This window comes from Macaca fascicularis, chromosome 1 (genome assembly GCF_037993035.2).
Source record: "Macaca fascicularis isolate 582-1 chromosome 1, T2T-MFA8v1.1".
Classification (NCBI taxonomy): Eukaryota; Metazoa; Chordata; class Mammalia; order Primates; family Cercopithecidae; genus Macaca; species Macaca fascicularis.
In genome coordinates, this window is record NC_088375.1 from 112,844,174 (window position 1) to 112,916,262 (window position 72,089).

A 72,089-nucleotide genomic window follows, 5' to 3' on the forward strand; every position below is an offset into this window, starting at 1 on the left:
GATTTTTGGAAACATCCCAAAGTTATTTGAAATAAGCTGTTTTTGGAACAAATTCATTGAAGTACATGAGCAACAAGTTGGGTAGTACCATCTGGGCATATATGGGTCTGAGACTTGTATTATTGTATGGCTAGGAAGATGGCTTGAAGGGAAATAGGGCCAAAGCTTGGCTTGTCTTAGGACCTCCTGACTGAGATTGTAGTTCCACTCCTTCACACGATCCCTGTCCCACAGTGACCCAATTGCTGGGTGAATTTTCTGGGAGGGGGTGGGTGTTTCATGATTTCCTTCGTTGGAGTGAATAATTGGAAGTGGAGAGTGATATGTTAGTGCTTCCTTGAAGGATGTAATTAGGTAATATCATGCAAGAAGGAAACTGTCATAAAGCTAATAAAATGCAAATGAGAAGGAACTGCAGCATTGCTCATCTGCATCATCTCATTTGCAGAATTTAAAATGAAACAATAGAGATGAACCAAGAAGTTACATACATTCATAAGGATTGCTGGAGAGTCCTGACCTCTGGCCATCGATCAAAGGGAAGCATTCACTACTGAAAGTTTGTCTTCACAGTGCTGGGATCTGAAATTAAAAGGAAGAAGGATAAAAAGTGGTATGCTGAATGGATTAAAGGTAATATTTTGATTATATCAGTAGTTTTCAAACTTTTATAACTTATGAGCTGTTTGGGAATATTTGAGCATATGATCAGTCCACATGTGAATTATCCTGTCTACAAAGATGTCAAGGAAATACTTCTACTGCCCCTTCTGAAGCCATCTTAATTCCAGGAGCTGAATAAATTTCAAAGTCATTGATGACTGCATCAGCCAAAATTTGTCCAAATGTTTTGAAATGTATTTCTATTTCCTGTCACATCTACCTCTTTGGCTAATGCATTCATTTTATGAGTTTCAAAAATTGCCGTCTCCCTGTCCCAGGTCTTTCAAGTTGTCGAGTAAGCAAATCTCTGTTCACTTTGTTTATACTACTTATGATTATGTAGGTTTAATTACTTCTAATTAGATTTCCATATTAAAAGTACAAATTTAACCTTAAACAAAAAATTTGTTTTATAATTGTCAATGTCTCCAATTATTTTGAGCTCCTCTTCTCTGTATCTTTTCAAGTTATGGCAAACTTGGTTTTGAGGTGTAGCAGCAAGAGCTACATAAATCTTTTCAAGCAGAGATATACCAGTATAAAGCTTGCTTTCCAGTATAGTCCTTAATGATTTTCTTCAATTTCCAGGCCTTTTTGCCTGATGCAGAATATTGGTAAGTATGCTGGGGTCAATGTTTAATGACTCTGGGTCTTTTTCTTGAGCTAGTTTCTTGAGACTATCTAAGGGATAGTCTTTCATTTTATAGATGTATTTTAGATTATTCATAAATTCATTACTTTTTCCTCACACACATTATAACATCTCTTAAGGCTCTGCCCATTGACACGGATCTCAGGATGATTCTATAATGTCTCTCTTCTCTGGGGTGTCTACTACTGTCTGGGGAGATTTGTATATCTTGGAGTCTGAGACTTAAGTGTGCACTCCTTCCTTATCATCATTTATAAACCTATTCAACAGACTCTGCCCCAGGAAGGATTCTTGAATAATTAAATGAGCATCCAAAGGTACTGATTTTAGGAGAACAAGGTTGTTGGGTACAGGTAGTTAATTATTCCTAAAACCGAGTATGTCCAATACCTGTGTCTTGAGAAGCTGTAAGAAAGTAACACAAGAGCAACAATGGAATGTGACAATTGCCTGCACTGTCTTTCTAGGTTGAAAATCCAAGAAGTTTACGTGTACTGAATTTTATTTCCTTTATTTGCTTATTTATTCACTCAAAGAATTCAGGATCCATATTGCCATAGTGGAAATTGGTTATTTCCGTTTTAGTCTTGAATTGTCTAATTTTGTTCAACTTGCCTGGTACGGAGGGGAGATTCACCAATGGGCCTCACCTGTAAGTGAGGGTCACATCTGTAATTCTCTGATCGCATGATGCAGAAGTAGGTCACATCTTCCATTTTCATCCTGGGATTCCTGTGAAATTTACAGATGCACAGATGGAAGTCATTTAGTCTTAGAGAGATACCTTCATCTGCTTTGTCAATTTGATGATGAATAAGACCGAGTTGAATGTATTTAGAACATCTTGGCTATAAATTCCTCCATATAGCTTAACCCACTGTTTCCTGCAGTATGCACCCCTTTACCGAGAGAGAGAAAGATAGAGAAAGAATTTCATGTTTCTGTGGGTTTTAGAAGGCTATAAGAAGGGATTTTTGTTTGTCCACTTTCAGAACTTATTAATAGACAGTTACTGAACACCTACCTTGGGCACAGAAATGATCACATTCTCTCCTGAGAATTTTGAACCCACAGCCAAGTACAGGTGTGGAAATTTGATGATACAATTAATACCAATGGAAAAAGGTGCCCACAGAACTGAAAAAAGTGGCCACTGGTGATGACAGTGACCTGGGAGGGAGCGACGCAACCTAGAGAGACAGTGTGGGGAATTGTCACGTTCCATTACAGCACCCTTCTCTTACTCTCTTGGAGCTTCTCAAGCCACAGGTGTCGGTCATATTGGTTTTAGAGATTATTAGTAACTACTCAAACCCAACAATTTTGTTTTCCTGAAACTAGAAATGTCCTGTTTCCAACTTTGTATTTTCATCAACTTCTTTTTCTATGATGTGTGAGAAACTAGAATATTCAGTGTGCTTTCTTGAACACCAGCCTTGTTTCAACTCTTTGATAAGTGGACTATTCTCTGAAGCTGGCCCTCAGTCTTACTCTGGGTTGATCAACCAAGGTCAATATTTGTCCACATGCACATAGCAGGAGCACTTTTCCAAGAATTGTAAAGGAGCCACGGTGCTTTAAAGCCTTCTGGACCTGGATCTCATGTGAAAACACAACAATGGGCCTCCTGGCCTGAGATGAGCCTGCAGAGCACCTTGTCACAGCACGCATATGATGTATATCAAAAATGAACACATTTTGTATTCCAATTACACTGATTTGATCTTTACAAATTATATGGATGTATTAAATTGTCACATGTACCCCCAAAATATGTACATCTATTATGTATCAATAAAAGAATTAACATATTTTTAACTTCTTTTTGGTAGAGCCATAACATCTGGGGAGCAATTAATTGCAGAAGCAATTAATCTGGCTATCGACTGATATTTACTCAGGATAAGGAAAACTCATTACTAAGTAAGATGTGCAAGAAAGATTAATTCACAGTAAGCAAGATTTTTGTAGCTTGTACTGCTATAAATTTGTATTACTGACTGACATTGGGACCATCTACATGTAAATCCTACAAATCAGGACAGAACAGTGACCTCCTCAGGTACTCATCATACTTATCTCAGTTTCCAGAACTCAGCAATCAATCTGAAAAGGTAACTAAAATGGCCCTTATAAGAACCATAGATTGGTAAAGTTAATTATCCATATTTGTTAATAATATAAATAATAGTTACTATTTATAGTGCCCCTACCATGTACCAGGCTTCATGCCAAGTACTTTATATTTTTAAATTTTTATTTCAATAGCTCTTGGGGTACAAGTGGTTTTTTTGTGACATGGATAAATTATACAGTGGTGAATTCTAAGATTTTAGTGCACCTGTCACCCAAATAGTGTACATTGTACCTAATGGGTAGTTTTTTTAATCCCGAGCCCCTCTTCCAACCTCTCACTCCTGAGTCTCCAAAGTCCATTATATCACTCTGTATGCCTTTGTGTACTCAAATATGCTTTATATCACTTAATCCTAACAACAGTATTACGAGGTAGATACTATTATTATCCCCAATATATAATCGTGCACCACCACATAGTTCCATTGATGGACTGCATTTAGGACAGTGGTCCCGTAAGATTATAGTGGAGCTGAAAAATTTCTATCATCTGTAATGTTGTAGCCATCACAATGTTGTAGCACAAACCATTACTCATGTTTGTGGTGAATCTCCTGCATTGCCAGTCACGTAAAAGTATAGCACATACAATTATATACCGTACGTAATACTTGATAATGGTAACAAATGACTATGTTACTGCTTTATATATAATATTTACTATACTATAGTTTTTTATTGTTATTTTAGAGTGTACTCCTTTTACTTACGGAAAAAAGGTGACTGTGGCTGGGTGCAGTGGCTCACACCTGTAATCCCAGCACTTTGGGAGGCCGAGGCAGGTGGATCATGAGGTCAGGAGTTCAAGACCAGCCTCCCAAGATGGTGAAACCCAGTCTCTACTAAAAATACAAAAATTAGCCGGGCATGGTGGCGGGTCCTAGCGACTCGGGGGCTGAGGAAGAGAATTGCTTGAACCCGGGAGGCGGAGGTTGCAGTGAGCCGAGGTCATGCCACTGCACTCCAGCCTGGGTGACAGAGCGAGACTCTGTTTCAAAAAAAAGAAAAAAGATAAAAAGGTGACTGTAAAACAGCTTCCGGCAGGTCCTTCAGGAGGTATTTCAGAAGAAGGCATTGCTATTCCAGGAGATGACAGCTACATGCGTGTTATTGCCCCTGAAGACCTCCCAGTGGGACAAGATATGTTCTGTGTCTTAGTTTTTAACAAAAAATGTTAAAAAGTAAAAAATAAAAATAAAAAATTTTTAAAATAGAAAAAAACTTGTAGAATAAGGATATAAATAAAAAATATTTTTGTATAGCTGTATTACATGTTAAGCTATGTTATTACACAAAAGCCAACAAGTTGAAAAATTAAAATGTATAGAGTAAAAAATGTAGTAAGATAAGTTTATTATTGAAGAAAAAATTTTAATAAATTTAGTGGAGCTCAAGTATACAGTATTTACGAAGTCTACAATAGTGTACAGTAATATACTAGGCCTTCACACATTCATTCACCACTCACTCAGGGACTCACCCAGAGCAACTTGCAGTCCTGTAAGTTCTATTTATAGTAAGTGCCCTATACAGGTGTATCATTTTTTATTTTAAATACCATGTTTTTACTGTACCTTTTTTATGTTTAGATATGTTTAGATATCCCAATGCTATTGTGTCATAACTGCCTATAGTATTCAGAACAGTGACATACTGTACAGGGTTGTAGCCTAGAAGCAACAGACGATATCACATAGCCTAGATGTGTAGCAGGCCATACCTTCTGGGTTTGTGTGATTATACTCTATGATGCTATCATAGCACACAGTCACGTAACAACACATTTCCCAGAACGCATCCCTGTTGTTAAGAAATGCAGGGCTATATATAGATAAGGAAATTGAGGATCAAAGAATTTAAAGAACTTCATAAGATCACACAACTAGTTAAGTGGTAAAGCCAACATTCAAATTTAGTTCTAAGTGTCTTCTAGGCCAAAGGTCTTCTGGGTCCAATTGCATTAAGTAAGAAAGAAAGAAGAGGGAGGAGGAGCAGGAGGAGGAGGAGAACTGACTAGAAGTAGAATTTAGTGCAATTGAACCAGAAACTTTGAACCAGGTTGTGCAAAATGTCAAAAGCTGTGACTTTTTGTAAGAAAGCAATCAAGTCTTCTCTGACTTTCCCTAGGGCATCACCAGATCTCAAGTTGTCTTGAGTTGCCTTTTCTAGAAAGGGGTTCCCTATTTAAGTTTCAACATGTTTGTGGCATAATAAGAAATATATTTGATATTTGACATAGATTCCTAGCACAGAGCTCCTAAAACCCTGGGAATTTCCTGAGTGATAGGAGTGTCTTTTGTTATTCATAATGAGGTCATTTTGATCATCCCTGAATTTATGTTAATGAGATGACTTAGGTGGGGTCATAGAGCTTATGCCAAAAAGATAGACTCAGGATGGGAATGGTCATTAGAAAGATTAAGAAATTAGAAGGTTGAAATTTTTACCTCCACCTACCAACCTCCTGAAAGTAGGTGGTGGAGCTAATGATCAAGCTCTATAAAAACTCTTGAAGAATGAGACTTGATGAGCTTCTGCATTGGTCAACACATCAAGGTGCTCAGGGGTGGCACACTAGAGAAGGCATGGAAGGTCCCCTCCATACCTTGCCCTATGATCTCTTCCATGTAGCTGTTCCTGAGTTGCATCCTTTATAATATACTGGTTAACATAAATAAAGAGTTTCCCTGAGTTCTGTGAGCTATTCTAGCAAATTATTGAACCCATGGAGGGGATTGTAGGAACTGTTGAATTATAGCTAGGCTTGAGATTGGCATTTGAAGTGGGAGTAGACTTGTGGGACTGATCCCTTAACTTGTGGGATCCGATGCTAACTCCAGGTAGATAGTGTTGGAATTTAATTGAATTGTAGGACACCCATTTGGTGTCAGAGAATTGGTTGGGTCTCCTGTGTGAAAGTGTAGCGATGTGTGTCTTTCAGAATGGTGTATTTGCAAAGTTGTACAATCAGCGAAGGTCATAATGTATGGTTAGTCCTAATCCTATCATCATGTAAGCAAATAGTACTGGCAGTTTTGACCAAGAGTTACAGTGAAAATTGCTTTTTAGAGCGCTGATATATATACAAATTGCCTGAGTGATCTTTCTGAGTGAAATAAATAATATTATATCACATTTACTTATATATTTTTGTTTATCTATTTCTGTATGCTATTTTTCATGTGAGGATTTTTACTCTCATTAAATTCCTCCCTAGAGGGAATCTGTGATGGCAGCAATATTTATTCTAAATATTTGGGTCAGAGTAATTAAACAGAAAGGACCTTTTTGATGAAAATAGATGTATGAAATGAGACATTAAAAGTGATTAACTGCTCTGTGTTAATTTGGCAGTAGATTATCTGGAAGTAAGCCTCTCAAAATTCATTGTTGCTGAGTTTGTTATGACTTAATGTTAACCCAACTTCTTAGTGCGTACAACGGAATGAGGAAAGACGTATAGGGTTATAGACAAAACAACTAGGTGATGTAATTCCTGCTTTTAAGCTCATCAGACAAACCTTTGTTTTTCGGTCCAAGTTGCAAGCCAAGCTGTGGTCATCTTTGCCCCTGAGTTTGGGTTATCCACACTGTTGCTATTGTTACTCCATGACAGAGCTGAATTTCCCCCCTTTCCTAATTCTGCTTATCTTTAAGAAACAGGATGCCTTCAATAGAAAGTTCCCTTTGTAACCAGACCAGCTGAGTCTGTCTAGAACCAAGATAGCTGACCAAACAACTTCAAAAAGATCTCGGGCTTCATTATAATCTCATTTCCATGCTAAATGACACTCCTAACAGTGCTATGACAGTTGACAATTACCATGACAATGACCAGAAGAAGCCATAAAAGGACAAAAAAAAAAGGCAGCAGTCCAGCTCCAGAAAGTTCACTATGCATTTCTGGAAAAGAAAGGAATATTCCTCCCCTTGTTTTTAATGTCCAACCCCTTCATTAGAGAAATCCTATATTTTAACCCCCTCACCCATCACTTGTTGAGAAGTTGATCTATGAGCCATGTTCCCATTTCTTCATTCCATGGCCATCAAATGAAGCCTGAACTGCTTGACACTCATTTTCAGTTTCGTGTATTGGCTTCATGACACTGAACAGAAAAAGACCCCATCTTTTGGGAGACCAGCTTTGTCGCTAACACTATGTATTCATTTTTAACCATAGAATTACTAACAAAGAGACTTGGCCACACTTCTGTGGCTCTTGGAGGAAAAAGGGTGTATGTTTGGCAGCTCAGCTGAGGACTGAACTCCCAGAAGGCAAGCCATGGCCCAACGTAGGCTGTGCATGTTGTTTCTGGAGGTCACATGTTTCTGTAGAAAGCACTCAAACCTAGCGGTCAGATAGGACTGGATTTGAATGCCAGCTTATCTTCCTTACAACTGCATTATTCATACAAAAATTAGAGGGAACCTTGCCTCTAATCATCCTCTGACTGACACTGTGTGTGTCCTAGCATAGGCATCTCCCCTGCAGCCTCATCTAAGGTAGTGGTCTCTGTTAGAAAAGACAGCTCATACCTATTCCTGATAAGTCAATGTTACTCTTAAAAAGATATATGCCTGATGTAAATGATGAGTTGATGGGTGCTGACGAGTTGATGGGTGCAGCACACCAACATGGCACATGTATACATATGTAACAAACCTCACATTGTGCACATGTACCCTAGAACTTAAAGTATAATAAAAAAAAATTTTTTAAAAGGAAATAAAGTAATTTATAATTGGGAAAAAAAAAGATATCTGGAAATTACTAGAAAAATCATTCCACTCCTGAAACTGTGTGTTTCTTTAGCTTCTCTAAGGTGTACCTCAAGTGTTTTTCCCCTTTTGTAGCAAGCTATAAAAGATACAATATATATAATATGTACAAGACATATGTACCATGTGTATGTATTGTATATCCCACTCTCAGCTGGATTTTTTAAATCACTTTTCTTGGGATAAGAAACAGAAATATCATGGAATCTCAATTACATTTTATTTCTCTGGTGATCAGCTTCCCAGCCTCATATATCCATAACAAAATTGAGAAAAAGAAGTATTTTTTAAAAAGACAATGAAAATACCACACCACCACAATCACCCCCCGCCCCACCAAAGAAATGATGCTGAGAGCTGACATGAAATGCAGAACTCTGCTGGTTGCCAGTGCACACACAGACACAGTGATAGCTGACAGCATGACAACAAAGTAAGAGCAAAAACACTGAGGACAGCTATTTCAAAAAGAGCAATATGAGCCACTCGGCAAAGGACCAACCAAACCTTCCACACCTCAACAGTGGTTATGGAGATGACTGTATTATAAAAGGATACTTTTTTTCCCGAAAAGATAATCCTCAGCTATCAATAAATTGTTAAATTTTATTTAACCTTCTTTGTTTAAGAAAGCAGTGAAATATCTAAGACTGTTTTAGAAGATCTTTCAGAAAAATGTTAGAGATTTAAAATAAAAATTTTAAAATTTTAAATTATTTTTAAATTTAAAAAATATTTTTGGTTTATTTTTATTTTTTAAGCTTAAAGATAATTTTTAAAACTTATTTTTTAAGTTTAAAAAATAATTTATGTTGACCAGTTCATTCTGGGATAATACAGGTATTAAAATGTAAGCTTTTTTCCTCCTAAAATATGCATGGCTAGTCATATTTGAGCTTGCAATTCTGAATACTATTGAGAAGGCTATGAGGGCTACCGAGTGTTTGTTCTTGTTCTAACTACCTGAAGAGTTAGTTGGTCTTTTTTGTGATGTTAGCAGACATCATCATCATCAGTATTTCTGTGGCATGTAGTGTACCTGGGATGAATTCACTGACACTCTGGCAATATGGCCTATGTAGGACTAGGAAAAAAAAAAGGTATAATCATGTAGTATTGGAGCTGATAGCAGGTAGAGATGTCTAATCCAAGAATTTTAATTTAGAGATGGAGAAATTGAGTTCCAGTAGCTACTCAAGGTACATGACTGGTGAACTCACAGCCCAGGACCAGAATGTAGGTCTCCAGATTCCCAGCCCCATCCAATGCCCCTTCTGTCATGCTTCCATCAAATGTGAGATAATGATGAGGCCTCTGTGGCAACTTTGAGATATCTTCAGAAGTGCCCCAGAACCCATCAATCAGGTAAAAAAAATCCCCATGTAGACATTTAGTGAAAGCTACTATTAAAATAATGAGAATGTAAAGTGATATTCATTAATTACCTACGAATGTTCAACTAAGCCTTTGCATGGATAACTCATATTTCTACTGAAGAAGTCAGTAAGAGAGATAAAGAAAACATTTAAATTCACACTAATCGTTAGTAGATTGTTTCTCACACCATGCTCCAGGCCCAAGTTCCAAGGCAGTAAGAGAGAGAAGGAGGGCGTGGGGGACAGGGGCTCTCACCAACTGAGCAGCTCTTCAGCTACTGGTATATATTTTAGAATCCTGCATGAGGTTTCTTCATTGAAAGAATGTATGCTGGAACTGAGGTCTGAAAAACCACTTCATGTTACCCAAAGTGCTGGGCCCACTCCCTCCACTGGATGCTCTTGCCCCCGGAGCCTGGACCCCGTGGACCACAGCCTGGTGCTCCTTAGGCTTTGCCGGCAGCCTCTCACTTTTCACCTTCCTTGCCCATGCTCCTTCTCCACCTGGGAGGTCTTTGAGAAATTTGCTACTTTATTGCAACTAAGGGTTTGTTTAGGAGAGGATTTAGATAGCAGTTCTCTACTGGATAGATGAGCAGCTTCCCTTCACATCCGGTTCCAATATCCTGGGTAGTCTTATCGGAATCAGTAGTTCATACCCTTTCACAAATGTCAAGCTGCGAATAGCAATTGCCAATCCAGCTACTTTGAGAGTTGCCATTATATTGTCAGTCTGAAACCATTGCATTTATTTAATAGTTAGTACTTTGTGAAGATTTGTATGGAGACTATTTAAATTTTTTTTAAAAATTGTGGTAAAATATTCACAACAAACTTGTTAGCTTATAAACAATAGAAATTTATTTCTCACAGTTGTGGAGGCTTGGGAAGTTCAAGAACAAACCGTCAGCAGATTTGGTGTTTGGAGAGGGCCAGCTGAGTGGTTCATAGAGGGAAGCTTCTTGCTGTGTCCTCACATGGTGGAAGGGACAAACAGAGCACTAATATTATTCACCAGGGTTCCACCCTCATGGACCTAATCACCTCCCAAAGTGCCTGTCTTTTAATACCAGATTTAAATATATGAAAAAAAAATTTTTTGTGAGATGGAATGTTGCTCTGTCACCCAGGCTGGAGTGCAGTAGCGTGATCTCACTTCACTGCAACCTCTGCCTCCTGGGCTCAAGCGATTCTCGTGCCTCAGCCTCCTGAGTAGCTGGGATTACAGGTGTGTGCCACCACACCTGATTAATTTTTGTATTTTTAGTAGAGACAAGGTTTCACTGTGTTGGCCAGGCTGCTCTTGAACTCCTGACTTCAAGTGATCCACCCACCTTGGCCTCCCAAAGTGCTGGGATTACATAAATACATGAATTTTAAGGAGACACATTCAGGCCATAGCAATCCTTATCGGATTTCTGATTTGCAATCATTTTCTTCCATTCTGTGGGTTGTTGTTTCACTCTGTTGATAGAGTCTTCAGATACACAAAAGTTTTCATTTTGTTCAAGTCCACTTTATCTATTTTTTCTTTTTGTTGTCTGTGCTTTTGGTGTCATATTTAAGAATTCATTGCCAAAGACAATGTCATAAAGGTTTTTTCCCTATGTTTTCTTCTAAGAGTTTTATTTTTTTAGATCTTGTATTTAGGTGTTTGATCTATTTTGAGTTATGTTTGTGTATGGTTTAAGGTAAGGGTTTAACTTCATTATTTTGCATGTAGATATCCAGTTTTTCTAACATCATTTATTGGAAAAAACCTCTTCCCCCTATTGAATGGTCTTGGAACACTTATTAAAAGTAATTTGACCATATCTGCAAGGATTTAGTTCTAGGCTCTCTATTTGATTGCATTGGTCCATATGTCTGTCCTCATTCCAGGATCACACTGTCTTCATTACTGTAGCTTTGTAGTAAGTTTTGAAATGAGGAAGTATGAGTCCTCTAACTTTGTTGTTTTTTCCAGATCGTTTTGGCTATTTGGGACACGTCCCAATTTGACATGAATTTCAGGATTGGTTTTTCTATTTCTGCAAAAAATACCATTGGGATTTTGATAGGAACTGCTTTGAACCTATAGATCACTTTGGGTAATATTTCCTCCCTTCTGCTAGATTTGGATTTAGTTTGCTATTTTTCCTAGTTTCCTGAGATGCACAGTTAGGTTATTGATTTGATATCTTTCTTCTTTTTAAATGTATTCATTTACAGTTATAAATTTTTCTCTTAGCATTGCTTTTGCTGCATCCCATAAATTTTGGAATCTCGTGTTTTCAGTCTCATTCGTCTCAAGGTATTTTCTAATATTCCTTGTGATTTCTTTTTTGATCCATTGGCTGTTTGAATGTGTTGTTTAATTTCCATATATTTGTGGCAGTGAGAATGGTCCAACCTGGTGATATGCAATAAGGGGCTATATTGACTACAGAGAATTTAAAGCAGTGATAAAATTAGTGAACATTCATCTGCTTTTTATTATTGTTATGTGTTAGGAATTGTAAACAATGCCAGTGATAAAATACTCTTTCCTGAAAAAAAATAAACTTTTGTTCATCTAATAATCTAAATAATCACTGTAGTTACTACTGAGTTTTCATAATATATATTAACCTCCAGTTAACATATTTTTATTACTTATCCTGTCATAAACATTATCTTCTACATAACGGTTAATTCAAAGAACTCCTAATTATACACCCAGGTTCTTTCGGGGAGGAAGAACTCAAGTTCTATTTTTCTGTCATTACAATGATAGAGCTACTATTATTTAGCATCTACAGTTTATATGTGGGAATATATAATACCACAGGGGTTGGAAATACAAACTGCACCCCATAGAAACTTGAAAATCCCAAGCCACCACAAATTTTCGAAGTTTTCACCAAAAACAATTAAAATATATGACAAATTTTCTGAAGAAATTTAGTGAAAAAATTTTGACTGCAGACATGTTTGAAAACCCCTTGCAACTTACTCTGAAGAAACAATGACATGGAGAACATTGCAATTTCTGGAATTTTTGTGATATGTTTTTTTAAAATGAAACTCTGATAAACTTTGTTTAAACTTTCCCTATCTGTATATATGTTTCATATGAAAGTAACTTTTCAATATTAAAAGTAATAAGAAACATGTACTACCCATTTCCTTACTGTTAAATAAGTACATATATAATCCAAAATCATTAGCTAGTACAGTAAGTCTTCATTGATGATATGTTATGTATACATTTTTGCCATTTAAGGAAGTTACAGTATATACTCAATATAAGTATATACTCAATGTAAGTATAATTTATAGGTGATTTTTAAATTTCTAGAGCCTTGTTTTATAAGTATAACCTATACTTATAATGTAAATAATACTTGATTCATAATGCTTCTAAAAATGCTTATGGCAGCATGTTTCTTGGATCCTTTTAAATCTGTTATCAGCAAGTTCTTTTTACTTCAGAAAGTGGGATAGATGCGGTGTCACATATTTTGACCTATTTAAGTGGTCTGCAAATAACAATTTTTGAATGCCGTTGATATAAAAGGACCAGAAAATAGATTATTCTAGATCAAAACTCCTCAAATCTATGAATTTGTTGAAATTTCTCACTTGCTAATGCCGATTCCATCACTACCACCCTGGGCTCTTCCAGTTTCTTTTCTTTAGTGCATGTCAGCTAGAGAGAAATAAAATTTACAAAGTTAAACAAAGCAGTCTATATTAATTGTAGTAAATAAAATATAGTAAAATGCAAAGAGACAAATCCTCTTATTCCATATCCAGAGAGGAATAACTACTGGAAGATACATATACCACTCTGTAGCGCACAATCCGACTTTTTCCACTAATGCAAACATTTCCTCATTTAATTACATTTTTCAACACCATGACTTTAAATGGCACATGTGATAACTAGTTCAACAAACCTGCTGTTGAGTTTTTAAACTGCTTCTAATTTTCCCCTACTGTGAATATGTAGGGGAATATGTCCAGTGTGATGGACATCCCTGTAAAATAGGCATACATACAAGCACATATACTGGATTATTTCTTAAGGATACAGTTCAACAATTCAAATGGATAAATCAGATTCCACATCCATTTCTAAAGACTTTGATTCCTATTACTAACTTGCTTTACAGAAAGGAAATGCCAATTTAAACTACCTGCAGCAAATTATGAGAATGCCTTCTTCCCCACGCTGTGTTTCCAATGTTAATATGGTAGAGACTTGGGCTTTCTAAATGCTGAGTGGGAAAACCCACTAGCGTTGTGATGATTGGAGGTAAGGAGGGGGGGAAGAATAATTGATGAGCAGAGTTCCTGAGAAAGACAAGCAGTAGTGAAATTTGGAGCACAGGAGGAGGAGTCAGTCTTAGACAAGGATGACTGTCCCTTGGAGTGTTGATGTAGCCAAGCGAATGGCAGGCAGGGGCATGAAGTTGAGGAAATCTCTCATTAATACCCTCTGGTTCCTCTCTGAAGTAGGAAGCAAGGCTTAGCAAGATTAGGTAATTACCTCTGGATCATGTTGTTAATGAGAGATCAAGCCAAGATTGATATCACCTCTCCCAACTCAGTGATACACTAGTAATTTTAAGTAATTCTTACTAGACTACTTTAACATTTACTTAAGACAATTTTGCCTCAGCCAAAGATGATCATGACAGATACATATATATTCAGGAAAGGGGTAGTGGGCCTCATATATATATATTTTCCCCCTTAAATAATTTTGAAAATATGTACTTCACCGTCTACATTTTTAAGTAATAGCTAAAATTTTTCATTATGGCTTTAAAAGGCTGCAAAAATATAATTTTTATGGCTATGATACCTATTGGCATGTTTAATTAAGATAGGTATATCACTAGTTTAAATTTATTAGTGGAATCTAAATGATAATTTAACATGAACATCACCCATTTTTAAAACTACATGAACATGCTCTTCTTAAAGAGTTAGAAATTTACATCATTTAATTTTTTTATTGTACTTGTATGTTTCAAGAATTGCATCTAAGTATATGTTTTATAATACACAACTATAGGCCAGGCGTGATGGCTCATGCCTGTAATCCCAGCACTTTGGGAGGCCAAGGTGTGTGGATCATGAGGTCAGGAGATTGAGACCATCCTGGCTAACGTGGTAAAACCCTGTCTGTACTAAAAATAAAAAAATTAGCCAGGCCTGGTGAAGGGCGCCTATAGTCCCAGCTACTCGGGAGGATGAGGCAGGAGAATCGCCTGAACCTGGGAGGCAGAGGTTGCAGTGAGCCGAGATCATGCCACGGTACTCCAGCCTGGGTGACAGAGCAAGACTCTGTCTCAAAATAATAATAATAATAATAATAAATTACTTATGTAATATAAAATTATAAATGATAACTAATAAATTGAAATTAAATATTTAAAATTTCCCATTAACATAAAGCTCTGAATATTAAAAATTTCTCCTGGATTGAGTTATTAACACAAACAATAATGGTACACAATTGGTCAAAACCATGTAAATTAACTTTAACTCTTGAAAAATATTAGTTTGTTTTTTTTCACTGACTAGTTTGTTCAGAGTTCTTATTATGAAGGGATGTTGGATTTTATCAAAAGCTTTCTCTGCATCTATTGATAATCATATGGTTTTTCTTTTAATTTCTCTGTTTATGGTGAATTACATCTGTGGATTTGCACATGTTGAACCAACCTTGCATCCTAGGAATAAAGCCTCCTTGATGGTGGTGAATTAACTTTTTAATGCGCTGCTGCATTTGGTTTGCTAGTATTTTATTGAGGATTTAAAAATCTATGTTCATCGGGGATATTGGGCTGTAGTTTTCTTTTTTTATTGTGTCTTTGCCAGATTTTGATATCAGAGTGATGATGCTGGCTTCCTAGAATCAGTTAGGGAGGAGTCTCTTCTCTTTAATTTTTTGGACTAGTTTCAATAAAATTGGTTCCAGCTCTTCTCTGTACTTCTGGTAGAATTCAGCTGTGAATCCATCCAGTCCAGCACTTTTTTTGGTTGTTAGGTTTTTTATGGTTGATTCAGTTTCAGACCTCATTATTGGTCTGTTCAAGGTTTCAATTTCCTGATTCAGTCTTGGGAAGTTCTGTGTTTCCAGGAATTTATCCATTTCAAAACAAGGATGGCACTCTTACTTCTCCTGTTTCACATAGTACTGGAAGTCCTAGCCAGAGCCATCAGGCAAGAGAAAGAATTAAAAGGCATCAAAATAGAATAGAAGAAGCCAAATTATCTTGTTTCACTGATGATATGATTCTTTTTTATTTTTCCTTTGAGACAAAGTCTCGCTCTGTCACCCAGGTTGGAGTGCAGTGGCACAGTCTCGGCTCACTGCAGCCTCTGTCTCCCAGGTTCAAGTGATTCTCCTGCCTCAGCCTCCTGAGTAGCTGGGACCACAGGTGTGTGCCACGATGCCTGGCTAATTTTTATACTTTGAGTGGAAATGGGGTTTCACCATGTTGGCCAGGGTGATCTCAAACTCCCGACCCCAAGTCATCGGCCTGCCTCGGCCTCCAAAAATACTGGAATTACAGGCATGAGCCACTGCCCCTGGCCACTGATGATATGATTCTAGAAAACCTTAAAGACTCTGCCAGAAGGCTCCTGGACCTGATAAATAACTTCAGTAAAGTTTCAGGATATAGAACCAACATATAAAAATAATAGCATTTCTATACACCAATAACATTCCAACTGAGAGCCAAAATAAAAATGCAATCCTGTTTACAATAGCCTCACAAAAAATATCTGGGAATACATCTAAGCAAGGAGGTGAAAGATCTCTACAAAGAAGAGAACTACAAAGCACTGGTGAAAGAAATCAGATGACACAAACAAGTAGAAAAACATTCCATACTCATGGATTGAAAGAATCAATATTGTTAAAATGGCCATACTGCCCAAAGCAATCTACAGATTCAACGCTATGTCTATTAAACTACCAGTGTCATTTTTCACAGGATAAAAAACTATTCTAAAATTAACGTGGAATCAAAAAAGAGCCTGGATAGCCAAAACAGGTTACAGTAAGGTTACAATAATGAAAACAGCATTGCACTGATACAAAAACAGACACATAGACAAATGAAATAGAATAGAGAACTCAGATGTAAAGCTACATACCTACAACCATCTGATCTTCGACAAAGTTGACAAAACTAAGCCATGGGGAAAGGACAGCCTATTCAATAAATGGTGCTGCGAGAACTGGCTAGCCATATGCAGAAGAATGAAACGGGACCTGCTACTTTTCATTATATACAAAAATTAACTCAAGACGGATTAACGATTTAAATGTAAGACCTCAAACTACAAAAATCTTAGAAGAAATGTCCTCTGGACATCAGCCTTGACAAAGAATTTATGACTAAGTCCTCAAAAGCAATTGCAACAAAACCAAAAATGGACAAGTAGAACCTAATTAAACTGAAGAGCTTCTGCACAGCAAAAGAAGTTATCAGCAGAGTAAACTGACAACCCAAAGAATGGGAGAAAATATTTGCAAATGATGCATCTGACAAAAGTATAATATCCAGAGTTTATAAGGAACTTAACAAGCAAAAAAGAAGTATCTCCATTAAACAGTGGGCAAAAGACACGGACAGACAATTCTCAAAAGAAGACATACAAGCAGCTAATAAAATATGAAAAAATGCTCAACACCAGTAATCATCAGAGAAATGCAAGTCGGAATCACAATGAGATATACTATCTCACACCAGCCAGCAAGGTTATTATTAAAAAGTGAAAAAATAACAGATGTTGGTGAGGCTGCAGAGAAAAGAGAACACTTATACACTATTGGTGGGAATGTAAATTAGTTCATCTGCTGTGGAAAGCAGCTTGAAGATTTCTTAAAGAACTAGAAACAGACCTACCATTAGACCCAGCAATCCCACTACAGGGTATACACCCAAAGGAAAATAAATTATTCCACAAAAAAAGACATATGCCCTTGTAGGTTCACCACAGCACTATTCACAATAGCAAAGACATGGAATCAACCTAGGTGCCCATCAGTGTAGGACTGGATAAATGTGGTACATATAAACTAAGGAATACTATGCAGCCATAACAAAGAATGAAATCATGTCCTTTGCAGCAACATGGATGCATCTGGAGGCCATTATCCTAAGTGAATTCAAGTAGGAACAGAAAACCAAATACTGCATGTTCCCACTTATAAGAGGGAGCTAAACATTGGATACTCATGGACATAAAGGTAGAAATAATAGACATTATTGCATCTAAAACACCAAAAGCAACGGCAGCAAAAACCAAAATTGACAAATGGGATCTAATTAAACTAAAAAGCTTCTGCACAGCAAAAGAAACTACCATCAGAGTGAACAGGCAACCTACAGAATGGGAGAAAATTTTTGCAATCTACTCATCTGACAAAGGGCTAATATCCAGAACCTACAAAGAACTCAAACAAATTTACAAGAAAAAAACAAACAACCCCATCAAAAAGTGGGCAAAGGATATGAACAGACATTTCTCAAAAGAAGACATTCATACAGCCAACAGACACATGAAAAAATGCTCATCATCACTGGCCATCAGAGAAATGCAAATCAAAACCACAATGAGATACCATCTCACACCAGTTAGAATGGCAATCATTAAAAAGTCAGGAAACAACAGGTGCTGGAGAGGATGTGGAGAAATAGGAACACTTTTACACTGTTGGTGGGATTGTAAACTAGTTCAACCATTATGGAAAACAGTATGGCAATTCCTCAAGGATCTAGAACTAAAAGTACCATATGACGCAGCCATCCCATTACTGGGTATATACCCAAAGGATTATAAATCATCCTGCTATAAAGACACATGCACACGTATGTTCATTGCAGCACTATTCACAATGGCAAAGACTTGGAATCAACCCAAATGTCCATCAGTGACAGACTGGATTAAGAAAATGTGGCACATATACACCATGGAATACTATGCAGCCATAAAAAAGGATGAGTTTGCATCCTTTGTAGGGACATGGATGCAGCTGGAAACCATCATTCTTAGCAAACTATCACAAGAACAGAAAACCAAACACCGCATGTTCTCACTCATAGGTGGGAACTGAACAATGAGATCACTTGGACTCGGGAAGGGGGACATCACACACTGGGGCCTATTATGGGGAGGGGGGAGGGGGGAGGGATTGCATTGGGAGTTATACCTGATGTAAATGACGAGTAGTTGGGTGCTGACGAGTTGATGGGTGCAGCACAGCAACATGGCACAAGTATACATATGTAACAAACCTGCACGTTATGCACATGCACCCTAGAACTTAAAGTATAATAATAATAAAAAATAATAATAAATAAATAAATAAATAAAATAAATAAAAGGTGGTGCAAATAGAAAAAAAAAAGAAATAATAGACATTGGGGACTACTAGCTGGGGGAGAGAAGAAGGGGTGGAAGGGTTGGAACACTACCTATTAGGTACTATGCCCACTACCTGGGTGACAGGGTCACTCATACCCCAAACCTCAGTATCACCTAGCATACCCATGTAACAAATCTGTACATGTACCTTCTGAATCTAAAATAAAAGTTGAAATTATTTTTTTAATTGCAAAAAAGGCAAAGACATAAATACAATTTAGAAATCGAAAAGTTAGTTCATATATCCAATATTACTTATTGCTAGAATGAAATAGAATTTAGCATCAATTCTCCTACTTTTTTTGTCACTTTCAGTGCTAAGTAGCTAAGCTCGAGTAAATAAGTAACTGAAAATGGAAATAGTTTTGCCACGCCACTGTCACTTAAATCTTTTAACTTCTTCTGAGCTATCTGACAAAATCACATAGTATTGTATAATCAATAATACTTAAGTATATCAGCTACTACATAAATTTTGTTGAAGCAAAGAATTGGAAACCACCTGACTTACGAATTGATTTGTTACATATTCATTACAGTCAATCACTTTCTCATTTTCTGGGAAGTATCCCAAAAAGGCTTTACCAAGAATTGTCAAATTACCATTACTTATGCCTGTTACTCTTCCACTTAAAGATACTTACTTTGCTCGGTAGACTCAGAAAGGGTTCAGAAAATCAAATTGCTGTTCATTTTAATACATCTTTGCAATGCAATGTTTCTTGATAAAATGCTTTTATTTTATATGCTTTTATCAAAGTCTTGAATCTGTGACTCGATACCCACCTCATTCAATTTATGGTAAATATCCACTATGTAATCTAATTGACAAAGCCAGCTTTCATTGTCAAATTCATCAGCCAAATCAGAAAAAAAGGTGACTTAAAAAAATTTAAATAGGCCGGGCGCGGTGGGTCAAGCCTGTAATCCCAGCACTTTGGGAGGCTGAGACGGGCGAATCACGAGGTCAGGAGATCAAGACCATCCTGGCTAACACGGTGAAACCCCGTCTCTACTAAAAAATACAAAAATCTAGCCGGGCGAGGTGGCAGGCGCCTGTAGTCCCAGCTACTCCGGAGGCTGAGGCAGGAGAATGGCGTAAACCTGGGAGGCAGAGCTTTCAGTGAGCTGAGATCCGGCCACTGCACTCCAGCCTGGGGAACAGAGCGAGACTCTGCCTCAAAAAAAAAACAAAACAAAACAAAAAAAAAAATTTAAATAAACATATTATGCATCCCCGTGACGGTTGTCCAACTGTCAATTTTTTATTGTAAGATATATAAAGAAATAGACAAATATGCAAAATATAGAGACTTTCCAAGAATGAAATAAGGCCTTGTTGCCTTTGCTCTTTCTTTCTGATGCCACGTTTTGGGTTAGAGAATAGAAGAGGTGAGATCATGCTGAAGAAAATCTGTTGTCACTTCGGCCATATCTGTAATACATCTGAATTTACACCACCTTACATGGGTCAAAATGACATCATTTCAAGTATCAAGCTTCTCCCTTAACAGAAATATGTGAAAGGCTGAAAAAGACAGCCACACTGAGGTTCCTTCAAAATGAGACTTTGCCTAAGCCAATATGTAACTTGTCTCTTTGGCACCCTGAGGCAATGGTGAGCTCATTTAGATTTGGTGTGGGTAAGAGATGTGTCCCTCCTTGTAAAGTAGAAGACAGTTGTCAAAGTGAGATGAAAAAGAAGAAACAACAGATGGTCTCCAGCCTGGAAAAATTCACCTGGCACAGTGAAAGTCATTTCATAAACTAGGAGGGTTTAAAAGAAAAAGTGCATATGGTACACGATGGGCTAGAGGCCAACAACTGATTTGTAAAGTGCACTATTAATTGCACCAAATCGACAGAGCAAGGCCTGAAATACTAGAAAAGATCTGTTCCAAATAGTACCCCTGCAAATACTACCAGTAACCAGGCAGTTTCTGTGCTCAGCAAATACATAATCAGTGATTCCCTAAGCATTTGTTGAAATTAACTAATGAAGCAACTAAAAGACAAATAGAAAAATGGTAAATTTTTGATTAATAATTGCAGATGATCATACTGAACTTCCCCTCAAATGTTTTAATTAAATCATTTCCAGCTGTCTTAAAGGAGAAAGGATGCAAAACAAAACAAATTACTCAGAAAAGGATAATAGAAACCACATCGCCCTAAAAAGTTGAAAGAGGCTGGATGCAGTGGCTCACACCTGTAATCCCAGCACTTCGGGAGGCCGAGGTGAGCAGATCACTTCAGGCTGGGAGTTCAAGACCAGCCTGGCCAACATGGTGAAATCCTCTCTATTAAAATGTTTTTAATATTTTTTCTTTAATTGAAAGAACCCCCAAAATGATTAGTGCAGTGTCCATATTTATAATCAATCAAGTTCTCCAAACCAGAAAGAACTTAAACTTTTTTTTTCACTTCTCTGTATCAAAAAGTCCTGCCAACATTTATTTATTTATTTATTTATTACACATGGAGTCTCGCTCTGTGGCCCAGGTTGGAGTGCAGTGGCCTGATCATATATCACTGCAGCCTCAAACTCCTGGGCTCAGGAGGTCCTCCCACCTCAGCCTCCAAAGTAGCTGGAGCTACAGGTGGCTGCCACCATGCATGGCTAATTAAAAAACTTTTTTTGTAAAGATAGGGGTCTTGCTATGTTGCCCGGGCTGGTCTTGAACTCCTGGAAGCAAGTGATACCTCCTGCCTCAGCCTTACAAAACGCTGGGATTACAGGCATGAGCCACCATGCCTGGCCCCCAAATTTACTTTTGACTTGTTTGTCTTTATACTTTTTCTAAGCTTCTTTCCTTGATGCTAAGACATCTACTGAATCTGACACTTTACTATTGGTTGATTGAGGAAAACACAGGATCCACTTCTTTTTCAATTTATTTTCTGCTCTATTAATGTTGCATGTGATTTCCTGAAAATCAACTTTTAGTTTCATTACCCACAATTATTCCAAGTCAAATGTAGATTCCATAGCAAGAGTTCCACATGGGAGGTGCAGTGACTGTCATGTTCTGATATTAGCGGCCAAATCCATTGAAATTTTGAGATTAGGTCTTACTCCAAAATAGATGGGAGAGACAAATGAGGGCTAATGAGACTTGGGCAAGAAAAAGTAAAGGTTAAAGTTTTTAAACCCTAAGTCATATTTTCAGAATTTGTGTTGAAATTATGATGTTCTTTGGTTTTCTGTTCTTGTTTGTGAATTTCTTACAGTCATCTGAGATGAAATAAAAATTTAAAAATAAGGCAGGTCTTCAAAAATAGATATGGAGCCTTCATGACAAAAAAGTGGGTAGGAGAAAGACCGAGATGAGGGAATTCTGTTCCTTATATCATCTTCATCCAAGACCGCTGCAGTCAGTTCTTTGCAGAACCAGGCTGTGTCCCCTAACAGCCTGCCTTGGGAAACCTAAACGCTAATCAGTGGCAATTAAAAGTTTCATTGGGCACTATTAAAACTTTCAAAGTCAATGAGTTGGAGTAGCAGTGGCAAATGAGTGGCAATGGGGATTGTTAACCAGTCACTGTTTGCAAGATACATCAGCCATAGGAGCGTGCAAATTAAAAGATTTCTCCTGCGACACCAAGTCACTGGGAAACTCATTTAATCACATCCCTAAATAATTAGAAGCTCCGTGCCTTCATTAAGAACCAAAAATAAGTGCTTGCACCATGTTCAGGTAAATGACAGCAGGGACATGCAAAAGTTGTTTTCTAGTTTAGGCTTAGAAAAATGTGTCATTTTTATTGGGTGAAGAAAAAAATTCCCTATAATAATTTTGTGATTATGCTCTCATTAGGAGCCATGAGAGAGCTCAAGAAGCCCACAGCTCTCATAAAGTATCCTGTTATTTCCATTTCCTCCTCAATAACAGTTTTATGGTAAAACTAACATAATGAGACTTAGTACTCTCAAGCCCTTTTGCCTGGGGATTCTTACTGACATTATACACATTAAGGTTAAGATGAACCTCATACCAAAAATATTAGATGGCCAGAGATCTACACAGTTTACATTGCATAGATTTTCCAAAGAATTATGTCCAAATATGTTTGGAGGTTTGGTTTAGAAAAAAGGAGCGCAGGCCAGGCGCGGTGGCTCAAGCCTGTAATCCCAGCACTTTGGGAGGCCGAGATGGGCGGATCACGAGGTCAGGAGATCGAGACCATCCTGGCTAACACGGTGAAACCCCGTCTCTACTAAGAAATACAAAAAATAGCCGGGCGAGGTGGCAGCGCCTGTAGTCCCAGCTACTCGGGAGGCTGAGGCCAGAGAATGGCGTGAACCCGGGAGGCGGAGCTTGCAGTGAGCTGAGATCCGGCCACTGCACTCCAGCCTGGGCTACAGAGCGAGACTCCGTCTCAAAAAAAAAAAAAAAAAAAAAAAGGAGCGCAGGAGGAATAAGGAAATAGTCACCTTTTAGCCATTCTTTTCTCTTTTTTTTTAAATTTAAGTTCTGGGATCCATGTGCAGAAAGTGCAGGTTTTTTACATAGGTGAACATATGTCATGGTGGTTTGCTGCACCTGTCAACCCATCATCTAGGTATTAAGCCCAGCATGCATCAGCCATTTGTCCTGATGCTCTCCCTCCCCTCATCCCCATGACAGGCTCTGGTGTATGATGTCCCCCTCCCTGTGTCCATGTGTTCTCATTGCTAAGCTCCCACTTATGAGTGAGAACAAGTGGTGTTTGGTTTCCTGTTTGTGTTTTATTTTGCTGAGGATGATGGCTTCTAGCTTTATCCCTGTCCCTGCAAGGGACATGATCTCATTTCTTTCTTTGGCTTCATAGTATTCCATGGTATATATGTACCTCATTTTCTTTATCCAGTCTGTCATTGATGGGTATTTGGGGTGGTTCCATGTCTTTGCTATTGTGAATAGTCCTGCAATAAATATACGTGTGCAGGTATCTTTATAATAGAATGATTTATATTCCTTTGGGTATATACTCAATAGTGGGATTGTTAGGTCAAATGGTGTTCTGGTTATCGATCCGTGAGGAACCACCACACTGTATTCCACAATGGCTGAACTAATTTACATTCCCACCCACAGTGGAAAAGCATTCCTGTTTCTCTACAGCCTCACAAGCATCTGTTGTTTCTTGACTTTTTAATAATTGCCATTCTTGCTGGCATGAGATGGTATCTCATTGTGGTTATGATTTGCATTTCTGTAATAACCAGTGATACTGAGCTTTTTTTCATATGTTTGTTGGCTGCATGAATGTCTTCTTTTTTTATTATTATTATACTTTAAGTTCTGGGATACATGTGCAGAACTTGCAGGTTTGTTACATAGGTATGCATGTGCCATGGTGGTTTGCTGCACCCATCAACCCATCATCTACATTAGGCATTTCTCCTAATGCTATCACTCCCCTAGGCCCCCCAACCCCCGGACAGGCCCCAGTGTGTGATGTTCCCCTCCCTGTGTCCACGTGTTCTCATTGTTCAACTCCCACTTATGAGTGAGAATATGCGGTGTTTGGTTTTCTGTTCCTCTGTCAGGTTCCTGAGAATGATAGTTTCTAGCTTCATTCATGTCCCTGCAAAGGACATGAAGTCATCCTTTTTTATGGCTGCATAGTATTCCATGGTGTATATGTGCCACATTTTCTTTATCCAGTCTATCATTGATGGGCATTTGGGTTGGTTCCAAGTCTTTGCTATTGTGAATAGTGCTGCAATAAACATACATGTGCATGTGTCTTTATAGCAGAATGATTTATAATCCTTTGGATATATACCAGTAATGGGATTGCTGGGTCAAATGGTGTTTCTGGTTCTAGATCCTTGAGGAATCACCACAATGTCTTCCACAATGGTTGAACTAATTTACACTCCCACCAACAATGTAAAAGCGTTCCTATTTCTCCACATCCTCTCCAGCATCTGTTGTTTCCTGACTTTTTAATGATTGGCAATCTAGCTGGCATGAGATGGTATCTCATTGTGGTTTTGATTTGCATTTCTCTAATGACCACTGATGATGAGCTTTTTTCATATGTTTGTTGGCCACATAAATGTCTTCTTTTGAGAAGTGTCTGTTCATGTCCTTTGCCCACTTTTTGATGGGGTTGTTTGTTTCTTTCTTGTAAATTTGTTTAAGTTTCCTATAAATTCTGGAAATTAGACCTTTGTCAGATGGGTAGATTGCAGAAATTTTCTCCCATTCTGTAGGTTACCTGTTCACTCTGATGATAGTTTCTTTTGCCGTGCAGAAACTCTTTAGTTCAATTAGATCCCATTTGTCAATTTTAGCTTCTGTTGCAATTGCTTTTAGTGATTTCATCATAAAATCTTTGACCATGCCTATGTCCTGAATGGTATTGCCTAGATTTTCTTCTAGCGTTTTTATGGTTTTGGGTTTTACATTTAAGTCATTAATCCATCTTGAGTTAATTTTTGTAGAGGGTATAAGGAAGGGGTCCAGTTTCAGTTTTCTGCATATGACTAGCCAGTTTTTCCAGCACCATTTATTAAATAAGGAATCCTTTCCCTATTGCTTGTTTTTGGCCGGTTTGTTGGAAATCAGATGGTTGTAGATGTGTGATCTTATTTCAGAGATCTCTATTTTATTCCATTGGCCTATATGTCTGTTTTGGTACCAGTACCATGCTATTTTGGTTACTATAGCCTTGTAGTATAGTTTGAAGTCAGGTAGAGTGATGCCTCCAGCTTTTGTTTTTGCTTAGGATTGTCTTGGCTATACAGGCTCTTTTTTGGTTCCATATGAATTTTAAAGCAGTTTTTTAGTAATTCTGTGAAGAATGTCAATGGTAGTTTGATGGGAATAGCATTGGATGTATAATTTACTTTGGGCAGTATGGCCATTTTCACAATATTGATTCTTCTTATCCATGAGGATGGAATGTTTTTCCATTTGTTTGTGTCTTCTCTTATTTCCTTGAGCAGTAGTTTGTAGTTTTCCTTGAAGAAGCCCTTTACATCCCTTATTAACTGTATTCCTAGTTATTTTATTCTCTTTGCAGCAATTGTGAATGGGAGTTTATCCATGATTTGGCTCTCTGCCTGTCTATTGTTGGTGTATAGGAATGCTTGTGATTTTTGCACACAGATTTTGTATCCTGAGACTTTGCTGAAGTTGCTTATCAACTTAAGGAGCTTTTGGGCTGGGATGATGGGGTTTTCTAAATATACAATCATGTCGTCTGCAAACAAAGACAATTTGACTTCCTCCCTTCCTATTTGAATATCCTTTATTTCCTTCTCTTGCCTGATTTCCCTGGCCTGAACTTTCAATACTGTGTTGAATGGGAGTGGTGACAGAGGGCATCTTTGTCTTGTGCTGGTTTTCAAAGGGAATGCTTCCAGTCTTTACACATTCAGTATGATACCAACTGTGGGTTTGTCACAAATAGCTCTTATTATTTTGAGATATGTTCCATCAATACCTAGTTTGTTGAGAGTTTTTAACATGAAGGAATGTTGAATTTTATTGAAGGCCTTTTCTGCATCTATTGAGATAATCATGTGGTTTTTGTCATTGGTTCTGTTTATGTGATGGATTACATTTATTGATTTGCATATATTGAGCCAGCCTTGCATCCCAGGAATGAAGCCAACTTAATCATGGTGGACAAGCTTTTTGATGTGCTGCTGGATTCGGTTTGCCAGTATTTTATTGAGGATTTTCGCATTGATGTTCATCAGGAATATTGGCCTAAAGTTTTACTTTTTTGTTGTGTCTCTGCCAGGTTTTAGTATCAGGATGAGGCTGACCTCATAGAATGAGTTAGGAAGGAGTCCCTCCTTTTCAATTGTTTGGAATAGTTTCAGAAAAAATGGTACCAGCTCCTCTTTGTACCTCTGGTAGAATTCAGCTGTGAATTCTTCTGATCCTGGACTTTTTTGGTTGGTATTCTCTGATGGTAGTTTGTATTTCTGTGGGGTCAGTGGTGATATCCCCTTTATCATTTTTTATTGTGTTTATTTGATTCTCCTCTCTATTCTTCTTTATTTGTTTAGCTAGCAGTCTATTTTATTAATTTTTTCAAAAAAGCAGCTCGTGGATTCATTGATTTTTTTAAGGGTTTTTCATGTTTCTATCTCCTTCAGTTCCACTCTGATCTTAGTTACTTCTTGTCTTTTGCTAGCTTTTGGATTTGTTTGCTCTTGCTTCTCTAGTTCATTTGGTTGTGATGTTAGGGTGTCAATTTGAGATCTTTCTAACTTTCTGGTATGGGCATTTAGTGCTATAAATTTCCTTCTTAACACTGCTTTAGCTGTGTCCCACAGATTCTGGTAAGTTGTCTCTTTGTTCTCAAGGAACAAAGGGACTTCTGGACTTCTGACTTAATTTCATTATTTACTCAGTTGTCATTCAGGAGAAAGTTGTTCAATTTCCATGTAGTTGTGTGGTTTTGAATGAGTTTCTTAATCTTGAGTTCTAATTTGATTGCACTGTGATCTGAGAGACTGTTATGATTTCTATTCTTTTGCATTTGCTGAGGAATGTTTTATTTCCAATTACGAAGCTGATTTTAGAGTAAGTGCCATGTGGCACTGAGGAGAATGTATATTCTGTTGTTTTGGGGTGGAGAGTTCAGTAGATAGCTGTTAGGTCCACTTGATCCAGAGCTGAGTTCAAGTCCCGATATCCTTGTTAATTTCCTGTCTCATTGATCTGTCTAATATTGACAGTGGGATGTTAAAGTCTCCCACTAGTATTGTGTGGGAGTCTAAGTCTCTTTGTAGGTCTCTAAGAACTTGTTTTATGAATGTGGGTACTCCTGTATTGGGTGCATATACATTTAGGACAGTTAGCTCTTCTTGTTGCATTGATCCCTTTACTGTTCCATAGTGCCCTTCTTTGTCTTTTTTGATCTTTGTTGGTTTAAAGTCTGTTTTGTCAGAACTAGGATTACAATCCTTGCTTTTTTCTGCTTTCCATTTGCTTGGTAAATTTTCCTCCATCCCGTTATTTTGAGCCTCTGTGTGTCTTTGCATGAGAGATGGGTCTCTTGAATACAGTACACTAATGGGTCTTGACTCTTTATCCAATTTGCCAGCCTGTGTCTTTTAATTGGGGCATTTAGCCCATTTACATTCAAGGTTAATATTGTTATGTGTGAATCTGATCCTGTTGTCATGATGCTAGCTGGTTATTTTGCACACTAGTTGATGTAGTGTCATTGGTGTTTGTATTTTGGTGTGTTTTTGAAGTGACTGGTACCAGTTTTTCATTTCCATATTTAGTGCTTCCATCAGGAGCTCTAGCAAGGCAGTCCTAGTGGTGACAAATTCCCTCAGCATTTGCTTGTCGGAAAAGGATTTAATTTTTCCTTCACTTAGGAAGCTTAGTTTAGCTGGATATGAAATTCTGGATTGAAAATTCTTTTCTTTAAGAATATTGAATATTGGCTCACACTCTCTTCTGGCTTGTAGGCTTTCTGCTGAGACATCCACTGTTAGTCTGATGGACTCCTCTTTGTAGGTGACATGGCCTTTCTCTCTGGCTGCCCTTAACATTTTTTTGCTCATTCGACCTTGGAGAATCTGATGATTATTTGTCTTGGGGTTGATTTTCTCATGCAGTGTCTTAGTGGGGTTCTCTGTATTTTCTGAATTTGAATGTTGGCTTGTCTTGCTTTGTTGGGGAAGTTCTCTTGGATGTTATCCTGAAGTACGTTCTCCAACTTGGTTCCATTTTCCCATCTCTTTCAGGTACACGAATCAATTGTAGGTTTGGTTTTTTACAGAGTCCCATAGTTATCAGAGGTTTTGTTTGTTCCTTTTCATTTCTTCTCTAATTTTGTCTGCCTGCTTTATTTCAGCAAGATAGCCTGCAGCCTCTGATACTCGTTCTTCCACTTGATCAACTTGGCTATTGATATTTGTGTATGCTTCACAAAGTTCTCGTGCTGTGCTTTTCAGCTTCATCAGGTCATTTATGTTCTTCTCTAAACTGGTTATTCTGGCTAGCATCTCCTGTAACCTTTTATTATGGTTCTTGGTTTCTTTGCATTGGGTTGGAACGTGCTCCTTTACCTCAGTGAAGTTTGTTATTACCTGCCTTCTGAAACCTACTTCTGTCATTTCATCCATTTCATCCTTCATCCAATTCTGTGCCCTTACTAGAGAGGTGTTGTGATGATTTGGAAGAGAAGAGGCACTCTGGCTTTTTGGATTTTCAGCATCTTTTTGTTGATTCTTTCTCACCTTTATAAGTTTGTCTAGTTTTGATATTTGAGGTTGCTGACCCTTGGATGGGGCTTTTGTGGGTACCTTTGATACTGTTATTGTTGCTTTCTGTTTGTTTTTCTTTCAACGGTCAAGACCCTCTTCTGTAGGGATGCTGTGGTTTACTGGGGGTTCACTTCAGGCCCTGTTCATCTGGTTCGCTCTCATGTCTGGAGATGTCACCCCAGGAGGCTGAAGAACAGCAAAGATGGGTGCCTGCTCCTTCTTCTGGGATCTCTGACCTCGAGGGACATCAATCTGATGCCAGTTAGGAATGCTCCTGATGACCCCTGTTGGGAGGTATCACCCAGTATGGGGGCACAGGAACCAGGGCCCATTTAACAAAGCACTTTGGTTGTCTCTTAGTGGAGGGAGTGTGCTGCACTGCAGGGAAACCCACTTGTCTGGGCTACCCAGATTCCTCAGAGGTAGCAGAAGGAAAGACTAAGTCTTCTGGTCCACAAAGACTATGGTCATCCCTACCTCTAGGGACTCCAGCCCAGGCAGATGAGATTTCTGTCCCTGAGCACCTGTCTGTAGTTGTTGGAGGCCCTGCAGGGACACGCCACCCAGTGAGGAGGGATGGGTGAGGGCCTGGCCTAAATAGGCAGTGTGGCCATGGTCTGCCACAGCCAGTGTGCTGTGCTGTGGGGAGTACTTCTTGGAACCAAGCCATCCAGCCACCCTGGCTCCAGCTGGGGGAAAAGCACAGCCTGGAGCTATAGTAATGGCTGCTGCCCTTCCCCAAGGGGAGCTTAGTGTCTTAGGTAGCTAGCAGCTGCAATGTTGGCTGCCATGTCTCTCCCAAGAAGTTCAGACAGCTTAGACATCAGGCAGCAACAGTGGTGGTGGTCACCTCTCCCTCAGGGAGCTCTTTTGTCTTAGGCAACTGCAGTGGTGGCTGCCACTACTCCGCCAAGGAGCTCAGACAGCTTAGAGAGCAGGCAGCAGCCTTGGTGATGGCTGCCCCTCTCCCAAGGGAACTCAGTAGACTTAGGCAGATTCCAGCCAAGTGGCTGTTGAGAATCTGCAAGGCTCCATGCTTGGGACCCCTGGCCCTGGTGGCATGGGCTCACCAATGGGATCTTCCAATTCATGAGTTGCACAGTTCCATGAAAAAAGCACAGTTTCCCAGGCTGAGTAGGTAGCATGCTCACTTACTGCCTCCCTTGAGTGTGGGTAGGGACTCCCCTGCCCCATGCAGCTCTCAGGTAGGCTGATGCACCACCATGCTCTTTTCTCCTCTCCATGGGTCATGCCAGCCACCTAGTCAGTCCTGATGGCAGAACCTGGGTACCTCGGTTGCCAGTGCAGGATTCACAGGCTGTTTTGGTTCTTTTCAGTGGGAGTCTCCTATCTCAGCTGCTCTAGTTGGCCATTGGGGCCCCACTCCCTAGCTATTCTTTAATGGGAAGCAATATGTCCATTCAGCTACTGGTAATGCTCTCTTGCACCAAGGTGTCACCTCTGTTAGATGAGCCTATGACACAGGTGCTAACTTTGATATTGAGTTTGAGTGGAAGCAGGAAGAGGTTACTTATTCCCTTTACAAATATGTACTGAGCTCCTACTGGGCAAAAAGTCCTAGGATAAGAACTGAGGGAGATACAGCATTGAATCACTTGCAAACCCATGCATAAGTGTTTGTGCATGGATAGAGAAGATCAAGCGAGTTCCTCAGCCTTGATAATTCAAAGTGTAGAGAGAAGGGTGTTTCTAAGTGCCTAAAAGATTTCTGGAACACACTGTTAAAGTTGTTTAGGAAAGGAAGCTGGGAACCAGGAGTGGGACAAAGATGGTCTTTAAAAGATAATATCGACTCTCATGGCTTTTTCTATGTGCCAAGAACTGCTTTATTTCTAGGTGTGTCTAGCTACCATATGTTAGAATATTAATGAGTTTTCTACTTTCTCCTCTTAAAAATGTTCTGTCTGTAATATAACACAAATACAGAAAAGTACACAAAATACAGAAGTACACAAAATACCATGAAACAAACACTCCTATAACCATGACTCAGGTTAAAAAATAGAACATTGCCAGTCTTTCTTGGGCCCCTTCTCAAACACCACCCCCTCCCCTGTTTGGTGCACAAGCACTTTTCCAGTCTAACTGCAGCCTATGCTTGCTTCCTGCCTAATCTCCCACTATTCTACCCTATACTCCAGCCACATTGAAATCTTTGCAGTCTCTCAAACATGCTATTCCTTCATAATTCTCTGCCTTTGTTAGTGCTCGTTCCTTCTTACTTGAATGTCTTCTGATGCCCTTTCCTCCCTACATCTGAAACTTTCTTCACCTAGTAAACATTTTTGCAGATTCAGTTCAAAAGTCATTTCTCATCTGAAGCTACTCCTGGTATGCTCAACTAATATTGTGTAAATTAATAGATTACAGGGCCAGGTGCTGTGGCTCATGCCTGTCATCCCAGCACTTTGGGAAGCCTATGTTGGAGGATCACTTAAGCCCAGAAGTTTGAGACCAACCTGGGCAACATGGTAAAACCCCATCTCTACCAAAAACAAAAAGCAAGATTATAAATGAGAAATGTGGACAACCCCTGCTTGTTCAGCAATGACTTTATTCAAAGAAATTGAAGAAACTTCTGATGTCACTGATGTGCACTTTTACTAAATAAGCCTTGAGAGTAAGAACTTAAGAAGAATGTTAAAATTATTTTTAATATGTACTTTTAATTTGGTTTAGGGTCAAAGAGAAGTCAACCTATAAAACTCAAGAAGCTATAGTAACACTTTAATTTCTAAAAAATGACAAGGAACTTCTCTATTTGCATCTCAATTTGGTCTCTATTGGAGCCTCATAAGTTGAAATAAGTAAATTTAAGGGGGGTTGCCAAAGATGGCCAAATAGGAACAGCTCCAGCCTCCAGCTCCCAGCGTGAGTGACACAGAAGAAGGGTGATTTCTGCATTTTCAACTGAGGTACCAGGTTCATCTCACTGGGGCATGTCAGACAGTTGGTGCTGGTCAGTGGGTGTAGCCCAACCAGGAGAGCTGAAGCAGGGTGAGGCATCACTTCACCTGGGGAAGTACAAGGGGGAAGGGAATTCCTTTTCCTAGCCAAGGGAAATTGAGACACACAACACATGGAAAATCAGGTAACTCCCACCCTAATACTGCACTTTACCAAGGGTCTTAGCAAACGGCACACCAGGAGATTATATCCCATGCCTGGCCTGGAGGGTCCCACGCCCACAGAGCTTCCCTCATTGCTAGCACAGCAGTCTGAGATCTAACTGCAAGGTGCAGCAAGGCTAGGGGAGGGGCGCCCGCCATTGCTGAGGCTTAAGTAGGTAAACAAAGCCACTGGGAAGCTCGAACTGGGTGGAGCCCACTGCAGCTCAAGGAGGCCTGCCTGCCTCTATAGACTCCACCTCTGGGGACAGGGCATAGCTAAACAAAAAGCAGCAGAAACCTCTGCAGATGTAAATGTCCCTGTCTGACAGCTTAGAAGAGAGCAGTGGTTCTCCCAGCATGGAGATTGAGATCTGAGAATGGAGAGACTGCCTGATCAAGTGGGTCCCTGAGCCCTGAGTAGCTTAACTGGGAGACATCCCCCACTAGGTGCAGACTGACACCTCACACCTCACACAGCTGGGTACACCTCTGAGACAAAGCTTCCAGAGCAATAATCAGACAACAACACCTGCTGTTCAGCAATATTCTATCTTCCGCAGCCTCCGCTGCTGATACCCAGGCAAACAGGGTCTGGAGTGAACCTCAAGCAAACTCCAATAGACCTGAAGCTGAGGGTCCTGACTGTTAGAAGGAAAACTAACAAACAGGACACCCACACCAAAAACCCATCAGCACGTCAACATCATCAAAGACCAAAGGCAGATAAAACCACAAAGATGGGGAAAAAGCAGTGCAGAAAAGCTGGAAAGTCAAAAAATCACAGTGCATCTCCCCCTCCAAAGGAACACAGCTCATTGCCAGCAATGGAACAAAGCTGGATGGAGAATGACTTTGACAAGTTGAGAGAAGAAGGCTTCAGTCAATCAAACTTCTCAAAGCTAAAGGAGGAACTACGTACCCAGTGCAAAGAAACTAAAATCCCTGAAAAAAGAATGGAAGAATGGATAACTAGAATAACCACTGCAGAGAAGTCCACAAATGAACTGAGAGAGATGAAAACCATGACATGAGAACTATGTGACAAACGCACAAGCTTCAGTAACCAACTCAATCAACTGGAAGAAATAGTGTCAGCGATTGAAGACCAAATGAATGAAATGAAGTGAGAAGAGAAGCTTAGAGAAAAAAGAGTAAAAAGAAATGAACATAATAATAATAATTTTAAAACCACATATGATTAAAGAAAAAAAAAGAAAAAAGAAATGAACAAAGGCTCCAAGAAATATGGGATTATGTGAAAAGACCAAATCTACATCTGATTGGTGTGCCTGAAAGTGACAGGGAGAATGTAACCAAGTTGAAAAACACTCTGCAGGATATTATCCAGGAGAACTTCCCCAACGTAGCAAGGCAGGCCAATATTCAAATTCAGGAAATATAGAGAACACCACAAAGATACTCCTTGAGAAGAGCAACTCCAAGACACATAATTGTCAGATTTACCAAAGTTGAAATGAAGGAAAAAATGTTAAGGGCAGCCAGAGAGAAAAGTGAGGTTACCCACAAAGGGAAGCCCATCGGACTAACAGCAGATCTCTCAGCAGAAACTATACAAGCCAGAAGAGAGTGGGGGCCAATATTTAACATTCTTAAAGAAAAGAATTTTCAACCCAGAATTTCATATCCAGCCAAACTAAGTTTCATAAGTGAAGGAGAAATAAAATCCTTTACAGACAAGCAGATGCTTAGAGACTTTGTCACCACCAGGTCTGTGCTACAAGAGGTCCTGAAGGAAGCACTAAACATGGAAAGGAACAACTGGTACCAACCATTGCAAAAACATGCCAAAATGTAAAGACCATCAGTGCTAGGAAGAAACTGCATCAACTGGTGAGCAAAATAACCAATTATATCATAATGACAGGATCAAGTTCACACATAACAATATTAACTTTAAATGTAAATGGACTAAATGGTCCAATTAAAAGACACAGACTGGCAAATTGGATAAAGAGTCAACACCCATCAGTTTGCTGTATTCAGGAGACCCATCTCACATACAGAGACACACATAGGCTCAAAATAAAGGGATGGAGGAAGATCTACCAAGCAAATGTAAAACAAAAAAAAAGGCAGGGGTTGCAATCCTAGTCTCTGATAAAACAGACTTTAAACCATCAAAGATCAAAAGAGACAAAGAAGGCCATTACATAATGGTAAAGGGATCAATTCAACAAGAAGAGCTAACTATCCTAAATATATATGCACCCAATACAGGAGAATCCAGATTCATAAAGCAAGTCCTTAGAGACTTACAAAGAGACTTAGACTCCCATACAATAATAATGAGAGACTTTAACATGCCACTGTCAACATTAGACAGATCAATGAGACAGAAAGTTAACAAGGATATCCAGGAATTGAACTGAACGCTGCACCAAGCAGACCTAATAGACATCTACAGAACTCTCCACCCCAAATCAACAGAATATACATTCTTCTCAGCACCACATCGCACTTATTCCAAAATTGACCACATAGTAGGAGGTAAAGCACTCCTCAGCAAATGTACAAGAACAGAAATTATAACAAACTGTCTCTCAGACCTCAGTGCAATTAAAGTAGAACTCAGGACTAAAAACTCAATCAACACCGCTCAACTACATGGAAACTGAACAACCTGCTCCTGAATGGCTACTGGGTACATAACGAAATGAAGGCAGAAATAAAGATGTTCTTTGAAACCAATGAGAACAAAGATACAACATACTAGAATCTCTGGGACACATTTAAAGCAGTGTGGAGAGGGAAATTGATAGCACTAAATGCCCACAAGAGAAAGCTGGAAAGATCTAAAATTGACGCCCTAACATCCCAATTAAAAGAACTAGAGAAGCAAGAGCAAACACATTCGAAAGCTAGCAGAAGGTAAGAAATAACTAAGATCAGAGCAGAAACTGAAGGAGAGAGAGACACAAAAAACCCTTCAAAAAAATCAATGAATCCAGGGACTGGTTTTTTGAAAAGATCAACAAGATTGAGAGACCGCTAGCAAGAGAAGAAAAGAGAGAAGAATCAAATAGACACAATAAAAAATGATAAAGGGGATATCACCATCGGCCCAACAGAAATACAAACTACCACCAGAGAATACTCTAAACACCTCTACGCAAATAAACTAGAAAACCTAGAAGAAACGGATAAATTCCTAGACACATACACTCTCCCAAGACTAAACCAGGAAGAAGTTGAATCCCTGATTAGACCAATAGCAGGCTTAGAAATGGATGGAGGCAATAATTAATAGCCTACCAACCAAAAAAAGTCCAGGAACAGACGGATTCACAGCCGAATTCTACCAGAGGTACAAGGAGGAGTTGGTATCATTCCTTCTGAAACTATTCCAATCAATAGAAAAAGAGGGAATCCTCCCTAACTCATCTTATGAGGCCAACATCATCCTGATACCAAAGCCTGGCAGAGACGCAATAAAAAAACAGAATTTTAGACCAATATCCCTGATGAACATCGATGCAAGACTCCTCAGTAAAATACTGGCAAACCGAATCCAGCAGCACATCAAAAAGCTTATCCACCATGATCAAGTGGGCTTCATCCCTGGGATGCAAGGCTGGTTCAACATACGCAAATCAATAAACGTAATCCAGCATATAAACAGAACCAAAGACAAAAACCACATGATTATCTCAATAGATGCAGAAAAGGCCTTTGACAAAATTCAACAGCCCTTCATGCTAAAAACTCTCAATAAATTAGGTCTTGGTGGGACATGTCTCAAAATAATAAGAGCTATTTATGACAAACCCACAGCCAATATCATACTGAATGGGCAAAAACTAGAAGCATTCCCTTTTGAAAACTGGCACAAGACAGGGATGCCCTCTCTCACCACTCCTATTCAACATAGTGTTGGAAGTTCTGGCTAGGGCAATCAGGCAAGAGAAAGAAATCAAGGGTATTCAGTTAGGAAAAGAAGAAGTCAAATTGTCCCTCTTTGCAGATGACATGATTGTATATTTAGAAAACCCCATCGTCTCAGCCCAGAATCTCCTTAAGCTGATAAGCAACTTCAGCAAAGTCTCAGGATACAAAATCAATGTGCAAAAATCACAAGCATTCTTATACACCAATAACAGACAAACAGAGAGCCAAATCATGAATGGACTCCCATTCACAATTGCTTCAAAGAGAATAAAATACCTAGGAATCCAACTTACAAGGGATGTGAAGGACCTCTTCAAGGAGAACTACAAACCACTGCTCAGTGAAATAAAAGAGGACACAAACAAATGGAAGAACATACTGTGCTTATGGATAGGAAGAATCAATCTCATGAAAATGGCCATAGTGCCCAAGGTAATTTATAGATTCAATGCCATCCCCATTAAGCTACCAATGACTTTCTTCACAGAATTGGAAAAAACTGCTTTAAAGTTCATATGGAACCAAAATAAAGCCTGCATTGGCAAGAAAATCCTAAGCCAAAAGAACAAAGCTGGAGGCATCATGCTACCTGACTTCAAACTATACTACAAGGCTACAGTAACCAAAACAGCATGGTACCAGTACCAAAACAGAGATGTAGACCAATGGAACAGAACAGAGCCCTCAGAAATAATACCACACATCTACAGCCATCTGATCTTTGATAAACCTGACAAAAACAAGAAATGGGGAAAGGATAGGATTCCCTATTTAGTAAATGGTGCTGGGAAAATTGGCTAGCCATAAGTAGAAAGCTGAAACCAGGTCCTTTCCTTACTCCTTATACGAAAATTAATTCAAGATGGATCAGACACTTAAATGTTAGACCTAAAACCATAAAAACCCTAGAAGAAAACCTAGGTAATACCATTGAAGACATAGGCATGGGCAAGGACTTCATATCTAAAACATCAAAAGCAATGGCCACAGAAGCTAAAATTGACAAATGGGATCTAATTAAACCATAGAGCTTCTGCACAGCAAAAGAAACTACCATCAGAGTGAACAGGCAACATACAGAATGGGAGAAAATTTTTGCAATCTACTCATCTCACAAAGGGCTAATATCCAGAATCTACAAAGAACTCAAACAAATTTACAAGAAAAAACAACCCCATCAGAAAGTGGGCAAAGGATATGAACAGACACTTCTCAAAAGAAGACATTTATGCAGCCAACAGACACATGAAAAAATGCTCATCATTACTCACCATCAGAGAAATGCAAATCAAAACCACAATGAGATACCATCTCACACCAGTTAGAATGGCAATCATTAAAAAGTCAGGAAACAACAGGTGCTGGAGAGGATGTGGAGAAATAGGAACATTTTTACACTGTTGGTGGGACTGTAAACTAGTTCAACCATTGTGGAAGATAGTGTGGCAATTCCTCCAGGATCTAGAACTAGAAATACCATTTGACCCAGCCATCCCATTACTGGGGATATACCCAAAGGATTATAAATCATCCTGCTATAAAGATACATGCACACGTATGTTTATTGCAGCACTGTTCACAATAGCAAAGACTTGGAATAAACCCAAATATCCATCAGTGAGAGACTGGATTAAGAAAATGTGGCACATATACCATGGAATACTATGCAGCCATAAAAAAGGATGAGTTCGTGTCCTTTGTAGGGACATGGATGCAGCTGGAAACCATCATTCTCAGCAAACTATGGCAAGAACAGAAAACCAAATACCACATGTTCTTACTCATAGGTGGGAATTGAACAATGAGATCACTTGGACACAGGAAGGGGAACACCACACACCAGGGCCTATTGTAGGGAGGGGGGAGGGATAGCATTAGGTGATATACCTAATGTAAATGATGAGTTAATGGGTGCAGCACACCAACATGGCGCATGTATACATATGTAACAAACCTGCTAGTTGTGCACATGTACCCTAGAACTTAAAGTATAATTGAAAAAAAAAATAAGTAAATTTAAGAAAATATTGTAATAAATCTCTTTAAAGATAGGCAATCCAAAATAGATAGACATAGTTTTCCAGCTTTACTAGGTTTCAGATAAATTTCTATGCACTTGTCGCAATAGTAGTGGTGGCAATCAGAAAGACATCATCAAACAAAAGTCAAGAGAAAAGTCCTTTTAATTGATGCTGGACATGCAGAACGATAAATGTCCAGTCCATGCACTATGGAGATAAAGGGGAATCAGATAAGGACACAAAGAGGAAAATACGTGAAAATAGGAAACATTTCAGAAAAGTGCTTATTATAGAATTCATTGAAAATTTCAGGAAAGCTGAAGATGAGAAGGGGTTCAGAGTGCCATACTTCTGTGTGGGGCAGAAGCAGTCCAGAGAGGCAATTTCTCTGTAAATCTTAAAAGCACAGGACCCTGTGCTAACCTCTAGCAGAAAGAAAGGCAGAGAAGGAGCATGGGATGTGGTTTGACAAAAAGGATGAGGAGAGATTTAATGTTAAGAGTTGATGCCAGATTACATGATATTGAGAAGTAAATGGGTAAACAGAGAATAAAGGGAAGCCAAATTGTATACTTAAAAAAAAAAAAATTGTGCACGGAAAGAGGAAGAAAAGGAGGCAATGACCAAAATGGGTACCTGAGTGAAAGAAAGTTGTTTGTTGTTTTTCTTTTGTTTTGTTTGGAGATGAAAAGAAATGAGCCGCCATGGGGGTAGAGAGAGAGAAAGTGAGAGATGAAAGATATTAAGAGAGTAGGAATGTGTTTATTGCAACTAGCTTCCTGATAAAGCTCCTAGGAGAGTTACAAATTGACGGGTTAGTGCTTGAGAAAGTAAAATGGTTACTCTGAAACTGGATGATGAGAAACTGCTTGTAGGAAATATATTTAGGTAGAAATATTCATGCTTATGATCTCTGTCTGAAGTGGGAGAACATATTATTCATTAAGAGTGAAGACATAGGGTAAAAATATGAAGTAATTTTTATGGGGACATGTACCTCAACGAGGTATTACTAATATGAATCAACAGGAATCAGGTTGGATTTCATAACTCCAAGAGGCCCCGACAAACCATGATAAGGAGCTGAGAAGTTGGATGGTGGGGATGACGAAAGGCTGGATAATGAATAATGAAGGGCTAGATATTTCACCACCATGGTGAAAGTGGTGGTGGAACATGCTGGGAAGGGCATCATTGAAACAATGATCATGAAGACCCAGAAGGGAAAGAGCAATCCCTAGGAAGACCAAGAGGGAAGAGAGCATTTGCATGATGCCTAAAACGTCTTTCTTAATTAGAGACACTCAGATGGACATTTTTGCTTGAGATGGAAAGCGTGTGGTAGGCAAGGACCACACAAGTATCCCTGTGTCATCCTTTCCTTGTCTTCTCTCTCATTTGTGGTCTTCCTTGGCCATCCATTTGATATTATTACTATGGGCCCTGCTACACCACTACCAAATGGTTTCATATGTGCATGGTCTCTTTCTAAACAAACTATTGTTTTGTTGTTGTTGTTGTTTGTTTTAGAGACAGGGTCTCACTCTGTTGACCTGTTACTCAGGCTGGAGTGCAGTGGCATGATCATAGTTCACTGCAACCTCAAACTCTGGGGCTCAAGCAGTCCTCCACCTCAGCCTCTTGAGTAACTGGGACAACAGGCACACACTATCACACTTGGCTAATTTTTTTATTATTTGTAGAGATGAGTCTCACTGTTGCCCATGCTGGTCTCAAACTCCTAACCTCAAGCAATCCTCCGGCCTTGGCCTTCCAAACAACTGGGATTACAGGCGCAAGCCACCTTGCCCAGCCTGTTACCTTCTTGAGGGAACAGATTCTGTTTTTGTAAACATCTGTTTTAGTAGGGCTAAGCCGTGTGTGTGTGTGTGTGTGTGTGTGTGTGTGTGTGTGTGTGTGTTTTACATTCACGGAATTCTATAAATCAAGAATACATTGAGTAAATAGACTCCATATTTGGGTGAATTTGAGAGAAAAGCTGCAGATCATCTGCTAGCTGTGCCCTAGTGCTCAACAGTTGTAACATGAAATGTTGCCATTAGACTATATTGACCCCTAGAATGGTTTGTATTTCTACAGTGAAGTGCAATTGCTATACAAGAAACAGAATGTGTGTTGTTTGTGTCTCTGGTGGAAATAACCAGTGCTGGGACTACTACTGGGATTGTGCTTATTTCTTTAAATGTGGTGTTAATAATAAGATTTCTTTCCAATATTTTTAAAATGTGTTTTTCTGCTGCTTTATAATGAAGCCAAGAGAGAAAATGAGAGTGAGAGGGCAAGAGAAACAATGAAAGACAGGGAAAATGAGAGAGGGGGAGATTAATTCATTCTATGTCTCTCTAGGCCTCTGAACCACCTGTTTATTTCAATAAAGAACAATTATTGGATTGTTCTTGAATGTCACTGAAATAAAATTGAAAAGACATAAATAAATGGAAAGACATTCTGTGTTCATGGATTGGAATAATTAATATTGTTAAGATGGCAGTATTCACCAAATTGATCTACAGATTTAACACCTTTATTAAAATACCAGCTGCTTTCCTTTTTTGCAGAAATTGACAAGCTGATCCTAAAATTTACATGAAAAAGCAAAGGACCCAACATGATATTGAAAAAGAAGAACAAATTGGAAAGCTCACACTTTGTGATTCCAAAACTGATTACAAAGCTACAGTAAGCAAGCCATTTAAATCAATGTTAGCAGTGCATGGGGGCGTGTGCTTGTAGTCCTAGCTACTAGTCCTAGGTTGGGGCAGGAGGATCGCCTGAGTCCAGGAGTTTGAGGCTGCAATGAGCTGTGATTGCACCACTGCATTCCAGCCTGGGTGACAGAGCAAGACCTTGATCAAAAATCAATCAATCAATCAATCCATGGAATAGGATTGAGAATCCAGAAATAAGTTCATACATTTATGATCAGTTGACTTTCAACAGGGGTACTAAGACAATTCAAAGGAGGAAAGAATAGTGTTTTCAAGAAATGTTGCTGGAACAACTGAATAGCCACATGCAAAAGAATGAAATTTGACACCTATTTCACAGAATATACAAAAATTAATTTAAAATGGATCAAATTTCATATAATATACAAAAAATTAATTTAAAATGGACCTAGATATAAGAAAACTATAAAACTCTTAGAATAAAATATAGATGTAAATCATCATGGCCTTGGATTATACATTGAATTCTCAAATGTAACATCAAAAGCAAAGCACAAGCAATCAAGAAAAAAATGCATAAATCAGACTTCCTAAAAATTAAAAGCTTTTGTGTTTCAAAGGACGCTATTAAGAAGCAAGAAGACAACTCACAGAACAGGAGAAAATATTTTCCAATCATATATGTGATAAGAATAAATACATACCTTAAAATTCACAATAAAAGAACAAATAACCCAATTTAAAAATGGACAAAATAGCTGAATAAGTATTTCTCTAAAGAAGATATATAGATGGGCAATAAGCATATGTAAATTGGTACATCATTAACCATCAGGAAAAAAGTAATTATGAATACAGTCAGTGAGATATCACATCACATCTACTAGGATGGCTATAATAAACAAGATAATAACAAGTGTTGGTGAAGATGTGGAGAAATTCCAACTCTTGTACATTACTGTTGGGAAGGTAAAATGGTGCAGCCACTTTGGAACAAACAGTTTGGCAATTCCTCAAAATGTTAAATATAGAGTTATGACCCAGAAATTCCACTCCTATGAATATACTCAAGAGAAATGAAACATATGTTCACACAAAATCTTGTACACAAGTGTGTCTAGCAGAATTATTCGTAATAGTCCAAAAGTGGAAACAACCCAAATGTCCATTAACTGATGAATGTATAAAATGTGGCACATCTACACCAAGGGATATTATTCAGCCATAAAAATGATTAAAGTACTGATACATGCCAAAACATGGATGAACCTTGAAAACATTATGCTATGTGAAAGAAGCCAGACATAAAAGGCCACGTATTATATGATTTTATTTACATAAAATGTCCAGAATAAGCAAATCCAGAGAGATAGAAAGTACATTAATGGTCGTTAGGGGCCAGGAGGAAGGGAGAAGGCAAGTGACTGCTAATAGGTATGGATTTCTTTTAGGGGTGATGAAAATGTTCTGGAATTATATAGTAGTGATGACTACATAACTTTGTGAATATACTAAAAACCACTGAATTGCACACTTTAAAGGGTGAATTTTATGGTATGTGGATTATATACAAACAATTTTTTAAAAAGAACATTTAAACCTTAAATTTGGATTAAGTGGAGCAAAAATAAAGCAAACCAATTGCTTGATTGCATCATCTGGCTGTTTGACTGAATCATGTTGTACTAGCTCGTTGATTCGGTTTGTCAGCCCAACAGCCCCACATAGCTTTAGGTGAAGAGAGAAGGATCATTTTATGTCTTGACTGCCTGTTAGCCTGTATGCTACAATGGCTGAGGCTGTCTCTTTTCATTGTACTTGTAAATATGCACTGAGGCTCTTAAATAATGGACAGAACCAATAAACATAATGAATAGATTAATAATAAAACCAAATCATGAAAGGAAAAGAGCAAATGACTGGCGTGCAGTGTTGTCAGAACAAATTCACCGAAGTGAGAAAAACAGCCTGTTGGATTCAGCTGCTAAGGAACAGCAATTTATTTAGAAAGCAGCTGCCACTCCAGAATGGATTATTTTCTGATTAAAGTGATGAATATGTATGCATGAAAGGAAGAGGGACTGGTTAAAGATTGCACCCAGGATAACTCAATTGATTCCTTTCAGAATATTGCGACTTGGTGGTGAATCAGCACCATTGGCAGGGCATTTGCTTCTCTGCAGCCGTGTGTATGGAGTTGAAACACACTTTTCTACCTTGCCCTCCATATTGTACTAGCTTATCACAAGCCACAAAGTGAGAGAAAAGACTATTTCTATAAGGATTTAGGATTGGGTAATTTTCATATCACTTCTGTCACTAACATGAATTATGAATGTAAATAATCACTACACTCCTTTTAACTGCTCATTCGAAGAAGGGGATTTAAGAGCAGATCTTGTGTCATGAAGAACAGAGTGCCATGCATAAGATTTCTGCAAAACAAACAAACAGAAACAAAACCTCACAAAATTCACAATAAACTTTTACCACCACAACTCCCCAGGAGTGAGTGAAGTTACAAGATATCACTAAAACTATGGGCCTTGGGTATGTAGATAAGAAACCTTTCTATATTCTTATTTCTTTTTGTTCTTTAGATAAAAGGACAGAACTCTCAGCTTCTCTCAGTGGCCAATAAGTCTCCTCCTCATCCAGTAGAGCCTAAATATGATGGAACAGAACCAGGATTCCCACCCTACCTCTGGCCATATCCTCTTTGGTTGTACCAGCCAGGAGCTTTGAAAGAGCTTAGTGGCAATGAAGTAAGGGTCAGATTCCAGGTTTATATCCCAGTTCTGATAACTATTTGATCTTGGGCACATTACTGACTTTTTAAACCTCAGTTTCCTTATCTGTACAGTGGAGATAATTATAGTATCTAATCTACAGGAGTGTCTGAGGATTAAATGAGGCAATAAATGGAGCTTTGGACATGGAGTAGTCAGTACATATTAAGCTGTTGCTGATATCCCTTTCTCCTTGCCTAAATATTCCCTCTATATACATGTAAGAGGGGAGATATTTGGTTACTAGTTTAGAATATCAAATGTAAATATAAATCACTAGAAAAAGAATGACTTTACCTATAATTTGGGACTGTATTCTGAAAATATGAAACTCTACTGAACTGTTGAAAAGAAATTTCTTTCTGGAATTCACCTCCTCTGGAATAATTTGGCTCAGCGTAACAACCCACAAGGCAGGTACAGGTGACAGGAAAATCTGGGGATCAGCTAACTATTCCACTGCCTCATCCTGTGATACACATAGGAAGTAAGGACACCAAGAATAAATTGTTCAGTGTAGGAGAGTGGGAAGAAGGTGGCTTTCCGTGTGGTTACTCTGCTCCCCTGAATGATCCTGATTGCAGAGAAAGCTAATCACAGGTTTCCAAGGGTGGATCCAGGATTCATTGATTCAGCGGATCAACTAGTTCTTTTGCCGGCAGCCTGTGGTATTTCTGCAGTTTGGGGTTTAGGGAGAAAAATAACATTAGACACCAAAAGAAATGAGGTTATGTGATCATGGCACATGAGTGTTCATCTGACTTTTTTCAGGGGGGATTGTGGTAAAAGGGAGTTACTGAGTATCCTTGTAAAGCATTGCTGAATTTTCAATTTGCATGTGTGTGTGTGTGTGTGTTTGATGCTTGTGTTATATGCCAGGCACATGGTTTCTTCAACTGGAAGAACTTTGTTTCATCAACAACCTTGTAGAGCAACTGCTATGCATAAAGCCTAACTTTATGCTTTGCATAAAACTCTTTGTTTTATGCAAACTTAAGGGTTTCCCAGTGAGGAAAAGCTGTTTTAGTAGAGGAATAGCTACTATTCTTTTTCTGAGGAGGAAAAAATATGACTCCCTTGTCATGAAAAAGTCACAGAGGTTCATGCTACTGTCACAGACAGCTAACATGACAAATTGTTCTTTTTCTGTTTATGTTGAAAATAAGTAAAAGAAGCAGCAGCAGCAGCAGTTGAGCCAAAGGGAAGGCAATCCAGGTTCTAGATTTAGTCCTAATAGTTAAGGAGGGTAAAGAATACATGTGGCTGTGACCAAAGGAAATTGTGGCAGATGGGTAAAGTTTTTCATATTAAGATAGCCTGATGTACCCTAGAACTTAAAGTATAATAATAATAAATAAATTTAAAAAAAAAAAAAAAGAAGAGCAACAGAAAAAAAAAAAATAGCCTGAAATCCCTGATTTGTCTCAATAAGATGTTTAGGGAGTGTTAATAATATAAGAACTCAAGATGAGTTAGAAAGGAACCTTTGCAAAAACCTGAGGATATAAATCAGGGCTGGACTGAACATTCATAAATAACAATGTGAGAAAGATTGCTGATTTTACCTAAGTGACTTCTTTGAATCTTGTATGTTTCATACATTTGTTACGTCATTTTAAATGGCTGTGTTTAATGTTGGCTATTTAAATAAGGAACTTTGCTTTTGCTTTAAAAATGAAGAATAATGCAACAGATATCATGGCAACCTTTCTCTTTCAGGTTACCTGGCTGCTTGCAGCATGAGACAGATAATTATTAAATATTAGTATAAAGGAAAGTTTAAGAAAGCAATTGACTGTTTTCTCTCCGAAAAAGGCCAACTTTGATTCTCAACACTCTCTAGACAATCTTAGATGTTTGCCTCTTATTATCTTAATTGCCTCTTATTTCTTATTTGCCCCTTATTATTCCATTTTTCATAGTACTCTAAGGTAATATCTAACCTAAAGCCTCCTGTTTCAACTACACTTAATTTCTTGTCTACTATACACAAAAGAGAGAAAAGCCACTAGTGTTTGACCCGGCGTAAGTAGTGAGAAATGAGGAAGAAAAGAGGAAGGGTATTAAGACTAGATGACAAAACTAAAAAGACCAGAGGGACGTGCTGTCTGCATTCCCCGGCCCCAGACATGAAGATCCACACAGGAGGAAGAGTAGAGAAAAGCAAGGAGGGAGGCTCATCAGTCTGGGTGGCCCAGAGAAACACAACCATGCTAGCTTCTGTCACACTGCCTGGACATTGGCTGGGTCTGTCAGTACCTCAGGTCAGAAGGCAGACTCTCACCGAGGAAATTGCCTAATTTCTACAATCAGCTTGTTGTCAAATGATGCATTATTCTTCTGTAGCGGCAAAACTCCTCATACCTATTTTGGCATCTATCTGAGGTCTCTTTATTTATCTCTCAGGATTTCGAATGTGTCCTCAAACTATGAAAACCTGGTGGTTAATAAAATCTAAGCCCAGCTCAGAAGGAGACTGTTCATTTACCCAACAAATGCCATGATGGACTTGGTACTGTTACAGCTACTGGGAATGCAAAGATAAGGAAGGCAGCATGTCCTCTTTCTACCATGTGTGCTGAGAAAGATGCTGTAGAAAAGACTGATACTTAAACCAGTACTATCGTAAGGTAGATAAACATGAAGATAAGGGACATACACTGTAATGAAAGAACACAGCAAGGGTACTTGACTCAGGAGGGATTGTCAGGGAATACTTCCCAGGGCAAGAGACATTTTAGGGAGACCTAAAAAGTGTACAGGTATTAGTCTGGTGAAGAAGAAGGTGAAAATATTATGAGACAGCGGGAACAGCATATGGAAAAATCCAAAGATGAAAGAAACGCCAGTGTGGCTGGAGAATGGAGTATGTGTGCCTGTGTGTGCCTGTGTGTGTATGTGTGTGTGTGTGTGTGCATGCATGTATGCACACATGCACATGAGTGTATGTGATGGAAGGAAGGAGGTAGCAGGAGACATGTCAGACATAAACCATTGCCAACCCAGTAGCCAGTCTCCTACTTCTTCCCAGATAAACACGAAGTGGATATTTCTTAACCTCAGGGAAGAGAGCCTCTACCCAGCATACAGAATAAGTCATGATTGGCCTAACCAGTTTTAGAAATCCCAGGAGAGCAATGATTGCTGTATTATCAAGTGTATGAAAAGAACAGCCTCCTCTTGAGAGGGCCACAGGGTTGTTCTCTGATCTCTCAGGAATTAGCTTCCTCCTGGGAAGGTTATCTTGCTGAGTGATTTCAGAGGCTTCATGGCTGTGGAGACCTCAGTTTTTCTATATGATCCGTACTATGATCCAGAATGAGTGAGGCAGATCAAGGGAGAGATTTAGCTTTCAAGTTAATAGCTTCTAAGGGAGTGACAAGGCATATAGTAGATTCGTGTCCCTGCAGTAGGGGTGGTGAGATTCTCTCTCTTTCCTCCAAGCAGTAACTACCCTTTGCTCTCCAGTTTACACTATACTGCAGAGGTTCTCAACCTTTTGTGGACATCAGAATCAATTGGAAAGCTTGTTAATGTTATGATTTAGTGGTTTAGGACAATATCTAGTAATCATTTTAAACAAGCACCCAGGTGATTCTGATCCATAAAGTCCTTGAACTACACTTTGGGAAATTTGACATTACAGGCTTGATAACTTCAGGGCCCTAATAATGCAATCAGCTAAAAGTCACTCCTTATAGCTATATAAAACTCATATGATATGCCTACATATATCAAATTATTTCATTTGTTACATCAAATCTGCACTAAATACAAAACCATATCTTTTTTGGCATCATGTTTTCTTTATATTTATCAGTCTCACTCCCAGTGTTGAAATTGCCACTTCATCCATTTTTGATGGATGCTTCTGACTATATTTTCTCAGCAACCCTTTTCCTTTTGACAGTCATTCATCTGATGATCTTAGTGTTTACATCACTTGGATAACATGCTTGTAGAGTAAGGATAAGGAATGTTTTGCTTTGTGACCAAAGTTATTTCTACTCCTTTTTAGTTACAGGCAGAGTTTTTAAAACATGCAACAAATAAAAATGTTAGGTTGAGTAATGAAACAGAATCAGGTGTCCCAAATTACTTGTTTACCCTAAAAAATAATATTTGTTTCTGGTATCCGAGAATACTAGAGGTGTCAGAGAATTTAGAATTCATTATTTAATTCAAATTTGGTTGACCATAATCACATGAACTACTATTTATTGAGTACCTACTATGTGCATGGTATTTTAGGTGCTTTGCATGCATTGATTCATGCAATCCTCACAATAACACCAGAGGGAAGGAACATTATTCCTCATGGAACCAGGCTTTTAAAAGCATCTTAACAGGCTTGATAAATGAGGACAACCAACTAAGAAGGATAAATATAAAGCCATTTACCTGGTTTCTAAACCCAGCTGTACAAGCCTGGAATGAATAAGATTGGACTGCACAGTGCAATCACAGGAGACGACATGGGTGCTTCAGTTGACTATTAGTTACATTGGTGTTAGAGGACCACTGCCAGAAAAGTTAAGTGTTCATAAGTATATGAACAGAAGCCTTATCCAGCTCTACTCGCTGTTGGTTTTGCCTCACTGTTGTGTGGGGTTCATCCAGGCTCTGCATGTTATGAGAAATTTGGCTAACCAGACCCCTAGAGGAGAGATGGAGGATCTTGAAATACATTTATTTGAAGAACACATAAAGGAATAGAGAATATTAGATCCCAAATAATGTGAAACCTGCTTCAAATACTTGAAGGGCTGTAAGATGGACTCATGAAGGAACTATGTGTGGCTCTGAGAGCAGCAAAAGGCACTATAAGTAGACGTCACAGGAAAGCAACTTTCTTTCTTTTCTTATTTTATTTTTATTTTTATTTTTTGAGACATAGTGTTGCTGTGCTGCTCCAGCTGATCTTAAACTCTGGGCCTCAAGCATCCTCCCACCTCAGCTTCCTGAGTAGCTGGGATTAGAGTCTTGAGCTATCACACTAGGCTGGCTGAAATCTCAACACAGTACAAAGGAACACTTTCCAGCAATACCAGCTGTCCAACCATGGGGTGGGCTGCTGTGGGAGGCAGCAGTCTCCCTATCAGTGGAAGCACCATGGAGAGGTGGAGTGCCATTTACCCTGGAGGTTTGGCAGGAAATTCATTCCTGGATATGGGATGGTGTCTTATGATCTTTCGAGTTCCTTTCCAACTTTGAGAATCTGTTATTCTGGGGCAACAAACAGGTATTAGGAAACTACTATGCAAGAGATCCTATATCAATGCCTTGAAGGACAAAAAAAAATGAATAAGGCATAATTACTGCCTTCAAATGACTTACCAGCTAGTGGATAAACAGGTTAAAAAATAAATACTGAGCAAGCGTGCCCAAGATGGCTGAATAGGAACAGCTCCAGCCTCCAGCTCGCAGCATGAGTGACACAAAGACGGGTGATTCCTGCATTTTCAACTGAGATACCAGGTTCATCTCACTAGGGAGTGCCAGACAATCAGTGCTGGTCAGCTGGTGCAGCCTGACCAAGGAGAGCTAAAGCAGGGTGAGGCATTGCCTCACCTGGGAAGCGCAAGGGGGAAGGGAATCCCTTTTCCTGGCCAAGGGAAACTGAGACACACAACACATGGAAAATCAGGTAACTCCCACCCTAATACTGTGCTTTACCAAGGGTCTTAGCAAATGGCACACCAGAAGATTATATCCCACACCTGGCCCAGAGGGTCCCATGCCCATGGAGCCTCCCTCATTGCTAGCACAGCAGTCAGAGATCTAACTGCAAGGTGGCAGTGAGGCTAGGGGAGGGGCACCCGCCATTGCTGAGGCTTAAGTAGGTAAACAAAGCCGCCTGGAAGCTCTAACTGGGTGGAGCCCACTGCAGCTCAAGGAGGCCTGCCTGCCTCTGTAGACTCCTCCTCTGGGGACAGGGTATAGCTAAACAAAAAGCAGCAGAAACCTCAGCAGAGGTAAATGCCCCTGTCTGATAGCTTTGAAGAGAGCAGTGGATCTCCCAGCACGGAGGTTGAGACCTAAGAACAGACAGACTGCTGCTCAAGTGGGTCCCTAACCCCTGAGTAGCCTAACTGGGAGACATCCCCCACTAGGTGCAGACCTACACCTCACACCTCACACGGCGGGGTACACCCCTAAGATGAAGCTTCCAGAGCAAGAATCAGACAACAACACTCACTGTTCAGCAATATTCTATCTTCTGCAGCCTCCACTGCTGATACCCAGGCAAACAGGGTCTGGAGTGGACCTCAAGCAAATTCCAACAGACCTACAGCTGAGGGTCCTGACTGTTAGAAGGAAAACTAACAAACAGAAAGGACACCCACACCAAAACCCCATCAGTACATCACCATCATCAAAAACCAAAGGCAGATAAAACCACAAAGATGGGGAAAAAGCAGTGCAGAAAAGCTGGAAATTCAAAAAATCAGAGCGCATCTCGCACTCCAAAGGAATGTAGCTCATCGCCAGCAACAGAACAAAGCTGGATGGAGAATGACTTTGACAAGTTGAGAGAAGAAAGCTTCAGTCGATCAAACTTCTTAGAGCTAAAGGAGGAACTACGTAACCAGTGCAAAGAAATTAAAAACCTTGAAAAAAGAATGCATGAATGGATAACTAGAATAACCAGTGCAGAGAAGACCTTAAAAGAACTGATAGAGATGAAAACCATAACACGAGAACTATGTGATAAATGCACAAGCTTCAGTAACTGACTCAATCAACTGGAAGAAAGAGTATCAGCAATTGAAGATCAAATAAATGAAATGAAGCGAGAAGAGAAGCATGAAGAAAAAACAGTAAAAAGAAATGAACAAAGCCTCCAAGAAGTTTGGGATTATGTGAAAAGACCAAATCTACGTCTGATTGGTGTGCCTGAAAGTAATGGGGAAAATGGAATCAAGTTGGAAAACACTCTGCAGGATATCATCCAGGAGAACTTCCCCAACCTAGTAAGGCAGGCCAACATTCAAATTCAGGAAATACAGAGAATGCCACAATGATACTCCTCGAGAAGAGCAACTCCAAGACACATAATTGTCAGATTCACCAAAGTTGAAATGAAGGAAAAAATGTTAAGGGCAGCCAGAGAGAAAGGTCGGGTTACACACAAAGGGAAGCCCATCAGACTAACAGCAGATCTCTCGGCAGAAACTCTCCAAGCCAGAAGAGAGTGGGGGCCAATATTCAACATTCTTAAAGAAAAGAATTTTCAACCCAGAATTTCATATCCAGCCAAACTAAGTTTCATAAGTGAAGGAGAAATAAAATCCTTTACAGACAAGCAAATGCTTAGAGATTTTGTCACCACCAGGCCTGCCCTACAAGAGATCCTGAAGGAAGCACTAAACAAGGAAAGGAACAACTGGTACCAGCCATTGCAAAATCATGTCAAAATGTAAAGTCCATCGAGGCTAGGAAGAAACTGCATCAACTGCCAAGCAAAATAACCAGCTAATATCATAATGACAGGATCAAGTTCACACATAACAATATTAACCTTAAATGTAAATGGACTAAATGGTCCAATTAAAGACACAGACTGGCAAATTGGATAAAGAGTCAAGACCCATCAGTTTGCTGTATTCAGGGGACACATCTCACATGCAGAGACACACATAGGCTCAAAATAAAGGGATGGAGGAAGATCTAACAACCAAATGGAAAACAGAAAAGAAGCAGGGGTTGCAATCCTAGTCTCTGATAAAACAGACTTTAAACCATCAAAGATCAAAAGAGACAAAGAAGGCTATTACATGATGGTAAAGGGATCAATTCATCAGGAAGAGCTAACTATCCTAAATATATATGCACCCAATACAGGAGCACCCAGATTCATAAAGCAAGTCCGTAGAGACTTAAAAAGAGACTTAGGGCCGGGCGCGGTGGCTCAAGCCTGTAATCCCAGCACTTTGGGAGGCCGAGATGGGCGGATCACAAGGTCAGGAGATCGAGACCATCCTGGCTAACATGGTGAAAACCCATCTCTACTAAAAATACAAAAAACTAGCCGGGCGAGGTGGCGGGCACCTGTAGTCCCAGCTACTCGGGAGGCTGAGGCAGGAGAATGGCGTGAACCCGGGAGGCGGAGCTTGCAGTGAGCTGAGACCCGGCCACTGCACTCCAGCCTGGGCGACAGAGCGAGACTCCGTCTCAAAAAAAAAAAAAAAAAAAAAAAAAGAGACTTAGGCTCCCGTACAATAATAATGGGAGACATTAACACCCCACAGTCAACATTAGACAGATCAATGAGACAGAAAGTTAACAAGGATATCCAGGATTGAACTCAACTCTGCACTAAGTGGACCTAATAGACATTGACAGAACTCTCCACCCCAAATCAACAGAATACACATTCTTCTCAGCACCACATCACACTTATTCCAAAATTGACCACATAGTTGGAAATAAAGCACTCGTCAGAAAATGTACAAGAACAGAAATTATAACAAACTGTCTCTCAGACCTCAGTGCAATTAAAGTAGAACTCATGACTAAGAACCTCAATCAAAACTGCTCAACTACATAAAAACTGAACAACCTGCTCCTGAATGACTACTGGGTACATAACGAAATGAAGGCAGAAATAAAGATGTTCTTTGAAACCAAAGAGAACAAAGATACAACATACCAGAATCTCTGGGACACATTTAAAGCAGTGTGGAGAGGGAAATTGATAGCACTAAATGCCCACAAGAGAAAGCAGGAAAGATCTAAAATTGACACCCTAACATCACAATTAAAAGAACTAGAGAAGCAAGAGCAAACACTTCAAAAGCTAGCAGAAGGCAAGAAATAACTAAGATCAGAGCAGAACTGAAGGAGATAGAGACACAAAAAACCCTCCAAAAAATCAATGAATCCAGGAGCTGGTTTTTTGAAAAGATCAATAAAATTGATAGACCACTAGCAAGATTAATAAAGAAGAAAAGAGAGAAGAATCAAATAGATGCAATAAAAAATGATAAAGGGGATATCACCACCGACCCCACAGAAATACAAACTACTATCAGAGAATACTATAAACACCTCTACACAAATAAACTAGAAAACCTAGAAGAAATGGATAATTTCCTGGACACTTACACTCTCCCAAGACTAAACCAGGAAGAAGTTGAATCGCTGAATAGACCAGTAGCAGACTCTGAAATGGAGGCAATAATTAATAGCCTATCAACCAAAAAAAGTCCAGGAACAGACGGATTCACAGCTGAATTCTACCAGAGGTACAGGGAGGAGTTGGTACCATTCCTTCTGAAACTATTCCAATCAATAGAAAAAGAGGGAATCCTCCCTAACTCTTTTTATGAGGCCAATATCATCCTGATACCAAAGCCTGACAGAGACACAACAAAAAAAGAGAATTTTAGACCAATATTCCTGATGAACATCGATGCAAAAATCCTCAATAAAATACTGGCAAATTGAATCCGGCAGCACATCAAAAAGCTTATCCACCATGATCAAGTGGGCTTCATCCCTGGGATGCAAGGCTGGTTCAATATACGCAAATCAATAAATGTAATCCAGCATATAAACAGAACCAAAGACAAAAACCACATGATTATCTCAATAGATGCAGAAAAGGCCTTTGACAAAATTCAACAGCCTTTCATGCTAAAAACTCTCAATAAATTTGGTATTGATGGAATGTATCTCAAAATAATAAGAGCTATTTATGACAAACCCACAGCCAAAATCATACTGAATGGGCAAAAACTGGAAGCATTCCCTTTGAAAACTGGCACAAGACAGGGATGCCCTCTCTCACCACTCCTATTCAACATAGTGTTGGAAGTTCTGGCTAGGGTAATCAGGCAAGAGAAAGAAATCAAAGAAATCAAAGAATTCAGTTAGGAAAAGAAGAAGTCAGATTGTCCCTGTTTGCAGATGACATGATTGTATATTTAGAAAACCCCATTGTCTCAGCCCAAAATCTCCTTAAGCTGATAAGCAACTTCAGCAAAGTCTCAGGATACAAAATCAATGTGCAAAAATCACAAGCATTCTTATACACCAGTAACAGACAAACAGAAAACCAAATCATGAATGAACTCCCATTCACAATAGCTTCAAAGAGAATAAAATACCTAGAAATCCAACTTACAAGGGATGTAAAGGACCTCTTCAAGGAGAACTACAAACCACTGCTCAGTGAAATAAAAGAGGACCCAAACAAATGGAAGAATATACCATGCTCATGGATAGGAAGAATCAATATTGTGAAAATGACTATACTGCCCAAGGTAATTTATAGATTCAATGCCATCCCCATTAAGCTACCAATGACTTTCTTCACAGAATTGGAAAAAACTGCTTTAAAGTTCATATGGAACCAAAAAAGAGCCCGCATTGCCAAGACAATCCTAAGCCAAAAGAACAAAGCTAGAGGCATCACGCTACCTGACTTCAAACTATACTACAAGGCTTCAGCAACCAAAACAGCATGGTACTGGTACCAAAACAGAGATATAGACCAATGGAACAGAACAGAGCCCTCAGAAATAATGCCACACATCTACAGCCATCTGATCTTTGATAAACCTGAGAAAAACAAGAAATGGGGAAAGGATTCCCTATTTAATAAATGGTGCTGGGAAAATTGGCTAGCCATAAGTAGAAAGCTGAAACTGGATCTTTTCCTTACTCCTTATACGAAAATTAATTCAAGATGGATTAGAGACTTAAATGTTAGACCTAATACCATAAAAACCCTAGAAGAAAACCTAGGTAATACCATTCAGGACATAGGCATGGGCAAGGACTTCATGTCTAAAACACCAAAAGCAACAGCAACAAAAGCCAAAATTGACAAATGGGATCTAATTAAACTCAAGAGCTTCTGCACAGCAAAAGAAACTACCATCAGAGTGAACAGGCAGCCTACAGAATGGGAGAAAAGTTTTGCAATCTACTCATCTGACAAAGGGCTAATATCCAGAACCTATAAAGAACTCAATCAAATTTATAAGAAAAAAACAAACAACCCCATCAAAAAGTGGGCAAAGGATATGAACAGACACTTCTCAAAAGAAGACATTCATACAGCCAACAGACACATGAAAAAATGTTCATCATTACTCGCCATCAGAGAAATGCAAATCAAAACCACAATGAGATACCATCTCACACCAGCTAGAATGGCAATCATTTAAAAATCAGGAAACAACAGGTGCTGGAGAGGATGTGGAGAAATAGGGACACTTTTACACTGTTGGTGGGACTGTAAACTAGTTCAACCATTGTGGAAAACAGTGTGGCGATTCCTCAAGGATCTAGAACTAGAAATACCATTCAACCCAGCCATCCCATTACTGGGGATATACCCAAAGGATTATAAGTCATGCTGCGATAAAGACACATGCACACGTATGTTTATTGTGGCACTATTCATAGTAGCAAAGACTTGGAATCAACCCAAATGTCCATCAGTGACAGACTGGATTAAGAAAATGTGGCACATACACACCATGGAATACTATGCAGCCATAAAAAAGGATGAGTTCGTGTCCTTTGTAGGGTCATGGATGCAGCTGGAAACCATCATTCTCAGCAAACTATCACAAGAACAGAAAACCAAATACCGCATGTTCTCACTCACAGGTAGGAATTGAACAATGAGATCACTTGGACACAGGAAGGGGAACATCACATACCGGGTCCTATTGTGGGGAGGTGGAAGGGAGGAGGGATAGCATTAGGAGATATACCTGATGTAAATGACAAGTTAATGGGTGCAGCACACCAACATGGCATCTGTATACATATGTAACAAACCTGCACGTTGTGCACATGTACCCTAGAACTTAAAGTATAATAAAATAAAATGAAATAGAATTTAAAAAACTCTCCATAAACATAGAAGGAACATACCTCAAAATATGTAACCTAGAACTTAAAGTATAATTTTAAAAAAAACTTGAAACCAGAAGGTCTAGAAACAAATGTTCCCAGACTATATATTTCAAAGGAAGAATTACCATGAAAGGAATGAACTTTCAAGTTCAGGGGTCCCTACACTCAGGTGCCTATTTTGTGCCCAGAACCACGAAAGCACAATTAAATATGCTGCTTTCAATCTTTACAAACAATCCTGCAAGTCAGATATTAATATTATTCCCATTATATAAACAAAGGAACTGAGACTTAAAGAAGTGGCTTGTCTAATATTCCTAGCTAGTACAAATCAGAGCTCAGTCTCTCTGATTCCAAAACTCACCAGCTATGCTAAAGCAAAAATCAAAATGTAGTAGGGAAGGGTATCTAATAGTCATTCTGAGAGATAATTAAAAATCAACAATGTTTAGTGTCACTTAAAAAAAAAAAGACCAGAGCAACCCCTTTCTGAACCACCTTGCATTTGACTGTTTTTGAGTTGTATGTTAATATTCCACGTTAACACTTTTTTTTGCAAAATAAATAAATAATCAGGACAGGATTAAAAAAATAATAATAATAAAATAAATACCTTTGGGAGGCAGAGGCGGGCAGATCACGAGGTCAGGAGATTGAGACCACCCAGGCTAACATGGTGAAACCCCATCTCTACTAAAAACACAAAAAATTAGCCCAGCTTGGTGGCACACACCAGTAATCACAGGTACTTGGGAGGCTGAGGCAGGAGAATCACTTGAACCCAGGAGGCGGAGGTTGCAGTGAGCCAAGATCGCGCCACTGCACTCCAGCCTGGGTGAAGAGGGAGACTCTGTCTCAATAAATAAATAAATAAATGGCCAGGCACAGTGGTTTAAAACTGTAATTCCAGCATTTTGGGAGTCTGAGGCTGTAGGATCGCTTGAGCCCAAGAGTTCAAGATCAGCCTGGGCAGCATAGCAAGACCCTGACTCTATAAAAAAAATTATCCAGGTGTGGTGGCACACACCTGTAGTCCCAGCTACCTGGGAGGCTGAAGTGGGAGAATCTCTCGAGCTCAAGAGTTCAAGGCTGCAGTGAGCTGATTGTGCCACTGCACACTAGCCTGGGTGAGAGAAAATAATTTTTTAAATATCAAGACAAGAATTTACTGAGCTCGACTATGTAACAGGTACTATATCTCTACTAATAAATCATAAAATGTACCCTCATAGTAACTCTGTGATTTGGGGATTATTGCTCAAATAATAAGAGGTTTTGCTTTCCATCACACTTCAGTTTCACACAAACTTCTGTTCATTCTATGGCAAACTGTTTTAAACAAAAACTTACGTGAATGCAGTTCTTTATAAGCTGAAGTGTATTTATGTCTGACAAGTGTGCATGATCTACACATATTTCATGTTTCTTCTTTGCCAATACCAAGCTCTGGTCACTTCTTCTGTCCTTTTCTCTGGTGCCACTCCCAGGTTGCTGAGAATTTCTGTGAATAACCACAAAGCCGTGCTCCTAGGGTCCACTCTGATAACATGCAATCTTCCCTAGGCTGGACTCTCACTGCTGTTCAGGCAATCACTTTACTCATCTCTTGTTGAGTTGCTGATGCATCTCTCATAGTATCTATTCCAATTTTTTCCATATTCCTTAAGACTCCCCTAAACCCACTCCTTCTCCAGGATCACTTCATTCTTAGCAGATGGTCATTCTACTAGAATTTAGCTCCCCCATTCCTTCAAATGGATGCTCCCCTGACTTCACACCAGGGAGACTCAGTCACCATAGCAACCGCTGCCGGCTTTGGTTCATTTCCTCAGAAACCCCAACTGGCAGAGATGGCTGAATCGAGGAATTTTTGCAGGAAAATTTTGGGAGCTCTTGATACTGAGGGCTGAAATTTCAAAGGCAGCTTTAAATTTAAATAACCAGAAAATAACTGATCCATAAGCACAAAGGAGAAGCAAAGGGTGGGTCTAGAAACAGCAATTTCTTGTCTGCTAGCTTCTTGAGGGAAGTCATAGGTTCTGTGAAAACAAAAAGAGGTAGGGATCAGCTGGAGTTCGAGATCCTGATATCAAAAGACATCATTATGTCTTGTTTCATTGTTTCCAATGTATATTGGAGGTGCAGACTTTAAAGGAAGAAAATGAATATCTAACATTATTTCTCCTTTAATTTCAAATTGACTTGTGGAGTTACGGGGGTAGCATGTGATACTGTAAGCCTATTTAGCAAACATTTGTTGCTCTTCTCTTTGTGTCAGACATTGTGCTAGGATATGGAAAAGAATGAACACAATATACAATCTGTATCTGTCCTAATGGGAGATACATACACACTAAGAAAAATGAAAAAGTTTACAATTAGACCAAAGTCAGCTCTTCCAGAGACATGTCTGTCATAAAGCACAAGCATTTGCAAGTCTACCTGGGAACTCCATGAATTTGCAGAATGCTGTTTGATAAAGAAACCACTCAGCCCTTATAGCACATCCAAGTTACCAAAGCGTTTGAATTAGTTCACCGTAAGGCAATAAGCTCTCCTTTAAAAGGCTCATCCTTCTCAGTTCTTGGGTGTTTGAATTTTCTCTTTCCTTTGTCACCCTAAAACTTAATTACACAGCAGCTGAGAAAGAAGACCTCTCTTGACCAAAATTTGAGGATAAAAATGTGGGATTATACAACAAATAACTATAACAAAATGTGGTCACTCTGTAATCCACACAAGAATAAAGAAGAGTGGGAAACACAGGAAAAAGGGCAATTTATTTTGTCCTAGGGACTTGGAAGAGGAAGAGTTGGTTAAAGCTTCATGAAAGAGAAAATGTTTCAGCTGTAATTTGTCTTCCTCCTCTATTCCTAAGTGATAAATTATATTCTCCTTTTTGGAAATTAAAAAATATATTTTTTAATTACAAGAGAAATATATACAGAAATTAGAAAAGCACCATAAAAGTTTGAATTCCAGTCCTCCACTCTTCACGGATGAGCAACCATGAAGCTTCTGAGGACACTCTGTAATCCTGAGTACAGGGGTTTTAGAAACCAAGTGATGAAGACAGCATTTGTTATAATCAGGCCTTTAAAAACAAAACACTGTAAAGAACACTAACTGGGATTGGGAAAGTGGGAAGAGAGGGAAACTGTCCAGAAAGCTAATTCCTTTGTAACTCTTGCCAGCCTCAGTCTAGACTTGCCAGAGGATCTTTGCTAGGTTATGGATTTTAGGTGTTTTCATTAAAGACTATCTGGAATAGAGCCTCATTCCTCCTGTACCCCAGAAGGCAATAGTCACTGATTCACTCTTCATATCCCTTAAGCTTGCATGACTTAATTTCTTTCTTCCCATTAAATTAGAATAAAAAAAAAACTCTTATTAGTTTCCTCCAAGGGTTTTGGAAAGATAAAGGAAACTGTCAAGTCTTAAGAGTGTCATAAACCTTGGGGACACACATGGCACTCAAATACTAGAGATGATGTCTAATGATACCATTTTCAAAAATGTCTTTCATTATTTTGCCATGTCCTGAAATCCCATAAAAGCATAACAGAAATGAGTTTGGGATTTTACTGAATTAAAATTTGTAAAGAAGGAGGAAAACGATGATAATGATAATGTCGTGACTTTCATTATTGTTCATTGCCAATTCTACGAAAAAGTAAAATATTAGTCAAGATGGAAAATTAGATGACTGCATAGTCAAGAAAGCAAGGTAAGGTGCTTAAAATTTAACAAGACTGATGAAAGCAAAAAGAACAACATCAATCAAAATCTCAAGTTGTACATTGGCAGCACTTTCTGTGCTATCTCCCAAGTTTTTCTAGGTCTCCACCTATTATACTGGGAATCACCGACATTGCTGAAAGCATGTTAAAGGCATTAATTATCTAACTTACTGTCTTAATTACCTATGCACATCTCAGGAAAATTGCAAAGGGATAGGTATCAGGAACCCTTCTTTGGTGACAGAAAAGCAAGTGACAAAAAAGAAGCGATTTGTCCTAAAACATCTAAAAGGCAGGTTGGAAATAACGGGTAGACTCAAGTTTGGTTCAGCCCAAATTAAAAAAAAAAAAAAAATGCCATTCTCCTCATTCACTGACACCAAAATATTCACCTTCACCTACAAAATTATATTTTTTTCTGGCATGATTTTTTTCCCTTCGTTCAGCCTCAGAGATAATACTAATGATTACCAGCCATGGTAGTGAAAGCCAAGCTTAATCACCATAATTGACAATTAAGTTGGGTAACAACACAGAGACAGGTGATTTCACACAAGGCTAATGAAAATGGGCTATTAAAATCCACACACGTTTGGCAGCAATTATGAGCTCCTGGAGCCATTTGCTTTGAAATGTGCACATTTCACAGGTGGCTGCCTGCCAACAAGACAACTTTGAGCAGGACCGAGAAAGCAAGAGGAAAAGACAGAGTTACCGGAGATTTTCTTAAGTGCCATTGCTTTTCAGTGGCTTGCTGGATCCTTATCATTACAGGCCAGATATTTTAAAGTCAAAGGAAGATGCAAAGTTCACAGCTTCAGAGAATGACAGACACCCCATTTTCCTGTAGAACCACGATGGTATTGGCAGAGGACAAGGGAGTGGGCACTAGTGAATACAGAAGGGCAAAGTAGAGAAGATTCCATGAAATAAGTGCTGGACCATGTAAGAGAGGCCTGGAGCCCGTATGTCTTGTCTAGAGTACACAGAAGATACTTAACAGTTTTCACAAAGTGTGAAATGGAAGTAATAATCTCTGCTTCCCAAATATGATAGTATGGTTAAATGAGTTCAGTTCCTTGAAGGGCACTTGAATTCAGAGGCTGAGGTTACTTTGCTGCAGTTTCGTGCATCTCCTAGCTCCCTGCTGTTACTCTCTTATATCAGTATGCCACCATTCTGCTCAAAGCCCCTCTCCTTTAAGCTCTTTACTGTCTGGGTATACTAGTTAGTAGGGAAGTTAGTCAACTTTTTTTAATGACAGGAAACCAAATAACAAAGAGTGTTGACAACTTGCCGAAAGTAGACTGGGAATCACATCTGTATTGAAATACAACAGTTGAATCTTGTTTTTTAGGCACTCTGACCATCTTTTAATTGGTACATTTAGACCGTTCTCACTTAAAGTGATTATTGATATTGTTGAGTCAATATTTACTGTTTGTAACTGTTTTCTATTCATTATACTTGTTCTTTTTTAAAATCTCTTTTTCTGCATTTTCTCGTTTTATATGATTCAATTTTATCTCTTCTTTTAGCATATCAATTACTCTCTTTTCAATTTTTTAAGTAGTTGTCCTATGGTTTGCCATATACATACATGTACAGTTAATATTTCTTCCTCTTCCTGGCTGTGAAAGTACCCTATAACAGAGTATTTCCAATTTTTCCCTCTCATCTCTTACGACATTACTGTCATTCATTTTATTGGTCCATTTGAATACAATCACCAATACATTGTTACTGTTATTACCTTAAATAATTATCTTTTCAATCAATTAAGAATAAGACAAACAAAACATTTTACTTTACTTTTACTTCTTCATTCCCTGACAATTTTCCTTTCTTTATGTGGATCCAAGTTTCTGACCTAGATCATTTTCCTGCTCCATGAAGAACAACTTTAGTTTTTCTTACAGGGCAAGGTCTGCTGACAATGACTTCTCTCAATTTTTGTTTCTGTGAAAAAGTCTTTAGTTCTTCTTCAGTTTTGAAGAATAAATTCACTAGATATAGAACTCTAGGTTAGTGGGTTTATTTGTCTCAACACTTTAAATATTTCACTCCATTCTCTTCCTGCTTGTGTGGTTTCTGACGAGAAGTCATCTATAATACTTTTCCTTGTTTCTCTATAAGTAAGTTGTTCTTTCCTCTGGCTTTTTTGAAGGATTTCTGTTTGTCTTTCTCAAGTTTGAATATGATATACCTACGCATAGTGTTTTTTTGGTTGTTGTTGTTTTGTTTTGTTTTGACATTTATCCTGCTTGGTGTTCTCTGAGCTAACTGAAACTGCCGTTTCGCGTCTGCCATTATTTTGGAAAAGTCTTGGACATTTTTATTTCAAATGTATCTTCTGCTCCATTCTTTTTCTTCTCCTGGTATTTCAGTTGTGCACGTTACACTTACTGAAATTGTTTCACAGTTCTTGGATGTTGTATTGTAATTGTTTCACTCTATTTGGTATTTACATTTATGTTATGGGAGTTTCTATTAATTCATCTTCATGGATTCTTTCTTCAGCCATATTCAGTCTATTGAGACCATCAAAGACATTCTTTATTTCTGTCACAGTGTTTTTGATTCTTTCTTAGCGTTTTCATCTCTCTGTTTACATTACCAATCTGGTCTTTCATGTTGTCCACCATTTTCTTTAGAGCCCTTAACAGGTCATAGTTATTTTAAATTTCCAGCCTAGAAAAAAACAATTTGTATCATAGCTAGGTCTGGTTATAATGCTTATATTGTCTTTTTAGACTGCTTTTTTTTTTTTTTTTTTTTGACACAGTCTCGCTCTGTCGCCCAGGCTGGAGTGCAATGACGAGATCTTGGCTCACTGCAATCTCCACCTCGTGGGTTCAAGCGATTCTCCTGCCTCAGCCTCCTGAGTAGCTGGGATTATAGACATGTGCCACCATGCCTGGCTAATTTTTTAATTTTTTGTATTTTTAGTAGAGACGGGATTTCACCATGTTGTTCAGGCTGGTCTCCAACTCCTGACCTTGTGATCCGCCTGCCTCGGCCTCCCAAAGTGCTGGGATTACAGGCATGAGCCACCGCACCTGGCCTTTTCCTGCATTTTAAGATGACTTGAGTTTTTATTTTATTTTGAAAGCTGTATGTGGTATATATTAAGTAATAGGAACTGAGGTAAATAGGGCTTCGTGTAAGATTTTATGTTTATCTGGCTAGGAGTTATGCAATATTTAGTATTTGCTGTAGCTATAGGTGTCAGAGCCTTAAATTTCCTCTAGTGTCCTTGTTTTTGTCTCCCTTGTGGTTTTTGGGTTTCCCTAGAAATGGCTTCTTAATTAGACTCTGTATCTAACTCTCTCAGTTATAATCCACTTTTATTATACTGGAGCCCTATTATAATAATGAAGTATTGGGGGGGGAGGAAGGGAGACATTCTATAATCATCTGCTTAAATCTCTCTCTCTCTCTCTCTCTTTTTTTTTTTTTTTTTCAAATGAGCAAAGTCCCTGGGCTGTAACTTCCAGAATAATTTCTTAGCCTTTTTTCCCCTTCTTTATGTGAGACAAGATGGGTAGAGTGCACTACAGCTGTCTAATTGTCCCTATGTTTGATCAGATAAGGCCCTGGTAAAGTAGTTTGGGTTGAGCACAGGTCTTTGTTATGAAGAATAGAACACTCTGGGCCAATTTCAAAAGGACTGCTTTCCCGTTTTCCCCTGCCCAAAGCACAAGGAGATGTTTTCTTTCCTTTTCACTGTGAGACCCTTGGTTGGGCTTTTAAAAGTAAAATCATAAGTGTGGGGAACCCTACGCTGGGTCACCAGGAGTTTTTAATTCTCAAGCTAATTTGCTATCAGTTTGTAGCGATTTGTCAATTACTATTTAAGTGTTCCTATCAGTTACTGACTTCAACAGTTTCCGCTCCTGGTAAGTTGTGATTCACTGTATCTGCCCATCTCTCTGGTTTTCCGAGTGGTGGTTTGCCCTGTGACCTCAATTCTCTGGGAGATCTCAGTTGGTGATTTTTAATTTGTTCAGCTTTTTTCTTGTTGTGTCAGTGTTTTCTTGTTGGGTTAAACAAAATCATTAAAATTAATTTTACCTGTTTCTTTTTAATTTTTAATGTGGCTACTAGAAAATTTGAAATTACACATTTGGCTCACATTTTTCCATTTGTCTACACTACTCTATGGTTTAAAATATGTATCTTTGATTTATTATAATCTACTTTTAAATGTTGTAATGATATTTCACATATAATTTGAAACGCTTAAAGTAGTATTTTATTCCCCATTCTGTCCCTTGTGCTATTGTTGTCATATATTTTATTTCTGCATGTTATGAACCACACACTAAATTATTTTGATCTTAGAATTAAATTATCCATTAAAGATCTTAAAAATGAGGGGTATCGTCTTTTTTATGTACCCACATATATACGATTTGCAGTACTCTTCATTCGTTTGTGTAGATAGAAGTTTGCAAGTTACACCATTTTCCTTATGTCTGGAGAACTTCATTTAACATTTCTTGTAATGTAGACCTGCTTCTGCTTAATTTTCTCAGCTTTTGTTTATCTGAAAAAAAAGTTTTGATTTAGTATTCATTTTTTTCTTTTATTTTTATTTTTATTTTACTTTAAGTTCTGGGAATATGTACAGAACATGCAGATTTGTTACACAGGTATACCTGTGCCATGGTAGTTTGCTGCACCTATTGACCTGTCCTCTAAGTTCCCTCCCCTCGCCTCCCAACCCCCAACAGGCCCTGGTGTGTGTTGTTTCCCTCCCTGTGTCCATCTGTTCTCATTGTTCAACTCCCACTTCTGAGTGAGAACATGCAGTGTTTGGTTTTCTGTTCCTGTGTTAGTTTGCTGAGGATGATGGCTTCCAGCCTCATCCATGTCACCGCAAAGAACATGATCTCATTCCTTTTTATAACTGTATACTATTCCACAGTGTATATGTACCACATTTTCTTTATCCAGTCTATCATTGATGGGCATTTGGGAGTTCCATGACTTTGCTATTATAAATAGTGCTGTAATAAACATATGTGTGCATGTGTCTTTATAGCAGAATGATTTATATTCCTTTGGGCATATACCCAGTAATCGAATTGCTGGGTCAAATGGTATTTCTGGTTCTAGATCCTTGAGGAATTTCCTTACTGTCTTCCACAATGGTTGAACTATTTACATTCCCGCCAAGAGTGTAAAAGTGTTCCTATTTCTCCACAGCCTCACCAGCATCTATTGTTTGTTGACTTTTTAATAATCCTTATTCTGACTGGCATGAGATGATATCTCATTGTGGTTTTGACTTGCATTACTCTAATGATCAGAGATGTTGAACTTTTTTTCGTATGTGTGTTGGCCCTGTAAATGTTTTCTTTTGAGAAGTATCTGTTCATGTACTTGACCTAGTTTTTGATGGAGTTGTTTGTTTCTTTCTTGTAAATTTGTTTAAGTTCCTTGTAAATTCTGGATATTAGCCCTTCATCAGATGGGTAGGTTGCAAAAAATTTCAACCATTCTGTAGGTTGCCTGTTCACTCTGGTGATAGTTTCTTTTGCTGTGCAGAAACTGTAGTTCAATTGGATCCCATTTGTCAATTTTAGCTTTTGTTGCAATTGCTTTTAGTTATTTCATCATAAAATCTTTGACCATGCCTATGTCCTGAATGATATTGCCTAGATTTTCTTGTCCTTGTCTTGTTTCAGTTTTCAAAGGGAATGCTTCCACCTTTTGCACATTCAGTATGATATTGGCTGTGAGTTTGTCATAAATAGCTCTTAGTATTTTGGGACATGTTTCTTCAATACCTAGTTTATTGAGAGTTGTAAACATAAAGGAATGTTGAATTTTATCAAATGCCTTTTCTGCATCCATTGAGATAATCATGTGGTTTTTGTCTTTGGGTCTGTTTATGTGATGGATTACATTTATTGATTTGTGTATGTTGAACCAGCCTTGCATCTCAGCAATGAAGCTGACTTGTTCGTGGTGGATATGTTTTTTGATGTGCTACTCGATTTGGTTTGTCAGTATTTTATTGAAGATTTTTGCATCGATATTCATCAGGAATACTGGCCTGAAGTTTTCTTTTTTTGTTGTGTCTCTGCCAGGCTTTGGTATCAGGATGATGCTGGCCTCATAAAATGAATTAGGGAGGAGTCCCTCCTTTTCAATTGTTTGGAATAGTTTCAGAAGAAAAGGTACCAGCTCCTATTTGAACCTCTGGTAGAATTTGGCTGTGAATCCATCTGGTCCTGGGCTTTTTTTGGTTGGCAGGCTATTAATTACTGCCTCAATTTCTTAACTTGTTATTGATCTATTCAAGGATTTTACCTCTTCCTGGTTTATTCTTGGGAGGGTGTATGTGTCCAGGAATTTCTCCATTTCTTCTAGATTTTCTAGTTTATTTGTGTAGAGGTGTTTATGGTATTCTCTGATGGTAGTTTGTATTTCTGCGGGGTCAGTGGTGATATCACCTTTATCATTTTTTATTGTCTATTTGATTCTTCTGTCTTTTCTTATTTATCAGTCGAGTTAGTGGTCTATTTTGTTAATTTTTTCAAAAAAAAAAAACAGCTCCTGGATTCATTGATTTTTTGGGAGGGCTTTTCGTGTTTCTATCTCCTTCATTTCTGCTCTGATGTTAGTTATTTGTTGTATTCTGCTTTTTTTTTAATTAATTTGCTCTTGTTTCTCTAGCTCTTTTAATGATGAAGTTAGGTTGTCAATTTGAGATTTCTAGCTTTCTGATATGGACATTTAGTGCTATAAATCTCCCTCTTAACAGTGCTGTAGCTGCATCCTAGAGATTCTGGTACATTCTCTCTTTGTTCTCATTGGTTTCAAAGAACTTCTGGATTTCTGCCTTACTTTCATTATTTACCCAGGAGTCATTCAGGAGAAGGTTGTTCAATTTCCATAATTTTGTGGTTTTGAGTTAATTTCTTAATCCTGAGTTCTAAATAGATTGCACTACGGTCTAAGAGACTTTTGTTATGATTTCAGTTTTTCCATTTGCTGAGGAGTGTTTTACTTCTAATTATGTGATCTGTTTTAGAGTAAGTGCTACGTGGTGCTGAGAAGAATGTATATTCTGTTGATTTGGGGTGGAGAGTTCTGTAGATGTCTGTTAGGTTCACTTGATCCGGAGCTGAGTTCAAGTCCTGAATATCCTTGTTCATTTTCGGTCACATTGATCTAATATCGACAGTGGGGTGTTAAAGTCTCCCACTATTATTGTGTGAGAGTCTAAGTCTCTTTGTAGGTCTCCAAGAACCTGTTTTATGAATCTGGGTGCTCCTGTATTGGGTGCATATATATTTAGGATAGTTAGCTCTTCTTGTTGAATTGATCCTTTTACCATTATGTAGTGCCCTTTTTTGTCTTTTTTTTTAATTTTATTTTATTTCACATTCCGGGATACATGTGCAGAATGTGTAGCTTTTTTTCATAGGTAAACATATGCCATGGTGGTTTGCTGCACCTATCAACCCATCACCTAGGTATTAAGCTGTACATGCATTAGCTATTTATCCTGATGCTCTCCTTTCTCCCACCCCCCATAGGCTCCAGTATGGGTTGTTCCCTTCCCTGTGTCCATGTTTTCTCATTGTTCAGCCCCCACTTATGAGTGAGAACATGCAGTGTTGAAAGTAAACTTTCAAACTCCAAAGCCATTATTTTCTACCACAACTCAGAAGAAGCTATAGTGAACAGTGAAGTGGCTTCTTGTTGTTGACTGTGAAATTTTCATCTTCCATCACTAATTACATACCACTTAAATACATTTTATTAGGTAGGTCAAACCCATTACAAGTACTACTTCTTAGACATTTAAAGTAGTATACAGTTTTGCTAAATGGTGAAAAATTAAGTAATCACCTGAATGGCCTTCAGATTCCATGTGTCATTTTTTTCATGTTTTCACTATTGTTTTCCCCAAATTATTTCCTTTCAGCATTCCCATAAATGCAGCTGGCATGTTTTCAAATCCTTCAATGATGTATTCCTGGTACTGGATTTTCCCCTCTGAGACCCATTTCAGCAAGTCTTTTAGAGCTTTTTGGTGGGCATCTCCTTGCCAACAGGTCACGATGAACCCTTCCATGTGAAGCTCCTGATAGATAACAATCTCTGGGGTTGGGCCTGGGGGAAGTGGGCTGGTGCCACCATGCCTGGCTCATTTTTGTATTTTTAGTACAGAAGGGGGTTTCACCATGTTGGCCAGGCCGGTCTCAAACTCCTGACCTCAGGTGATCCACCTGCCTCAGCCTCCCAAAGTGTTGGGATTACAGGCATTATATGTAGATATGTATATGTTATATGCAGAGATAGCTCTATATATGGCAATTCTTCCAAATTTCTTCATCTGGGAGATAACAGTGTTTGAAAACTTTCCACTTACATTATCAAAATAACAATTGTAACCATCAGGAGAGGCTTTCTTCAAAGTTTCTTCAAAGACTCTACTGTCTTGTAGTTAAAGACAACATCAAATCCAAGCTTTTTAAGGTAGGCAATCTTCTCGTCAGATCCTACTGCTCCAACAACTTTGCAGCCCTTGAGCTTTGCAATCTGCCCCAAAACAGAGCCCACAGCTCCAGCTGCTGCATTAACCGTCACTGTTTCTCCACCCTTCACACCACAGATGTCAAGTAGGCCAAAGAAGGCAGTCAGGCCTGTCATGCTAACTGTCCCCAGAGCCAGAGACAGTGGTACTGTGTCAGGCCACTCTGTTGGCAGCTTTTCCAGATCTTTTCCATCAGAAATGGAGTGTGCTGTTCACCCTGAAGGAGCCAGTACAATGTTCCTGTTGGTAAGGCTGCGTTTTCACTTTCCGCAAATCTGGCCACTCGCTGACCCATCATTGTATCACCTTCATTCTTTTGGCTGCCACTCTCATGTAAGGGTCCACAGTGAGGAACAAAGCTTCAAGCAGGACCTCTCTATTTTTAAGGGTGAGAGCTCAGCGATCTTCAGCTCAAAGTCACCATTAGTAGGATTGCCAACAAAGTGCTTCTTCAGGGTCCATCTCTTAGCATGAACCATCCTGAAGCTCAGGAGCCCGAGGATCCCACTGTCTGGGGATGGCGGCTGGGACTGCCTTCTTTGTCTTTTTTGATCTTTGTTGGTTTGAAGTCTGTTTTGTCAGAGACTAGGATTGCGACCCCTCTTTTTTTTTTTTTTTTTTTTTTTAATCTTTCCATTTGGTTGGTAAATTTTACTCCATCCTTTTATTTTGAGCCAATGTGTGTCTTTGCATGTGAGATGGGTCTCCTAAATACAGCACACTGATGGGTTTTGACTCTTTATCCAATTTGCCAGTCTGTGTCTTTTAGTTGGAGCATTTAGCCCATTTGCATTTAAGGTTCATTTCTTTGTTTTGTTTTGGACAAGGTTTCACTCTTGTTGTCCAGGCTGGAGTGCAATGGCGTGATCTCGGCTCACTGTAACCTCTGCTTCCTGGGTTCAAGCAATTCTCCTGCCTAAGCCTCCCAAGTAGCTGGGCTTACAGGTGCCCGCCACCATGTCCAGCTAATTTTTGTATTTTTAGTAGAGATGGCTTTCACCATGTTGGCCTGGCTGCTCTCAAACTCCTGACCTCAGGTGATCCACCTGCCTTGGCCTCCCAAAGTGCTGGGATTACAGGTGTGAGCCACCGCTCCCGGCCAAGGTTAGTATTGTTATGTGTGAATTTGATACTGTCATTGTGATGCTAGCTGCTTATTTTGCACACTAGTTGATGCAGTTTCTTCATAGTGTCATTGGTCTTTATATTTTGGTGTGTTTTTTGCAGTGACTGGTACTAGTTTTTCCTTTCCATATTTAGTGTCTCCTTCAGGAGCTCCTGCAAGGCAGGCCTGGTGGTGACAAAATCCCCAGCATTTGCTTGTCTGGAAAGGATTTTATTTCTCCTTCGCTTATGAAGCTTAGTTTGGCCAGCTATGAAACTCTGGGTTGGAAATTCTTTTCTTTAAGAATGTTTGATATTGGCTCCCAATCTCTTCTGGCTTATAGGGTTTCTGCTGAAAGGTCTGCTGTTAGTCTGATGGGCTTCCCTTTGTAGGTGACCTGACCTTTCTCTCTGGCTGGCCTTAACAATTTTTCCTTCGTTTCACCTTGGTGAATCTGACAGTTATGTGTCTTGGGGTTGATCTTCTCATGGATTATCTTAGTGGTGTTCTCTGTATTTTCTGAATTTGCATGTTGGCCTGTCTTGCTAGGTTGGGGAAGTTCTCCTGGATGATATCCTGAAGTGTGTTTTCCAGTTTGTTTCCATTCTCCCCATCTCCTTCAGGTACTCCAGTCAATCATAGGCTTGGTCTTTTTACATAGTCCCATATTTCTTGGAGGCTTCATGTGCTCCTTTTCATTCTTTCTTTTTCTAATCTTTTCTGCATGCCTTATTTCAGCAAGGTGGTCTTCAAACTCTGATATCCTTTCTTCAACTTGGTCAATTTGGCTGTTGATTCTTGTCTATGCTTCACGAAGTTCTCATGCTGTGTTTTTCAGCTACATCAGGTCATTTATGTTCCTTTTTAAACTGGTTATTCTAGTTAGCAGGTCCTCTAATCTTTTATAAAGGTTTTTCACTTCTTTGCATTGGCTTAGATCATGGTCCTTTAGCTCAGCAGAGGTTTTTTTATTACCCATCTTCTGAAACCTACTTCTATCAATTCGTCCATCTCATCCTCTGTCCAATTCTGTGCCCTTGCTAGAGAGGCGTTGCGGTCATTTGAAGGAGAAGAGGCACATTGGCCTTTCGGGTTTTCAGCATTTTTTCATTGATTTTTTTCTTATCACCATGAGTTTGTCTAGTTTCGATCTTTGAAGCTGCTGACTCTTGGATGGGGTTTTTGTGGGGACTTTTTTTTGTTGTTGATGCTGTTGTTGTTGCTTTTGTTTTTCTTTCAATGGTAAGGTCCCTCTTCTGTAGGGCAGCTGCAGTTTGCTGGGGTTTCACTTCAGACCATATTCCTCTGGTTCGCTCCTGTGCCTGCAGATGTCACTCAAGAAGGCTGGAGAACAGCAAAGATAAGTGCCTCCTCCTTATTCTGGGACCTCTGACCTCAAGGGGCACCAGCCTGATGCCAGTAGGATCACTCCTGTATCGGATGTCTGACAACCCCTGTTTGAGGGTCTCACCTCGTTGGGTGGCACAGGGAACAAGACCTGTTTAACCAAGCACTTTGTCCCTTGGTGGAGAGGGTGTGCTTTGCTGGGGGAAACCCACTCATCCGGGCTGCCGGGATTACTCCGAACTACCAGGAGGAAAGGCCCAGGGAGATCAGGGTCCTGTCCTGGAGTCTCTGGCTGGAGTTGTTAGAGTTCCTGCAGGGGGACCCCACCCAGGCCTGAAGAGGCACTCTGGCCACAGCCTGCCACACCCAGTGTGTTGAGCTGTGGGAAACACCTCTTGGGACCAAGCTGTCCTGCCTCACTGGCTCCAGCAGTGGAAAAGTGCAGCCTGGAGCTATAGAGATAGATGCCGCCCTTCTGCCACCCAGGGAGCTTAGTGTGATAAGCAGTTATGAGTCCCAGTGCTGGCTGCTGCCCCTTCCCCAAGGAGCTCAAATGGTGTAGACAGCAGGCAGCTGGAACTGTGGTGCTGGTCACCCCTCTTCCCTGTAACTTGGCAGGCTTAAGCAGATTCTAGCTGAGAGGAACCCTAGGCCCCAGTGGTGTGGGTTCGCGAGTGGGATCTTCCAATCCATGGATTGCACTGTTCCATGGAAAAAGCAGTTTCCCCAGCCGGGTAGCACTCTCACTTACCGCCGCCCTTGGCTTGGGGCGTGGGGTCTCCCCTGCCCCGTGTGGCTCTCGGGTGTGCAGTCGTACCACACTGCTCTTCCTTCCTCTCCGTGGATCATGCCAGCCGCTTAGTTCTGGTGAGAGATCCTGTATACCTTGTTTGCTGGTGCAGGATTCACACGCTATTATGGTTCTTTCGTTGGGAGCCTCTGATCGCTGCTGCTTCTAGTTGGCCATCTTGTCCCCCAACTTAGTATTCATTTCTGAGGGATAATTTCACTGGATAGAAAATTGTGGGTAGACAAGGGTTTTTTTTGTTTTGTTTTGTTGTTGTTGTTTTGCGGGGGGTTGTTCTGTTTTGTTATCAGTACTTAAAAGTCACTGTCCCATTGTTTTTATATTTAAGTAATTTCTTATAAGAAATCCATACTAATCTTTTTCCTATGTGTGTGCAATGTCTTTTTCTAGTTGTTCCGATATATGTAAAGTATCTTTTTTTAGTCAACCAGTTTTCTAGTTTTCAATAACTTGATTGTTGTATGCTTTGGAGTGGTTTGGGGTATATGTGTATGTGTGTCTTTTTCTTGAAGATTGGATTTTTTTATTCTCTGTTTTTATAGCTTTCAAAAAAATTAGAAACTGTTGAGCCATTATTTTTCTGCCCCAGTCTGTCTCATCTCTTTCTGAGACACCAAATATGTATATATCATGTGCTTTAATATCCCCACAAGTCACTGAGATTTTATCAGTCTTCTTTTTCTCTTTGATGCATTTTGGATATATTCTATTGCTATGTCTTTAGTATTTTCTTCTACAGTCTCTGACATGCCATTAGTCTTATCCAGTAAATTTTTTATCCTGGTGTTTTGTTACCTCTGGGAGTTCTACTGTGTCCATATTTATATCTTCCATTTATCTCATTATGTTCATGTTTATTTT

At 39.1% G+C, this 72,089-nt stretch overlaps 1 long non-coding RNA gene and 1 pseudogene across 1 annotated transcript; both read right to left on the reverse strand.

Moving 5' to 3' along the window:
* Window positions 1-453: 453 nt before the first annotated feature.
* LOC123570306 (uncharacterized) lies at window positions 454-57,423 on the reverse strand. Its single transcript, XR_006694395.3, has 4 exons — window positions 57,022-57,423; window positions 13,210-13,276; window positions 1,966-2,047; window positions 454-582 (listed from the first exon to the last, which is right to left on the reverse strand). It is a non-coding gene; the product is annotated as an uncharacterized lncRNA (long non-coding RNA).
* A 9,890-nt stretch (window positions 57,424-67,313) lies between these two features.
* LOC102116572 (prostaglandin reductase 1-like) lies at window positions 67,314-68,558 on the reverse strand (annotated as a pseudogene).
* Between the last annotated feature and the right edge of the window lie 3,531 nt (window positions 68,559-72,089).